Here is a 72,089-nt window from a genome sequence, read left to right as displayed (position 1 = left end):
CATGGCCCGCATTTTCTCTACTATTCTGCTCAGAATTTCTGATGTACACCATGACTGTTGTGACAACTGGCCATTTCTCTTACTTTTAATTTCTGGGTTAACATGTGCCACTGTTAGTACAGCTAAACTATTGGGCTGGTCAAAAAGCCTGTATGCTTTTTTTTTTCCATAAGATAAGAGACACATTTTTCATTTTCACCATTAACTTTATTGATTTGGATATTTTCAGTATGTTAGCTATCTCTCATGTGGTATACCATTGATTGTTCTCAATGAATGTCTCCATTTGATCACTATCAACTTCCTGGTCTGCCCAACTGTGGAGCATCATCAAACGAGAAATCTCCAACACAAAACTTTGCAAACCACTTTTGACACATTTGATCAGTCGCCATACCTTCTCCATATACTACACAAATCATTTTTTGCCTTTTAGTGGCATTTTTATCTTTCTTGAAATAATAAAGCATCATATGCAAAAATGTGTATTTTCTTCCGTCTTCAATATTAACATGGCTACCCCCCAAAATTCACCAATTTTGATGTTTTTTAAAAAAATGATATAACTTAGCCCTGGCTGGTGTAGCTCAGTGGATTGAGCGCAGACTGGGAACCAAAGTGTCCCAGGTTCGATTCCCAGCCAGGGTACATGCCTGGGTTGCAGGCCATAACCCCCAGCAACCACACATTGATGTTTCTTTCTCTCTCTATCTATCTCCCTCCCTTCCCCTCTAAAAATAAACAAATAAAATCTTTAAAAAAAATAAAATAAAATAAAATGATATAACTGCTGTCAGAGTGCAATCTAACAAAATTGTTTCAAATGAAGTAAAAGACAGGTAAGTGCTACTAGACCCATCTTATGGAGAAAAAAATGAATTTTTTGCCCAACCCAACATTTGTAATTTCTAGAAAGTCAGTTATCCCCCCATGTGATATTACTAAAGTGTTTCCAGGGAATGCCCAATATTTTTTTTTGTTTTCCCTCAATCCCATATTATTTCCCTAGATAATATTCATAGTTTAATTACCCAATACACCCCAATCATGTAAGAGGAAATTATTTAACAACTGGATTTAGTCCATGTATAGTATTTATTAATATATCTATCTTTAACATTAACAAGATATCAATTCTTAAGAAATATTTTCCCTAAAAATTACTGTTTCTGGATTTAGAAATAAATTTGTGGATAAAGAAAATTGAAAACTTTTGCTCAGATGACCACTGCTGACTCTAAAATGTTCCCCAAATTTCAAGTACTGACAACTGATAACATATACTCAAACCATATCTCAGGCAACTATCAGAAGAGTAGGAAAATACCTCTTATTCTAATATTTTCCTGGCATTCTCTAATTTTTCTTTTAGGCTTTGATTATCATGGTCTGTGAGAACTTTAATGTTGAAAAGCGGTAACATAGTTATTCAAGGGTTATTTATCAGAACATGTTGGTTGAAAAGCTTAAAATATTTCATGCTGAGAAAATATATTTTATGGCTGACATTAGATAGAAGTTGTCAACATGGACAATCTTGTATTATTTGTTCTTGTGTGTTTAATTTTAATATTGACATCAGTTGATAGTATAAAGTATCAAACAAAGCTTTTAATTCATCTACCTTCTTTATTAATTTAAATAAATTTCCAGTCATTTTAGAACATCTTCTGCTGGTAACTATTTTTTTCATATTATAATTCAAAATTCAGGAAATTATCAGTAATTGTATCAGAAGTAGTATAAGCACAAAAAATAGACATAGTCATTTTGAAGTATGGCATTAACAGAAATAAACTGTTTTATGCAAATATATACTCATTATTTATATTTGAGGAATTACAGATGAAGACTTGGTAAATAGATATTCTCTTGGTATGCTAGTATTTTTAGAGAAATATATTAATGACTAAATTTCAAGCCAATAATTGATATTTTCTTTTCCATCCTGAAAGTTCAAAGAACTGTAGATTTTAAGGTAGAATGGGGAACAAATTAGTGAATTCTTGATTTAGTGTAATTGCACCCTTTTTATTTTAACCTCAAAGCTACATTCCCAGTGATTTAACTTAGAATAGTAATTCTTTGAAAGTATTGTTCAATAGATAGTGGGTTGCACTTTAAACTTTTTTGTATTATTTGTTGGTTTGTTTTGAGCAGTTATCTTCATCCTGCCTAGGCATCAGTGAAGGTATTGGCTGAGTTTTGCTCTCTAGCTTGGGGTCCTCTTCCAAGTTTATGTGATTGGTAGCAGGCTTCTTCCTAATTCTAGACTTTGATATTCTGTGTGTTTTTTTTTAAGAGAACTTTTACAGGTACCTTGAGATAACTTCTAATTATGACTTCTTTCTCTGCCCCTTGAGATGTAAATACTTTTAAAAATGTCTTGCCTGTCTTACAACCTATGAATGTTTTTCTCAAGGACCCTGAAAACATCTCTTTGAAATGTAATCACCAAAAAGGATATAGCCACTACCTTCCAGTTCTTTGGGACCAAAGGAGCATGACCTCAATGGGAGTCTTGCTTCAAGTTATAAAATTACCTCCTGTCTTGAAGACATGAGAATTTTTTTTTCTTTTAAATAAGGCCAATTAGCAAACACAGATGTAATTTGTTAGTGGTCTATTGTTGGCCTGAATTTTGTTTTAGTAAAGAATAAATAATGATCAGATTTTATTTTGAATATTTTGAATCAATTTAGTATGTGTTATGGACAGAACTGTGTCCCTGCAAAATTTATATAAGGTCCTGAACCTCAAAGTCACTGTATTTATTTTTTAATTTATATTTATTGTATTTTTTTCCATTACCACTTATCCCCCTTATCCCCTCCCAAGGTAATATATTTAAAGATAGGATCTTCAGGGAGGTAATTAATGTTAAATAAGGTCTTAGGGTGGGGCCCTAACTTAATAGGACTAGTGTCCTTATAAGAAGAGGACAACAGAACTGCCTGTCAATGAGCACAAAAAGGAAAGGCCAATGAGCACAGTGAAGAAAGCGAACATATACAAGCTAAGGAGAGTGACCTCACCACAGTCCAACCCTGAACACCTTGATCTTGGACATCTGGCTTCCAAAACTGTGAAAAAAAATAAATTTCTACTGTTTAAGACACACAGTCTGTGTTAATTTATTGTGGGAGCCAGAACTAAGCTGACTATGATAGTGTGGGAGGTTAGTTGTTATTTTTTTTTAATCTTTTGATTTCTTCTGTTATCTGTGGAACTGGATTTCTTGAGATGTCATAAGAAACATAATTTTCTGAGACCCATGGGGGAGCATGTGGTTTAGTGGTAAACTTTATTGATGATGTAAAGTTAAAGGGGTTCCCTTTTGTTCTTCCCATTGACCCGTCTCCACTCATCTTGCCATGGCAAAGTCCAATCTTGTCTTCAGTAGGACCACAATAAAGGTCACTTCCCAGACTTTCTGCTCTATATTAAAATACAGTCCAGTGCTTCATCCAGCTAGCTTAGCATGTGTTTCAAGCTGCAGTGCATTGCCTTGCTGTGGTATTCAGGTTCCTTCCCAGAACATGCCTGTGGAGTCTCTACAGCCATGGGTCATGTGGCTGCTAGTGTCACAAGGCCAGGGAAAGGAATGGGCAAGTGTACTGTGCATGTGTGGGCCACCAGGTGAGAAAGAGAGAGAACTTCTTTGTTCCCCTAAGATAAAATTAGCTTGACTTAGAAAAGTCCAGAAACTTTTTCAAATTGGCCAATGAACTTTCCAAGTTTTCACCAGCTTTTAATATGTTCACCCATAGTTAAACTGACAGGCTTCTTTGTCCAAGCACCTCACCCTGTGCCCCACAACAGTCCAGTACTGCCGGGAGAGAGAGAGCGTCACGCCACTTGGTGAAGAGGTACAGGAATCCTCTGGGGTGTGAAGCTGTAGCTTCCTGGCTAAGCAAGCAGGCTCATGCACCCTATTTTATTAAGTTCAGTGTCTAATTCTCTTTGCCCTTTTTTCTAGCTAATTGCTGACAGCAACCTTTAATTCTGGTCCTACTGAAAACAAGATTGGATCTTTTCCTTCGTGAGACAGAGATGGGACATTGGGAAGTGAGGAGGGGAACCCCATCAATAAAGTTTACCACAAAGCCCCATCCTCCAGCATGAGTCTCAGGAAATTCTTTTCTTTGTGACACCACAGGAGCTCCACTTCCACCAATAACACTTCCAATTTTCTCCTACCCCCAAACCCTTCTTCTTACAACCACCTTTCTGTTCTCTGTGTCTATGATCTTGTTATTTTTCAAGATTCCACATATAAGAAAGAACATATGGTATTTATCTTTTCCTGTCTGATTTATTTCACTTAAGATAATGCCCTCAAATGTCATCCATATTGTCACAAATAACAAAATTTCATTTTTTGGCTGAATGATATTTCATGGCAAATACAGAGAACACAATTCCTTTATCCATTAATCCATCAATGAACACAAGTTGTTTCCATATCTTATTATGAATAATGCTGCAGTGAACATACCAATGTATATATCTTTTTGTATTAATATTTTAATTTTCTTCAATTAAATACCCACAGATGAAACTGGTGGAAAATATGGTAGTTCAATTTTTAGCTTTTAGAGAAATTTTTGCTGCAGTTATTTAAATAAAATACTCAAAAAGAATATGTTAAAAAGTGTTTCCCCCAAACATAAATTAACTATCACAATTGTGAGGTGATAGAAACTACAGGGCATAGTGTTATGATGTATAATGTGCACGGGGTGTAGAATCAGCAAATCAAACTTGGTCCTTACTTGGACACTCACAGAACTCATTTGACAGTGACTGACACTTGACCTCTGGAAATACCAGGTTCTTTTCACAAGGTTTGTGAGAATTATGTGAAAAAACACATGTAAAAATTTTTTGAACAAAAAAATGTGCATTATTTGTATTTCTAGAATAAAACATTTCTATAGGGATCAGAATGTAGTAGTTAAGAATTTGTAATTTTTAAAGTAGATTGGTCCCAGTCCTTAGAGAGCTTACAATATATACAGAGTAAAATATACATGTAATAAAAAATAACTTGTTATGAATCAACAATAAATTCTATTACATTATGTATAAAGAAAAGTAAAAAATACCAAATATGACACATTCAGGATAATACATAATTTACACCTAATAATTTAGATGGCAAGGAAAGTAAGATATGGAGTTTTAACGTGATTCCATTGTAATTAATTTGACTTTTTTTTTGCATATTAGGAATAGTTCTTGATGAATTATGATAGATTATTCAATTAAATAATTTGTTCATACAGAAAAAATATATAAACACATCTGTAAGTAGTCACTGTATCAGATAATGTCATGGATTCTACCCTCAAACAATATCTGGTATTTGTCTTGGCGTCAGATATCTGTGCCTAATGGATCTGATTTTACAAAAAATTTACGGAAAGCATGAGCATGTAATTTCCTCAAATGTCAACTTCTAAATTTGAAAAAAATCATTAACATTTGGAGATATATATATATATGTGTATATATATATATATATATATATATATATATATATGCATATATTCTCACCTGAGGGTGTGCTTATTGATTTTTAGAGGGAGAGGAAAGGAGGGGGGAGAGAGAGAGAGAGAGAGAGAGAAACATCGATCAGTTGTTTCTGGTAGGTGTCCTGACAGAGATGGAAGCCACAACTTAGGCATGTGATCTGAAAGGAAATCCAGCCTGTAAACTTTTGGTGTACAGGTTGATGCTCAACCAACTGAGCCACCTGCCTAGGACAAGAAGTGCCCTATATTTTAATTTTTCTACCTAGAGCTATATAACTGAGAGAAATAACTATTCCACTTATTCATTTTTTAGACTTCTATATCACCAATTGTTTTGAGGCAAATGGCTGCAGATCACTAGCTTGCTTCTCTTAAATTTTCCCATTCTTGTTGGCTCCAGATTTCTGATGCCATTAAATAGATTTTTAAAAACATATCTAAATTTTGAAGTACTTTCTTCTAAATATTGGTCTTCCTCAAATCTTAGTATTCCATAATACATCAGAAGCCCTTAATTCTATGTCTTAAAAATATTATACAATTACTTCCAATTTTTATAATACTTTTCCTATTACTTCTGTCATTTTATCACCTCATATTTCTTTTTTACTCTGTGTCCGTTTTTCTCCCAAGAGAAGTATATTAATGGAAGGAAAAGCAGGAAGGGTTGTCAAGGAATGTGTATAAAGAACACATGGACAAAGCCAAAGGGGGGTAGGTTCAAGGATGGGAAGTGGGGATGGCTAGGGTAGGGACTAGTGATGGGGGGAAAATGGAGACAACTGTACTTGAACAACAATAAAAAAATAGAAAATAAAAATTAAAAAGGTAGCAGTAAAAAAAGTGTATTGTTTTATTTTGTTTTGATTTGCTTTATTTTTATATATTTGTTTTTTTATCTTTTCCTCTCATTTTGTGTTTCCTCTCCTTTCAAGAGTGAAGTGCAAAAAAATGTTTAGAGTAAAATTTAAAAAATAGCATGCTATATTTGTACATGTTGCCTCAAAAAACTCTCACAGAAATTTTGCATATCACTGACCTCATGAATCTTTTTACAATATCTGCTGCTGCAAAGCAAACTATCCTGAAACTTACTGGCTTAAAACAAAGATTATTTTATTCTATCTCATCAGTTTGTGGTCATGAATTCAGGCAGGCTGACTTTTCCATTCCACAAGTTCTCATTAGGTGAAACTGATGCTAGGAATAAAGAGAGTCTGGAGGGTTCAAGAAAGCTGGCCTCAGATATTTTGTGCCTTGGCAGGAATGGTTGGAAGGCTGGGCTCAACTGGAACTGCGGATCAGAGTATGTACCAGAAGGCTCACCAATGTTTCAGTCAACTCCTTACATGGCAGCTCAGAGATCCCTGAGACAGGGAAGCCTGGTTGAAAGCTAGAGAAATTCTTACGTTCTTGCTTCAGATATCCCAAAATGCCATTGTGGCTGCATTCAAATGATGAATTACGAAGGCCAACTCAAATTCAAGGGAATCAGAGTCTGCCTGTGAATGGAGGAGTTGCAAACAATAGGTAACCATCCTTACCATTTCACAGTATCGCTCCTCGGTTCTTAATGTTTGCCTCTGCTCCCATCCCCAGCCCCAGTCCCAGCCCTCCCCCATCCCTTTTTGAAAGAGCAGGTTATAAAGGTGGGCTTACAAAATTGCTCATGGGAAATCCCTACAAGCCAGTTAAGTTATTTAGTGCTTAATTACCAAAACTTAGCTTACTCTCTCTGCAGCTATAAAGCCAAATCTTGTTGTACAGCTTTCATTCACTGAGCTATATAAATCTAGGACATTTCTCCAGGTTAGGATTCCTAATTAGATATTGAAATTACATATTTTATTCATACTAGAAATGAAGCTATTTCACCCTCAGCTTTAAATCCATACTTTTTATACTTTGCTTTTTGATGCTGGTGTGTGGGTTCACCAATCTACACTTTGTCATGTGGATTCATCCTATGCTTTTTCAATACTGTCACTGGAGGAGACTAAAAGGAAAGAGGAGGAAAGAAGAAACCTTGTTGTTTACCTGTTGTTTTTATTAGTATAAAAAATAGAAAAATAAAAATAATACTTCACTTTCATGTTTCTTCACCCTGCCTGCAGCAGTCCTTTCCGATTGTCAGCCTAATTTGACTCTCTCTCAACAATCCTCATCATCCTTTCCTACCTACCAGGTATAGGCTGACTTCCAACTCTACAAGATCCCTCCTCTGAACAAATGCCATCTTCTGGTAAGGACTCAGTCCTGGTTCTGTGGAACCTTTATTTTGAGCTCCTAAGGTACCAGGTACTAGAGCAAAGCACACCTTGCTCTCATGTCTGAGCCTTTGCCCACAAGACCCAGCCTGCCCAGCCCTATGTAACCAGAGTGGCTAGCTGAGTGACACTTCTTCTTCATATGTCTGAATCCCAAATCGGTGTGCATCCCACTCTTGATCTGTAGGTTTTGAAAACCCCAACTTTTTCTCATCTCTAAAGGCAATATCCATTTTTCTCGGGTATTAGCCCTACCTTCATTCCCTCTCATTTTGCCATTTTAAGTTCTCCAATATCTGCTTAACTCCTTATATTAAATTCTCTCTTTTGAAATAGCTACTGTGGTTTCTGGTTTTCTAACTGAATTCTCTCTTAAAATTATAATGACCCAGCTTCATGTTTAGTTCCTTTATCATTTCTTCAGGAAAACACAAGGTGAAACTCTCAGATGTTTGAGGTTGGCTCATCTTTTTTCAATTCATTTAATAATTCTGAAAGTACCAAATTCATGTATAAAGTCTCTTTCTGCTTAGAACTTTAGGAGTTTCTTTATTCTGTAAGTAAACTCAGACTGACTCAGAATTCGATCTGGAGGAAACAACAGAAAGATGATTAGGTTCTGGACCTAAGAGAGAGCACCTCATAAGAGTAAATGCAATCCCTTCCTTTTGTCATTACTTATACATGTTTCTTTTCTGTTGGTTATAACACAATTTTCTAAAAGTACTTGCATAATAGTTTCTGTTATTTCAGGAATTATTCTTTGCCCCTGACCTGGATTAGTTGACTTCAGCTGCAGACTAAACTTACTTCAGGCTTTTTTTCTTTTTCCTTTATCTGAGTCAAAATTGCATTATAATTGACCATGTATTAAGTACTATAAAAAGTGTTATTGCAGTTTCAGGAAACAGTTATATAATTTTGCATGAAAGGCTTCAGGTAAGACTTTACAGGTAAAATAATGCACCATAAGAGTGTGTTGGAATGACCAGGTTTAAAGAAATAGAGAAATATGAAGGCTAAAATCACAGCATGTGGAAACCATATTATAGGACCAACCCTTCATTTATTCATATAGGTTTGGATGAGCCTTATATCAATAACTCAAAAATTCAGCATTTAATCTGACTTTATCAGATATGCTTATTATTTTACTCTGATATTGATCTCTGAAGCCCTAAATATGTTTTAATTTTTTTGCTTAAGGCTTTACATTGTCTCCTTACTCAAGAATCAGAGATATAAAAATATTTCATATCTCTTTTAAATATTTTATGCCTTCCAACTTTTCCATCAAGCATGGCATTAATTCCATGTCTAGACATTATAACTGAACCACTATAGTTCCTGTAAAATCTCTCAAACACTGACTCCTATCTGTTAAGTGAGTTCCCATGGCATTATGATTATTTTGTGATTTATGTATCTGCCCAAATCTTTAATTCTCCCCTAAACCTGGCCTTCTCATTGATAGTTCCTCTTACAAGGCTTCCATGAGTTTCTGTGGCCAACCCCCCTTGACAGTCTACCAGGAGAGTTGTGCCTGTTGTTCACTGCTGAGACTTGCGTATATTAGATCTCTGCATGCCGGTATTCTTGATCTGGTCTAAAGTGAAAGAAAAATTAACAAAGCTAACAAGAATTTTGAATTTCTCAGTGGGACTGAAATATCAGGATCCTAGACAGAAAAATTATAAGAAACAACCAAGGGAGACAAATTTAGGGGTATTGTGGGAGGAAAAATAAGAGAAAAATCATGATTTATTGTGAAACTTAAAGGAATATTAATGAAAGCACATAAAAATGTTGCTTGTGAATTATATTAGTTAGGCAAAGAGAAAAATGGACAAAATAATGGTCTCAGTTGCTATTTTTCTAAAAGGCAATTATTCGGGACAGTGTTTTTCTAATCTCCTTTATAAATGTAAGTTATGGACATATTATAGTGGCTATACTCTTAGCAACTCTTACAAATTCTTCTGCCTATCACATTTAAGATGGAGTTATTAAATTGTTTTTGTAAGTCTGCCAGGATTGCATGCACAGTGTAACAATGTTGACCTGGTAATGATAATAGAGGAAGTCAAGTCAGGAACCCTACTCATTCCAAATCCCTTGGGTCTTTTCCCACTAAATCTCAGTTGTTAATATAGTATATGAAGGCACAGTGCACATTATAATATATTCTAGGTGAGATATAATGGAAAAAAGCATTATTCTGCTACACTCCAATTTTAAATTTCATGAGACAAATACCTTCAGTATGCTTTTGTTTCAATGTCTCAATTCAGTTTTTATTCAATTTGCTATGCAGTGATATGTAAAATAGAAAAAAAAAGAAGTTAATATCATCTACTAATCTGGCTTCCCCACTAGAGACCAGCTTTCTTACGAATTCAGTCATCTTTCTGTTACTAGATAAATTTGTGCAGCCACTCAGTCTTTTACACTAATTGAAAAAATGCTGATTTTTGCACTGATGGACTACAAAACTTCACTGGAGATTTTCTGTGATCATAAGTATATTTGATCATTTTAAATAGAACTCAGAGACTAGATAGCAGGGAAACTAATTCATCTTTGTTTGGAAGGTTTCCACCCAGCATAAAAATGCATTTCTAATTCTACTCATTACTTCTTCTGAGAAAAAGAATTTTGAACATTTTATCAGTGTTCTAATAAGGAAAAATTCACTTAAATAATGCAATCTAAAATGTATATATGATTTCTAAATATCATAATTAGAATGGGTAGACATATTCAGTGAATAAAATTATTAATGGGTCTTAAAATCATCTTATTAAAATTAGATGCCTTAATTAATACTTAAATGTATAATTCATGCCTTCAGATCACATCAACCTGTGAGTACAAATGATGCAGTCATGTTGCTACCACTAATAGCAGATTTTCTTGCCTTTACAGCCGTGGTTGATTGACCCTGCAGATCCCTGTCCTCTTTGCCAGTTTAAGGAGGCCCACTGTCACTTGTGATGAACATTAATGGTTTTCTGACACTTTTAAGCAGATAGTAGTTTTTAGAAGGTTTGGCCCCAAAATATAGGTGTGTGTTGGGAATAATCAATTGCCTTTCTCCAAACACTGTATTTCCTTGTATCCTGAAGAATTATTACTATTTTTATTGAAAAACACTCTATGGCAGGCTCTGTGTTTTACATGCTAGGAATTTAATGATGAATATGAACATAAAAGAAGAACTCTGTTGTCAGCAACTGTACATATGTAGAAGATGATTAGAGATGAATAATGAATAGCAAAAATAAAGAAAAAAGGAAGAAAACTGTAAGATTAAGTGGACAGGTGAGTGTGGGAAAAAGTGACAAAGTTAGATGATTCTTTATATATAGAAGGAGTAGAAAAGGCCTTTCTGAGAAAATGATATGACATGAAACTCAAGAATGAAGAGCTATCTACAGAGCTAAAATATGGAAAAGTTTTTACTTCCCAAAGGCAGTGATTTCCACATCTGTATCTTTCTAGACCACTGGGGTAGATTAACTAAAAACTATGGAATGAAGCTGTCACTGAATACAAGTAGAAAGCTTCATAAAATATATGAGGTAACTGTTTTCAGATATTGGACAAAGGCAGTACAGAAGGAAATTAAATGAGGTGAACTTCAAGATGACATTATCTTTCTTTCTAGACCAAAGATCAAAGAAGGAATTGATAAGCTGAAGCTCATTAAAATTTAAAATATATATATGCTTAGTAAAATACAATGTCAAGAAAGAGTGAAAGCAAACCCACAGACTGAAAGAAAATATTTATGAAAGACAAAGCTAGTAAAGGACTATATGAAAAGTACATAAGAAATTCTTAAAAACTTACCAATAATAAAATAACACAATTTAAAAATAAGCCAATGAATTTAATAAAGACCTAACCAATGAATATAAACAGTTAACAAATAAGCATATGCAAAGATTATCCAGATCACATGACTTAAAGAAAATACTAACTAAAACATTGAGATACTATGATACACCTACTAGAATGGCCAACGTCAGGAACATTGACAACACTAAATGCTGCCAAGGATGTGGAACAACAAGAACACTCTTTCCTTGTTGCTAGGAATGCAAAATGATAATGTCACTTTGAAAGATAGTTCGATGGCTTATAAAACTGAACAAAATTTTGCTATATGATCCAACAATCATGATTCTTGATATTTACCCAAAGAAGTTAAAAATTTTATGACTATGGGAAAACATAAACATGAATGTTTATAGCAGCCTTATTCATAATTGTCAACATTAGGAAGCAGCCAAGTTGTCTTTCAGTAGGTAAATGGATATATAAATTCTGCTACATCTAGACAATGCAGTATTATTTAGTGCTAAAAAGAAATGAATTATAAAGCCATTAGGACACTTGTAAGAACTTTAAATTAATTGTACTAAGTGAAGAATACAACCTGAAAGGGCTAAAATATGTTTATACATATTTTATGTATTAATACATTGAAGTCATAATCTATAGTACTTTAGAATATGACTGTTTTTGGAGATAGAGTCTTTACATAGGTGATTAAGTTAAAATGAGTTAATTAGGGTGGGTCATGATAAAATACGGCTGATGCCCTTGTCAGAAGAGGAAATTTGGATACAGGCAAGAACAAAGTGAAGACAACATAAAGACATGGTTGGAAGCCAACCATCAGGATAAGGGGAGAGGCCTGGAGTGACCCCTCCCTCATGACCCTCAATAGGAAACAACTTTGCTGATACTTGACCGTGGACTACTTCTCTTTCAACACACTATAACACAAATAACATTCAATGTTTAAACCACATAGTTTGTGGTATTTAGTTATGACAGCCCTTGGTTAAGAAACCTTAACCAAGATTTTTAATCAACAAAGCTAATATGTAGATAGCTCTTACCTCAGAAACAAAAAATGAGTTCTCAACATGAGACAAGTGGCAGTGGTTTAATCTTCATATGTTTTTTTTTATTTTTCTTACTCTTTGTTTAATATTTCTAAAATAAATAATACATTGTATTATTTAACTATGAAATTTATGATGCCTCTAGGTTTTTAAAAAATTTTAATTGTTATTGAAGTACAATTTTCTATCTTTTACTCCCATCACAGCCCACCCACCCAGTCCTCCCTTCCTCCCTCCCATTTCCACCTGCCCCTGGTTTTTATCCATGTGTCCTTTAAATTTGTTCCTGTAAACCCTTCCCATTCTCCCCTGAAATTCTCTCTTCCCTCCCCTCTGGTCACTGTCAGCCTGTCCTCTATTTCAGTGTCTTTGGTTATATTTTGCTTGTTTCTTTGTTTTGTTGTTTAGGTTCCTGTTGAAGGTGAGATCATACGGTATTTGTCTTTCACTGCCTGGCTTATTTGCTTAGCATAATGTTCTCCAGCTCCATCCATGCTGTTGCAAAGAGTAGGAGCTCCTTCTTTCTTTCTGCTGCATAGAATTCCATTGTGTAAATGTACCATAGTTTTTTGATCCATTCATTTCTAGTTTTAAATTGCTTCTTTAAATTCTGTCATTATTTTATACAGGTTCAATACTTGGCTATTATTTGCTCATGATTTGGTTATACCATATAACATAACCAATCAACTGTTTGAATTTTACTTGTAGATTCAGCTTCTTTTGATAACATTTTTTGTAAGACATTATTTTATCATCTGAGTAGTTGAAATCAACCACATACTTTTTATATGGCCATCAAGGCCACTAGCCAGAAGAAAACTGAAGTCCCTGTATCTGGTCTACAGGTTATTAGATTAGGAATGGGATCAGTTCAACTGGTTTAAATTTATCACTTTTGGTTGTCTGTTTAGAAATCATCATCAAACTCTAATAAAAATGTTCCCTCAATATTTGTCTCTGTCGTGTTAGTCAGATGTGCCTTCCCCAGATTCTTTATTGCCACTGTGCATCCACTGTCTTTCCAATGATGCAACAAGTTGTCTTCCGAAGCAAGACAAGAAAATCTGATACTCATAAAGGTTGAAAGAATACTGCCAACACCTCAACATCTGACCCTGACATGTCAGATAATGATACAGAACTTTATTAATCATACTCTGTGATGGAAATGACTTACCATTCAGCTTAGCCTGGAGAATTACCAAAAACCAACTGAGAATTTCAACCAGTACACTAAATAGTTTGGGGACCAAATTAGCTACACATTGTAGGAAATATCTGTTCCTGGAAGATTAGACTATGAAAACACTAGATTAGTTTATTTGTGCATATGCACCTTTTGCCTTAAGGCTTTTCCGCAACAGAAAACTATTTTGTCATTCACTCTGCTTAATCCTCAGTTCTTGGTTATGTTCTAAAATCATTGATCCTGAGATTATTATGTCATAGATTCTGGTGATAAGATAAAAGTATCATTTGCTTGGTATGGTGTTCTTCACGAAGAGAGTAAGTTCAATAAACTCAGCTTTCTTTGATCAACTGGCTAGAGGTTTGGGCCATTATTTTTTTAGAGCAATGTACAATTTTGAGGGGTTTTAAACAGATTTATTATTTCTTTTTTAAAAAATATTTTATTTTATTTATCTTTAGAAAGAGGAGAAGGGAAGAAAAAAGAGAAGGAGAAGAACATTGATGCATTAGAGAAGCATCAGTCTGGTGCCTCTCATGTGCCCTCCAAACCCAGGGACTAGGCCCTCGACCCAGGCATGTTCCCTGACTGAGAATCAAACCTGTGTGTTGGGTGACGCCCAGCCAACTGAGCTACACTACTCAGAGCTGCAGATTATTATTTTCAAATCCACATTTAGAAAAGGTTAATCTGAATGAGATATATAGAGGCCAGTGAATAGGTATAAGCTTCTAAACTTTTATTTTTTCATTTTTCAATTACAGTTTACATTCAGTATTGTTCTGTATTAGTTTCAGATGTATAGCATAATGGTTAGACAATTGTGCTTTACAGAGTAGTACCTTCCGATATTTCAAGTACCTATCTGACCCCAAACATAGTTATTACAATATTTTTTAAAATTGATTGATTGATTGATTGATTTATAGAGAGGGGAAGGGAGAAAGAAAGGCAGAGAAACATCAATGTGTGGTTGCCTCTCATCTGTCTCCTACTGGGGACCTGGCCCGCAACTCAGGCACGTGCCCTAGATTGGGACTCTAACTGGTGACCCTTTGATTTAAAGGCCAAAAGTCAGTCCACTGAGCCACACCAGGCAGGGCCACAGTTACTATGATAATATTGACTACATTATCTGTGCTGAAATTTACACCTCTGTGATTATTCTATAACCACTGATTTGTACTTTTGAATTGCTTTACCTTTTTATTTTGTACATTTAACTTCTCATCATTTTTTAGTCTTTCTTATAGTTAAAATTGTAGATTTCTAGATATACTCTCAATTTCTGAAAAATTTATTTATCAGTATAAGTCAATTATATTACCTGATCAACAGTAAACTTTTTATGAAGTTACTATGTGATAAAATTGAAACTCAGGGCTGTTAGAGTTGAGAACAGATTCCAATTTTTAATAACTGTAAGCAGGCACTGCCTAACTCAAAAGCACTGGAAAAATTAGCAAGTTTTTTCTATCTCTTGGCAGCAATGTTAGCATCAGTCAATTTAGGCTTTAACTTTAAACTATTGACATAAAAATAATCAAATCATTAATGGGAAATATTCCTTTTATTGAGTACTGAATGATTTTATGAAGAGAGTTAGTCAAGAGTTCCTATTAAATTTCAATGCATATGCTATTCATACTGCATTTAAGAGCAGCCTTAGTTCATCCTTATACATTGAACTATGATCCTAACACCAATCATCTTGTACTCATGTCAAAATTTGTGATTACTGGAAATATTTCTTCTAGAATTATCCAGCCCTTAAGGCTATTGGTCTGATTCCAAACCATAGTGCATTTCTCCAACTATTTTCAACTGATGTGCTGAAGTTAACCTTTTGCTTTGCTCTGCAATTTTAGTCTGTGTAGTTTCTTATAATGAGTATGATTATGACAATAAATATTTTCTTAAAAGTAGTTCTTGAATTAACTATAACTTATAGTACAGTAGCTTATTTACCACAGCTTATTTTGGATATTTCCAAATATTATCTTAATATTCTCAATCACTAACTGCACTTGTATTTATTTAAAAAGCAATGTGTAATCATATATTTGAAGCTTTTGTTATTTATTTCCATGTGTACATGAGATTTTAAAATTGAAAGCTATGGAAGTTTGCAAATCATTATATAAATACTAGGTGTTTTACTACCAATTTCACTATAATATGGATTTTTAATTCTTCAGACAAATTGCATTATACAATATAAATTCTTTTTTAACTTTTTTACTGTTGTCCAAGTATAGTTGTCTACATTTTCCCAAGTGCAGTTGTCTCCATTTTCCCACCACCACTTTTATAGAAATTCATTCTTGAATGATGGTGATGGAGTGGATATATTTATGTTGCTATGAATGAACATACATGTTATTTCTATGCTTCTGTGCTATTCATTTGATTTTTCCTTGATCCTAAACCAGCCTAATACCTGGACCAAAATTTAAGCCATTAATTTTCATTCACACCCATTTTCAGGACTAAGGGTTTTCATAATAGTCCATTTCACCAACAATTATGTTCTAATGCATTATTTGAAAATTATGTGAAGCAAATCTTAGGGATGCCTGTGAATTCTATATGAGAGATGCTTTTTCAACTTTTCAAAACAACCTTAGATTACTTAAAACCTAATTAATGCACATTTAGGGTATTTATAATTGGCAAAAGTAATATCTGAACTCATTTAAAGATCAAGATATACAATTCAGAGGTGGATGATAAACCTAATTTAGCTCAACAGCACATTGACAACAAAGTAGGTATAGTATGGACTTTGCTTTCTTATCAAGGGGACAAATTTTTGATTTCCCTAGTTGGGTACACTTTAAACTCCATAATCTAATGGTCCTTTAATTTTTAGGTAAATGTTTTAGACTTGTTTGGAATTAACTATTTTATTACAATTATATGTGGTAATTTTGGGGGTGTTGTAGAGAAGAAAGGTTGAAGGTCAGCAGAGAGAGAAATAGTGGTTTCTGGTAAGATTAATTTAGTGAAACAGCAAACATGTGAATAAATTTTAGATGTTATACAGCAAACATACCCTTCTCTTCTTTACCTACATATCTTCCTCAAAAGTTATGTGAATCCATTTAGTTAATTTAACCAATGAACTCTTAATATATAGCAGAAGCTAAAGATCCTGTGATCAGCACCCATCCTCTGTTCCCTTCTGTAACCATCATGAAAGAATTTCAGTTTGCATCCCTGAAATGTTTATGTAATTTGAGTGATCCACCTATGTTTTTTAAGTCTTTGAGATCTGTGTATATATTATAGCTCCAGTTTAGTTTAGTCCATCCTTTCTGATATAATTGTTAAGTTTCATTCACTTTTATGATGACCTGCAAATCTATCTTAGAATATTTATTTTATTTGACAAATCACTTGAGAGTTCAAAAAGTAGAGTCCCATCTCTATTACATCTCTTCCTTTATTCAATGTTAGGTTAACAAAGTTATATTAGTTTCTTCCTTTCTAGCTTTCCTTTTACTCCTTAGACCACTGAAATCAAGCTTACACTAATGCCTCCCAAAATGACACTTTAACTAAACTGCTTAATAGACTTCTTACTGACAAAAATAATCAACCTTTTTCAGATCTCATCTTAGACACATTTCTCCATTATTTGATTCTTTTTCTTTGGACTCTATCTTCTTTGATTTTCAGGACAAAATTTACCTTTGGATCATCTAATTCCTTGGACTCTCATCCTGAATTTCTTAATGGTTTTCTTCCCCCTTCCAATTTTCTAAATAGTGTGTTTCCTGGAGTTTTAGCCTTATCAGTCTTTTTCTCATTAAACATTGCTTTTTGGCAATTGTACCCACTCCGTGATCTTCAACATTTCGTAAGGATTTTTACTTTAGCTTTCACATTTTCTCTGAGTTTCAGATTATAATTTCTACCATGCAAAGAATATCCTTCATGTTCTGAGACAATATACTTTTATTATACTTATTCTTCCACCCATTATTCATACAATAACCAAGGCCAAAATTTGGGTTTAATTATGTACTTTACCTGCCATCCACTGTCCCCCAGTTTTTTCCTATTTCCTTCTATCCCACCATAGAAACATAGAATTTCTACTTTCTTAATGTGTTGAATGCATTCCTTTCTTATGATCTTCATTGTTGTTGCATTTATGTAGGGCCTTATCCATTATTTTGGAATAGTGTATTTACCTTCGTACTGAATTAGTAGTTCAAGTTTCATCATTCCCCATCTTCTTCTATCAGGCAGAATAGTTCTATAATGAAAACTTGGTTTTAGGGAACCCTAAATAGGCAAGGAAATTTTGAGAAAGAAGAACAGAGCTAAAGGCATCATATTTCTTAATTTGAAACTATATTCAAAGTTATAGTAATAAAAATAGTACGATATTGGCATAAGAACAAATATATATCAATGACACAAAATAGAGATTCCAGAAGTAAACCTGCACATATCCATAAATTAATTTATGACAAAGGAGCCAAAACTATGCAATAGGGAAAGGACAGCATTTTCAACAAATGGAGTTGTAAAAACTGGACAGCCACATGCAAAAAAGTGAAAAAGTAAACCCTAGATTTCACATCATACAAAGCAATTCATAATGCATTGACTTGAATTTGAGACCTGAAACCATAAAACTTCTAATAGAAAACATACACAGTATATTCCCTGACATCAGTCTTGGTGTTAGTTTCTTGAATTTGACACCAAAGGAAATGGAGACAAAAGCAAAAATAATCAAGTGAGGCTACATTAAACTAAAAAGCTCCTGCACAGCCAAGACTCATTAAAAATGTAAAGTTCCACTTACAGGTGAGATGATACGGTATTTGTCTTTTACTGCCTGTTTATTTCACTTGGCATAATGTTCTCCAGTTTCATCCATGCTGCCACAAAGGGTTACTTCTTTTTTCTGCTGAATAATATTCCATTGTATAAAAGTACCACAGTTTTTTGATCCATTCATTTACTGATGTGTAATTAGGCTGTTTCCAGCACTTGGCTATTATAAATAATGTTGCTATGAACATTGGGGTATATAGATTTTTCTGAATCGGTATTTCCACATTTTTAGGGTATAATGCCAATAATGGAATCACTGTATCAAAAGGCAGTTCCATTTTTAGTTTTTTGAGGAAATTTCATACTGTTTTCTATAATGGCTGCACCAATCTGCATTTCCACCAACAGTGTACTAGGGTTCTTTTCTCTCCATAACCTCATCAACACTTGTTGTTTGTTGACCTGCTAATGTTGGCCATTCAAAGAAATGAGCAAAATAGCATCAGAGACATGGAAATAAGGAACAAAGTGACAGTAACCAGAGGGGAGGGGTCAGAGGCATAACAGGGGAAAGAAGGAGAAGGAAGAAATTGAGGGGCATGAGTAAAGGACTCATCGGTATGGACAAGGGGATGGAGATTGACTGTGGGGAGTTGGTGGGGCAGGGAACAGCAAATGGGAAAATGGTGAAACAACTGTAATTGAATAACAATAAAAAATGAAAAGTTAACCTATGAAATGGGAACAAAAACTTGCAGAACATATCTAGTAAGGGATTAATATCCAGAGTGTATAAAAAACTCACCATACAATAGCAAAAAAACAAAAACAGAACAAATGACTCAACTAAAAAATGGACAAAATATCCACATAGATTTTTTTCCGAAGAAGGCATACAAAGAGCCAACAGGTATGTGAAAAGGTGCTGAACACTAGTCATCAGGGAAATCCAAATCAAACCCACAGTGAAATAGTGCCTCATATATCTCAGAATGGCTATTATCAAAAAGACAAGAGATGTCGCATGTTGAAATGGTATGGAGAAAAAGGAATCCTTGTACATTGTTAGTGGAAACATAAATTTGTGCTGTGACTATGAAAAATAGTATAGAGGATCCTCAAAAATTTAAAAATAGAGCTATCATATGACCCAACAATTCCACTCTGGTTTTGTATGGGGGGAATAAAAACAGTAACTCAAAAATATATCTGCACCCACATGTTTAATGCAGAATTATTTATAATATCCATGACATGAAAACAATGGATGACTTGATAATGAAAATGTGATTATATATCTATATACACACGCATACATGCATATACATGTATACACATATAAATATATATGTATATACATACCATGGATTGTTATTCATCCATAAAAAAGAGAATTATCTTGCCATTTGTGACAACATGGGTGGACTTGGAAGGTATGTTCAGTGAAATGAATCAGACAGAGAAAAAAAGTATTTGGAATCTTACATGTGCAGTCTAAAAAATACAAACTCGTAGACACATAGAACAAATTAGTGATTGGTAGAGGCTTGGGGGAGGCAAAATGAGTAACTGGGATGCAGAGATATAAGATATAAACTTCCAGATATAAAATAAGTCTTTTTTAAAATATTTTATTTATTTATTTTTAGAGAGGGAAGGGAGGGAGAAAGAGAGAGAGAGAAACATCAATGTGCGGTTGCTGGGGGTCATGGCCTGCAGCCCAGGCATGTACCCTGACTGGGAATTGAACCTGCAACACTTTGGTTCGCAGCCCGCACTCAATCCAAAAATAAGTCTTAAGGGTATAATATAGAGCACGTGACTATATTGAACAACACCATATTGTATATTTCAAAGTTGCCAAGGGAGTACATCTTAAAAGTTGTCATTAAATGAAAAATTTTGTAACTATGTGTAGTGATGGATGTTGACTAGATATACTGTGGTGATTATTTTGCATTATGTACAAGCATCAAATCTTTATGTTGTACATGTGAAACTAATATAATGTTATATATTAATTGTATGCCAATTAAGAAAACAATTGTAAACAAAATGCATTAAAAATAAGTAACTCATCTAATTGCTGAGGGGATACAGAGTCAATCTCTGACCTCTTGATCCAACTCTATTCCTAGTATAGACCAGAAATTCTCACTTTGGAATTCTTAGGTCTCTTTGAAATTAAAATTTGAAACCAATACTAAAAATTACTAGTGCTAAATTCCATTAAGAATACAAATTAAAACACAAAATAGGTAGAACATATTACTCTTCATGATCCAGTGTTACTTTATTTCTATACCTTGTCATTACTACATAGCATATACAGCACTTGCTTTTAGGTTCATTTGTTTTGTCAGCCTAAAGTGATTTTCCTCCTGGTCTTCCTGGTTTACACTTACTAGAATTACTAAAAATTACTTGAAGGCTTTTTTCTTGGATCTACACTAGAGGATATACATACAGTCACTCTTCTTTCCATTATTCTTTCTGTGTAGCTATTTTTAAAGTAGATTGATCAAAATCCTGGTTCAGTATCGTAGGCTGCAGTATTCTGACCTTTCACTGGAACTTTTAAAGTTGTTTCTAAAAAGAGCAAGATAATATGTCTTTCCTTATTCTGTAAGATTAAAAACACTTAACCTGTTAGTTTCCCATAGATCTCTGGGGAACAGACTGAAATAAAAGAAAATAAATTAGCATGCAGAATTGTAGATGACCGAAATGGCATTGTGGAAACACTTGAGTAAAATACTTGTTTAAGTATTTCCTTGGGTTTAGCTGCATCCATTTTCTTCCCATGGATGAAGTGTTTAATCTTTCTTTCTATTCCAGTATCTTTAAAGTAAATACCATTTTTGTATTAGCTAATTTGAATTGGGTTTCTGCCACATACTTGTAATTTTTTTCACTTCTACACAAATAACTACCCAAAGTAATAATATATTTTAGAAAGTTAGAAGTTTCCCTAAGTCTAATTCAAAGATCCTAACTTGAGTAACTCTATGCTAGTAAGTCCATCCATCTTTCTCTGTGGCTCCATAGTTCTTCATCAGAAGACATTTGTAGTTCAATCACACCTCATATCATGGTTTATAATTTATCACCATTTCCCCCCATTCTCTGACCCTTGATTGGAAGGATTATGTTTGTTTATCTTCATTTATCTAATTCAATTTATTTTATTATTATTATTTAATGCTTACATGTAGAAGACAGTGGAGCAAGTTGGACTTACACACCACTCTGAAGGTTATACCAGATTTCTGAAGTGAAAGACAGTGTTAGAGTCAAATGGTTTCATTCCCTAACCTATATAAACATTTATTCTTGAGAGCCCTGAGAACTGATAATACACTTCTGTTTAAATACAGTATTGATTCATGAGATCACTTGTTCAATCAATAAATAACTTGATGTAAATTGACCCATAATCTCAATGCCAATTTGTAATTACCATAATCTTCAAATTACTGTGTTTATGACATAGGGTTGCCATAACAAAATGCTGAAAGACAAATACCATATGATCTCACCTTTAACAGGAACCTAAACAGCAAAACAAAGAAACAAGCAAAATATAACCAAAGACACTGAAATAGAGAACAAGCTGACAGTGTTCAGAGAGAAGAGGGGAGGGAATTTCAGGGGAATTTCAGGGGAATTTCAGGGGAAAAGGGGAAAGGTTTACAGGAACAAATATAAAGGACACATGGATAAAAACTAGGGGCGGGTGGAAATGGGAGGGAGGAGGGGAGGGCTGGGTGGGTGGGTTGGGATGGGAGTAAAAGATAGAAAATTGTATTGCAACAACAATTAAATAAAATGAAAACAAACAAAAAAATACCACAGACAGGGTGGCAACATGTAATAATGAATAACCTGAGGAATTCTTTAGCAATAAGGATATTGACAAAAGGGGTAGAAGCATAAAATGGAGTAAAATTAGCCTCTTCAACAAATAGTGTTGGGAGAACTGGACAGCTACGTGCAAAAGAAATGAAACTCGACCACCAACCTACACCACATACAAAAATAAACTCAAGATGGATAAAATATAAATGACTTAAACATAAATCATGACATCATAAAAGTCCTAGAGGAGAACATAGGCAGGACAATTCAGATATTCCATGCAGCAATATTTTCACCAATATGTCCCCTAGAGCAGAGGGTATAAAGGAAAGAATAAACAAATGGGACTATATCAAATTAAAAGGCTTCTGCCCAGCTGAAGAAACATCAACAAAATGAAAAGGTAACCAACCATATGGGAAAACATATTGGCCAATGACACCTCAGACAAGGGTTGGATCTTCAAAATATATAAAGAACTCACACAATTCCACTAGAAAGACAAACCAACCAATTAAGAAATGGTCAAAGAAATTAAACAGACACTTCTCCAAGGATAACATACAGAGGGCCCAGAGACATAAAAAAAGGATCCTCAGCATCACTAGCCATCAGAGAGACCAGAATGACCACCATAAATATATCAATAAAAAACAAGTGCTGGCAAGGTTATGGAGAAAAGGGAACCCTAGTGCACTGTTGGTGAAAATGCAGACTGGTTCAGCCACTATGGAAAACAGTATGGAATTTTCTCAGAAAACTAAAAATGGAACTTCCTTTTGACCCAGCAATTCCACTGCTGGGATTATACCCTAAGCTTCCTGATACACCATTTCAAAAGAACCTATGCACCCCAATGTTCATAGCAGTACTATTTACAATAGCCAAGTGCTAGAAACATTCTAAGTGCCCATCAGTACATGATGGATCAAAAAACTGTGCCACAGAAAGAATGAGGGAACTCTTACCCTTCACAACAGCATGGATGGAACTGGAGAGCATTATGCTAAGTGAAATAAGCCAGGTGGTGAAAGACAAATACTGTATGATCTCACCTATCACTGCAATCTAATCAACAAAACAAACAAGCGAGCAACAACAGAATCAGAGACATGGTAATAAAAGAACAGGCTGACAGTGACCAGAGGAGAAGAGGGTGAGGGAAAATGGGGGAAAGAAGGGGAAGTGTCAAGTCAAGGAACATGTATAAAGGACCCATGGACAAAAGCAATTGGGAGAGGAGGAGTGATGGAGGATTTAAAGTGGAAGGTGAGGGGTGAGTAGGGCAGGGGGGAGTATGGGGAGGGGGAGAATGGGGACAACCATAATTGAACAGCAATAAAAAAAATGCTGCTATTATGTTCCAGTAAAAAAAAAAGAGGAATTTCTTATTCACCATCTACTTCACAATCTTAGCAATCTCAGCTTTTCAGAGTTACGACACTTGGAGTCTGGAAAAAAGTAAGTGAGAGCACTGAAAAGACTCCACCAGGGCTCTATACCTCTCACATGTTCACTTAGATAAATATTGCTCAGGTGTGTAGTGTTCTCCTTTAGTTAGGAAAATGGGGATTAAGGTGTAGCCAGATATATCTTTCTGAATATTTTTCTCCTAGGTATTCTTACAAAAAATGAAAACACTTTCAGAGATCAGGAAAATATGTATACAATTGGTAATCTTCTGGCTGTTTTAGATCACTAGGATACACTCACTGTAACAAAAAGTAGTCAAGAATTTCTTTTCAAATGTCTAGATATTTTCCAGGTGTGGTGTTTTCCAATTAGCCCATTTTATACATATTTAACCATATAAGTTCAAGATTTTTGGATGATCATATTTATTATAGGTTACTTATATGTTGCCATTTCAAAAAGTTTAGAAATTGCTACAGCAGACAAAAATGAATACTTTGGTTGTTTTATTAAGGCAAACATCCAAGTTACTTCTGAAAAATATTCCTATATGTTTAGAGAAACTAGGTTAACTAAGAAAACAAATACTCATAATGATGCAAACATTCATAATGTTTGTATATTCTAACAAAAAATCAAATGTAGATTAACTTATCTATCTTTTCTAATACATATTTCTATAATTCCATTTGATCACATAACCTTATTTTTTTCTGAAGGGAAACCTGATAGCAATAAAAATTACCAAATTAACCAATGTTTTGTAACTTATCTATAAGTACTTATACAATTTCAAGCCAATAATAACTCCAAAATAAAGATTCAATAAAATCATGAAAAAAGGTTTTATATTTTTAAAACATATTATTTATCCTTGGTTTAAACACTGCTTTCTATAAACAGAACCTCTTGGGCATCAATAATATAATGGATAATAGTCATTAGTATCAGCCTGCATTTATATGTGCAGACACATTTTTCATGTCACTTGTAATCTGCTAGTATTTTGCAATGCATTGAAAACCTATTTAGTTAGAAAATTACACAGGCATAGAAAAGTAGATTATCATCTTTACGGTCAACATTTATTTATAAAGCAAATTTCTTTAGCAGTATTTCTCATTTGATTAGTGCAATGTAAGAGAAGAAGTATAAATATTTAAGTAAATTATGAAAAAAACATGGCAGGTCATTATTGGTAAGGCTTTTATTTTCATAATTAACTTCTCCTAAAAGGAATTGTTAACAAAAAATATTTAAAAGATTGCACAGAGACTCAAATTAATAGTTCATGGTACTTTGTGTTTTACCAAAAGAAATCAAATCAAAAGGATGTTGCTGTATAAGAAAATCATACATTTGAAGTCATTAAAGCTATCTTATTTCATTAGCTTAGAAACTCTGAGTAGAAAAAAAAACAACAGTGTCTAGTTCATTAAATACAAGCAATTTTGAAACTGTGAAAATCAAAAGGTATATTTTGAAGAAAGATTATATATTAATATTCAAATAATACACACTGTAACAATTCAGAATTTTTTCTGTGGTTAGTATATGTCATCTAATTTGCTCTTCACAGTGATCCTCTGAACATTTTTGGTTTGAAAACTTGTGTGAGAAAAACATCAGAAGGATGATTGCAGTTACAGTTTTCTGAGAGCTAGTCCAGTGTTCTTTCAATTATACCAGGATTAGAACTTCCACACCCTCCCCTGAAAGGTGGTAGCTTTCCTTGGGTACAATACCAAGGAAGAGAGATATAAATGTGACCAAAGGCAGAATTTATGTTAGGAAATTAGAATAAACCAGACTATAAACCCAGAGACAACAAACTTGTTCTTTTAGCAATTTTAGTCTATTTTCTATGAATGACTAGTTCATAAGCACAAAACATTTTTATCATTTTAAAGATCAGTAAAGTGAGATAGATGAGCCTTTATATGTAGAAAAGTATTTTTTTTAGTTTTTTTATAGCATTCTTGTTGTAAAACTCTAAAATTTGAAGTACAGTCCCCCTTTCTTATACAAGTGGGAAAAGTAAATACTATAGATGAAATATCCAACCTTAGCTTTATGTAAATACTGTTATAAATCATCTCAAAAGCTCAACAGGATTGGGGAAGACAGAGAACCACACACTACTGAATTATTTTGATTTTGGTGTATGAAGCCCAAACCTTCAGAAATTCTTCAAAGTACTGGATTTTGTTTATTTTTTAATTGAATATTTCTCTTTTTTGATGTGCTTTCTTAATTTAATTTTAATAGATACCATATTGTATTACATAGTTCAAAAATCCAAGTAATGTAAAAAGGATACTTATAAAAAAGCATCAGTCCCTTTCTTTCAGGCTCTCTCTCCCCTTAGATGGCCATATTTATTACTTTTGTGCATCTTCTTCCAGAAGTTGTTCTTTTCCTATTCTTTTTTTTTCTTTTTATTGTTCAAGTACAATTGACCCTATGGGTGTAGGAAGATGCCGCTCACTTTTTTTTTTTTTTTGATCAGGCTCAAATGAAGGAGTGAGAAATAAAGGAAATTTGATATGTTTGTAGGGGGAGCAAACAATGCCAGACAGAGCTCTGCTGAAGCTTCCCAATGAAGTTATATGAGGGGGTTTGTTCCTATTTTGAAGCAGGCGTATACATTTACAGTGGGATAGAAAAGAGAAAGATGCAATTTCTCAGAGAGCAAGCCAAAAGTTAGGTCTGTCTTTGAGACTCTTGACTGGATGTGGAAAACCCTTAAAAATAACTAAACATTAATCAAAAAGAAAAAAATAAATAATTGATTATTTATGTATTTCTTTGATCTTATCTATAAAGCCAACAATGTTGTGAGAACTTGTAAAAAGTAAAGATTTTCAGGAATGTGAAAGATAGAACATGAACTTTAGTGTCTAAGTTCCTTGGAGATCTATATCTGTTTCTTATTTCTCCTAGCTCTCCACGGTTTATTTGTGTTATATATTTTGTGTGTCAAAGGGTGACACTAAATGTCTAACTCTGCAAAAACATCCTGCACAGGTCTAACCTGTGGTTAGTTTTTCTCACCAGTCCATGCTCTTACACCTGGAGATTTAGTGAGGGTGTTTATTTGTCTTTACTTATTTATACAAGAAATCTTCATAGTCCATTTTATCCCTCTCTCCCTCTCTCTTTTAATGTCTTTCATTATTTATATGTTTATTTGTTTGTAGAAGAGATCTTAAAAAACACAACTCCACCACACTATAGGGGTCCTAATTGTTGTTCTTTTATGTGGCTGACTTTTGTCTAATAACCAAAACCTTTTTTGTATATATCTAAGTTACATATATTGAGCCTAATGTAGATATAATAATGTAGATATAAAAATATATCTACATTAGTGTTGATATGAATATTGATACCAATGTAGATATATTTTACAGTTGTTCCTTCCATTTAACCAAGTAGTTTCTACAAACTTTTCAGATTCTGAACTATGTAAAACCATTGAATCATAAATGACTTAAACTTTTCATTTTATATCTTTAAATTATTTTAATGCATTATTAAAATAATTTAATAATTATTAGATGAATAATGACATTTTTGATAGGGCATGGTTAATTTTTTTCAGTTCTCTTTTACAATCTGTCTATATTTATCCCACTCCCCAGACCCTGGAAACCACTTTCATACTAACGGTTTCTATGAATCTGACTTAAACGTTTATCAATATCATCATCAGCAGCAGCAGCAGCATTTAGATTCCATATATAAGTGATACCATGTGCTATGCTTTTTTTCTATATGGTTTCTTTTAGTTAGTAAGACATTTTTTAGGTTTATCCATGTAAAAACAATTAAGACTTTTCTCCTGTTTATGACTGAATATTAATCCATTGTATAGATCAGGGGTGTCAAACTCACTTTCACCAGGGGCCACATCAGCCTCACAGTTGCCTTCAAACAGCCAAATGTAATTTTAGGACTATATAAATGTAACTGATCCTTAACAGTTAAGCAAGAGCTCAGAGCTGCTGCTGGGTAGAAACAAGGTACCAGGCTGGGTAAAACAAGGTAGAAGGTCGGATTTGGCCTGTGGGCCTTGTGTTTGCCACCTGTGGTATAGATGTATCACATTTTCTTGATTCATTCAACCATTGATAGGCACTTAGGTTGTTTCCATAGATTGACTATTGGTAATGATGTTGCTATGAACATGGGCAATGGATATCTCTTCAAGATAATTTTTTCCCTCTAGGTATATACCCAAAGACAGATCGCTGGACCATGTGATGATTGTATTTTTAATTTTTTGTGGGACGTCATATAGTGTCCCCTAGTGACTACATGAACCACCATTCCCACCTACAGTGTGCAAGGGCTTCTTTTCTTTACATACTTGCCAACACTTGTTACACTTGTTATATCTGGCTTTGTTTTTATAACAACCATTCTGACAGGTGTAAGGTGATATTGCATTGTGGTTTTGATTGGCATTTCTCTGTTAATTCATGTTGTTGAGCATCTCTTCATGAACTTGTTGGCTATTTGTACGTCTTCTTTGGAAAATATCTAAATCTTTGCCTATTCTTAAATTTAATCATGTTCTGCAATTGACCTGTAAGTTTTTCTTATATATTTTGGATATTAACCTCATATCAGATATGAAATTTGAAAATATTTTCTTCCATTTCATAGGTTGCCTTTTCATTTTGTTGATGGGTTCCTTTGTTGTGTACAAGTTTTTAGTTTGATGTAGTCTCAGTTGTTGATTTTTGTTTTCTCTCTATTTCTTTAGAGTCAACTCCAAAATGTCACTGCCAAGACCAATATTAAAGAGCTTAAATCTCTATGTTTTCTTCTAGAAGTTCTCTGGTTTCAGTTCTTATGTTCAAATCTAACTCATTTTGAGTTGAGTTTTGTGTCTGTTGTATAAGAGGGGTTCATTTTTTTCTGTTGCATGTAGGTGTTCAGTTTACTCAACACCATATATTGAAGAGACTATCTTTTCCCCTCTCGACTCCTTTGTCAAAAATTAATTGATTATATATGCATGGGCTTATTTTTGTGCTCTATTCTGTTTCATTGGTCAACATGTCTGTTTTTATGCCAATGCCATACTGTTTTGATTATATAGCTTTGTGATGTAGTTGAAATCAGGAAATGTGAAGCTGCCATATTTCTTCTTCTGTCTTATGATTACTTTGGCCTTGTGGTTACACACATATTTTAGGATTTTTTTTTCTATTTCTGTGTAAAATTATAATGGACTTTAACAGGGATTCTATTGAATCTATAGATTGCTTTCAGTAGTATGAATACTTAACAATACTCATCCTTCCAATTAATTAATATCTTTCCATTTATGTGTCCTTTTTAATTTCATTCAGTATAGTTTTTAGTTTACAGATTTTTTACCCATTTGTTTACATTTATTCCCTGTTATTTTATATTTTTTATGTTGTTGTAAATTTTATTCTTTATTTAATTTCTATCTCTGGTAGTTTATTGCTTGTATATATAAACACAATTTTGTATTTGATTTCATATTCTGCAACTTTATTGAAAGAATTTATAGTTCTAACAACTGTTTGGTATAGGGATTTTCTACATACGAATCATGTCAGCTGTAAATATAGTCAATTTTATTTTTCTGATTCAATTGCCTTTATTACTTTTTTGTGCAAATTGCTCTAGCTAGGACTTCCAATATTATATTGAATAAAAATAATGAAAGCAAGCATCATTTTCTTGTTTCTGATCTTAGAGAAAAAGCTTCATTTGTTTCACCAGTAAGAATGATGTCAGTTTTATGCTTGTCATTTTATGAACTTAAGTGCATTGAGGTACATTACCTCTATATCCAGCTTGTTGAAAGTTTTCATCGAGAATGTATATTGAGTTTTTTTTCAAATTACTTTTCTGCTTCTACTAAAAAGATAGTGTGATTTTTATCTTTCATTTTAAAAAAATGTATCACACTGACTGATTTGCAGATGTTGAACCAGTTTTATATTCCTGAAAGAAATCTACCTTGATCATGATATATAATCATACATTTTTATATTTTGAATTTTGTTTTCTAATATTTTGTTGAAGGTTTTTGTATTTATGTTCATCAGGGATGCTAGCCTATTATTTTATTTTCTTGTAGTATTCTTGACTAGATTTAGTATCAGTGTAAAAACTGGCTTCATAAAATGAGTTTGGAAGTATTCCCTACTCTTCTAGTGTGTTTGTTTTGTTTTTTTTTTTGGAACAGTTTAAGAAGAATTGGCATTAGTTTTGCTTTAAGTTTGCCAGTACACAAGTTCAAGACATCTGGTTCTTGATTTTGTCTGTTGGGAGATTTTTAATTACTGATTCAATATCCTTAGTAGTGACTGGTCTCATCAGATTTTCTATTTGTTTATGATTTAGTCTTAGTGGGTCATTTGTTTCCAAAAATTTATCTGTTTCAAGATCTGTTATGTATAACTGCATAATAGTTTCATATGATCATTTGTATTTCTATGGTATATTATATATAACATCCCTCTTTTATTTATTATTGTATTTGAGACCTCTTTTTTCCTTAGTAAGTCTATTTAATGGTTTGTCTATTTTATCTTAAACAAAAACAATTTTAATTTCATTGATCTTTCCCATTTCTTTAGTCTCTATTTAATTTATTTCCACTTTGATCTTTGTTGCTTCTTTGCTGTTGCTAATTTTGTGCTTAGTTTATTCTTCTTTCTCTAGGCTCTTAAAGTGTAAAGTTGTGTTGTTTATTTGACATCTTTCTGTCACCTTAATATTGGCATGTATTGCTATAAATTTCCCTCTTAAAGCTGCTTTTGCTACATCTAATAAGGAATAATTGGACTTAAGCTACACATATGACCAGATGTAACTACTAGAAATGCACAGTATATTCCATTCAACAGCAGTATAACACACCTTCTTCTCAACCACACTTTAAACATTTTCCAGGATAGAGATCACGTGTTAGGGCACAAAACAAGTCTTACTAAATTTTAAAAGATTAATATCCTATTAACCATCTTTTCTGAACAATCAGGTGTACAGCTAGGAATCAATTGCCAAAAGACAATGAAAAATTCATAAATATGTAGACATTAAATGACATACTTCAGAATAACCAGTGGATTAAAGGGGGGATCAAAACAAAACTTTTTAAAATCTTGAGATTTTTCATTTTTCAGTTACTTCTGTACATTTTGGAAATCTGTAGGAATTAAAGCTATAAAATAACTGTCTTTTTCTCCTCTGCATCTTTTGGAAATAGCATGAAATAAATTTCCTCAACTCTGAGCATCAAATAATAATTTATTTAATAATAAAAATGATATTATAAGCCCTGGTTGGTATGGCTTACTGGATTGAGTGCCGGCCTGTGAACCAAAGGTTCACCAGTTAGATTCCCAGTCAGGACACATGCCTGCCTGGGTTGCGGGCCAGATCCCTAGTGACAGGTGCAAGAGAGGCAACCGCACATTGATGTTTCTCTCTCTCTCTTTCTCCTTCCCTCCCTCTCTCTTTAAAACTAATAAATAAAATCTTTAAAAAATCACATTATGAACTGTTAGCTTTATAGCATAACCAAATAAATTATCGTATATATAGAAATTATACATATTCATGTGAACTTAGCCACAATGTATAAAATCATTTTCTAGCCAAAATATTTTCCAAACTACAAATTATGTTTTTGGGAACACAATAAATGCATTTATAAATGGAGTATGGTTTAACACTTATGACTGCAATAGATATTTTATATAGTTTTAGCTATTTATAATCTATACTTTGACATACAAATTTTTGTGATGTTAATAGTTTTAGTTCAATTGTAAATGATTTTATATAAGAAATAAATGGTATAGGCTTTCATATTTTACAATTAGATTATATCTCAATCAGTATGAATTTTCCTTTTTTAATAATTATTGTAACAAACATTATTTAATAAGCCATAATAATACCTCAATTCTTACAGCAAATAAAATATAAACTAAATTAAAACATTTTTCTACTAAAATTTATATCAAAGCAAAGGCCACTTTTTGATATTTAGAAATAACCTGGGACTCAAAAATAGATATGCTATAATTTCTCTCCTTAAATAATTTTAATAAACAATGGAAATTTTAATCAGTATAGTCCTGTGTCATGTAACTGTAATTCTCTTTATATAAACTTGTGATCCCTGGTAGAAGCTATGTGTCTAATTTTATTTACTTAGATATGTTCAATTTTCATATCATATCTTTTATATGTACATATTTTTAAGGGTTCTGAATCCCTGACTTATTAGACAGTATGAACATAACAGATTCAGATTATTTTACAAAAAGAGCTCAAGCTGCTCAGAAAAAGCAACTGAGCTTTCTGGGAGAAAAACTGTTCTTCTGACTACTGCACAAGGACACCGAGACTCTGCATCCTACACAAAGGCTGAGAAAGGGCACAGACAAGTTCTGTCAGACAGAACACAGAGAAATCCATGTACTACCCAAAGTATCCTCAAAGACTATAATGCATCCCTTAGGGGATAAGAATGTATTTGTAGGAAGGAAAACAAATCTTTCCATAGAGAAAGCACTTTCACGAGATGACTAGGTAGACGTGGGTTTTGTTTCTGCATGTCACTTGGCGAATGAAGATACCATCTTCAGAATGTTCTGTGTCATCTATTTCATAAATATATGATGATGCTATTGCAAGTGGAGTCCCATAATTACTGAAGGCAAGTGATGTGATGTTAGTGGGGTACCGATGGAACTGGCACAGCCATTTTTTTGTTAAATGATGTCAAATATTTACAAACCACCTATTTGTAAGTACCACCTGTGGCAAATGTATCGTGGATGTTGTGAAAGGAAATGGCGTTTGACTGGGTAAATCTGCTCAATATTATTTTCTTTTAGCCTGTGACACTTGAAAGCATACTTCTTCTGTACCTCAGGGTGTGGGTCCAAGTTCTCAACTCGGCCTTCAATAAAGCTCAGTATATAACCCTGATTGTTTGGAAATAAATGCTCATATGCAGTGAGTTTGGACTTCCAGCGCTGCTGCATGTAGCCCACGTTCTGTAGGTCTCGCACCAACACTCTGCGGCCCATGGTGCCCACAATTGCCTGTCTCCAGACACTGAAGAGTTGTACACCTGAGAGGGTGTCCCAACATTACAAGGAATTCTGGGGAACCACAATTTAACTGTCCGATCCCAACTCCCAGTAATCATCACATTTACTTCTGGGCAGTATTCAATATATCTGACAGGGACTTCACGGATTCCAACAAAGCTTTTCGTTTTTATTATCTTTTTATTTGAATCATTGTTCAAGTACAGTTTTCTCCCTTTTACTCCCAATATAGCCCACCCACCCAACACTCCCCACTTCCCTCCCATTAACACCCTCCCCCTAGTTTTTGTCCATGTGTCCTTTAAATTTGTTACTGTAAACCCTTCCCATTCTCCCCTGAAATTCCCTCTTCTCTCCCCTCTGGTCACTGCCAGCCTGTCCTCTATTTCAGTGTCTTTGGTTATATTTTGCTTGTTTCTTTGTTTTGTTGTTTAGGTTCCTGTTAAGGTGAGATCATATGGTATTTGTCTTTTACTGCCTGGTTTATTTCGCTTAGCATAATGCTTTCCAGCTCCATCCAAGCTGTTGCAAAGGGTAGGAGCAGAACAGAGAGCCCAGAAATAAACCCAAGTCTCTATGGTCAATTAATGTTTGACAAAGGAGGCAGCAACATAAAATGGAGTAAAAATAGCCTCTTCAACAAATGGCTAAGCTTTTCTTGATCAGTGTTCAAATCATGCATTTTCTATTGATGATCTAATGCCCCACTCCAGGCATGTGCAGGATCGTAGAAGGCGCAGTCCAGGACAGCATGGGTGTGCTGGTGCTTGAAATGCCTGGAGTTGGCCAGCTCATAGTAGAGTCGCACTGATGTGTCCCAGGAGGAGACCAGCAGGAACTGGGAGGTGTTGGGACTGAACTTCACTGAGGGGGTGCTGACCTCCGGTGACTGGTTCAGCTTGAACTCTTTAGAATTGGTCGTCTTGAGTCCCTTCAAAATCAAATTGATGCTGCTAGCCACTGCCTCATTCCGCTCAGAGCACTCTATCTTTTATATGTATGTTATCAAGTTCCATATAAAATTAATTCCTTAGTGGAGGATTTATTTCTAAAAATCATAAAACAGAATTTAAGTTTAAAAATTTTAGCTTAACATTGTTTTCCAATATTTTGCTGCTGCTATGTCAAAGATCTAGGCACTAAATCTATGGTTTCTAAAACCAAACCCAGTGATTTGGCCTCCATTTTCTAATTATAATGATTTGTCACTTTATTAAATAAGTTTTATACACTATCATTCCCCAAAATACACTACACGTGCAAATTAAATAATACTTAAAACTAGCCAAAAATTTTAATTATCTCTATAGAGTTTTTGTCTTTTACTTTGACAAAATTACTACCTTAAATATACAAGTGGTCAATAATAATATATTTTCCTCTAACCTATTTATTATTATTATTATTAATTATTATTACTTGGTAACAGGGTCATAGGAGTTCACTGTCTACTGAGGTTCAGTTCCATTTAGTAAAGTGTATACAACACACACTATTTTCAAACCTGTCAGTATATAGGTAGTTTTGATTTTATGATGAATGGAGATAGCCCCACAGACATAAATCTAAAACAAAACAGGTATTGTCTTTCAGAGATCTGAAGAGTAAGTAGCTAGAAGATTGTTTATATCAAAGACATCTATATTTGTTGTTAATTATTATTTGCTACTCAATATTTTATGCTTTTACTATTCTCCAAAATGATAAATAGGAGGGAAATGCACTTTACATTTTTAAAACCCCATCTTAATTTTCTTTTTATGGAAACAGATGACACAAGTGATGGGTTAAAAAAAAAAGAGCCTCTGTTTCCAAGGTAACCAATCTAAATTAATAGCAGCCCTACAGAACTTCATGTTCAGCATATAATGTAAAAAGTTCAATCTTTGGTTCAGAAATGATGGCCAAAATTGCTATATTTTAGAATTGTTTTGAAAATACTTAAATTTAAAAATTTTAAGGTGAGAAATTTAATTTGGGTCAGGCAGTAACATTTCTTTCTCTAAGACAGAGAATTTTCTGATGAAATATTAGCTTATGGCAGAAATACTAATGATTTCTCTCAGTAATTTCATTCTATACACAACAGAATATGTAATTTGCATGTAATAACTCTCCAATAAAATATTCTGATGAACTAACACTAATTCATTGTCCCTAAAGAATGAGTGACTTTCTCTTACTCTCATGTATACAGTTATTCATTCTTTCATTTATTCTATTTATCATCTTTGTGTGTATATATGTATGTATCATCTACCATCTATCTTCTGTTTACCTATCTATCTATCTACCTACCTATCATCTATCATCTATCACCTATCACCTATTTTCCTCCTGTACTTTAATGGCAGAAACACAGAAGTAGCAAGCGAATGGACCTGAGGTGTGATAACATGCATTTCTCATTCCAGAGTTTAAATTCTAGCCTTCACACCACCATACATTACAGAAGAGAGTGCAGAAGAGTTAGTGATTGTAAGAATTTACAGAAAGGACAGGAATGATCCCATATACATGTTATTTATTAAAAGACTATTGCAGAGGAGGAAGGCTTTAAAATTTTGTGGAAAGCTAATATTGATTCACAATTTGAAAGAAAGATCAAATAGATTTTTAAAAAGTGGGTAATTAATTAAGACTATAAAAATAAAATGTTAGTAGTTTCCAGGGGTAATAAATGCCAAAACTAAACTTACATTTTATAGTTTCCCTTTAATGTTAATGAGTGTGTATATTCATGCCTGTACAACTGAGAAAGAAAAGACTTGGTTCATTTTTACATACCAAAGATCAATCATATGACTGAGATATTTTCATAAAAACCTTGTAATGTCAAATATCTTAATCAGTAATAAAATACATTAATTTGGATGGAACATATTGAACAGATTTTCAGTGAACTGTTCTGTAGGTTCCTGTCAAAAATGGGAAGAACTCATTGCACAACTATTTGTAAGGAGGAGGAAGGAGAGGAAAGTATGAAGAGCTAAACAGTTAATGCCTTGATGAGATATAACTAACTAAATATAGTTTTATAATTATGTTGACTTCTTCTGAAGTGGTTCACTTTCTCTGGACTAGTAAGTCATATCAAAAGAAACGTTGATAAAAAAAACTAAGTATCTGGATCCTAAAACCTAAAGAGGACAAAATATCTTTTCTTGTCCATCAACCCATGGTTGTTAGCATCCCTTTGTAATCAGAAAAATAAATGTTTCTCTATACCCATAATATATGAAAAATTGAGTTTCACACTAATATGACATTAGCTTAGGAGAAAAAAAAATTATCTAAAATCCAAAATTTCCCTCGAGTTCTGCCAGCAGGGAGGGCCCATTACATAAAAATTGTCCTAAACTGGGGCCCTTTAGTTTCTAAAATCTCATTACTGGAATACATGTAAAACATATTTATAACAAATTCCTCTCATAGTAAATAGCTTTGGGCAGAAAAAAAAAACAAAATAATTATTTTAGTGCCAAGGGGCTTTATTCAATTTTTATATATGGAAGATGGATAGAGGTTGGCATAAAATGATTATCTCCACATAAGTATCCTACCTATAAATCAATATACTCTAACCTGTTACAGATGGAAAGTAGTTTAAGACTTGCTTCCTGCCTAGACATAAATTAGAAATATCAGATGAATGATAATGCTAAAGTATAAATCTTATATAGATACTTACAAATAAATTAATTTATTTATTAATTGGAAAACTGATGAATTCCAATTTTGTGATACAGTGAGTCAGCCCATTCCTTATTTTGAATATTTCTTATTGTCAGAGACCTCTCACCTGAATGAAATTGTACCTGTTAGACTTTTGACACTTTTTATAGTTTTCCCTGGCAATCTTCTGAATACCATCCACTCTTTCCACTGCATTTTAGATCTTTGTCTTTCTGCCTATACTTTATTTGCTCATGTAGATACACTTGAAACTTTGGTTAAGATATATTTCCTTCTAGGAACTTTGTCTCTTCCATTCATAGAAAAAGTAAGCTAAAATGCTCTATATTTTCTTTAGTATGAGTGTTTTTTACTTACACATGGAAAGTTCTATGTTCATCACTAAAAGGTATGCAAAGGAAATAGCAAACAATTTGAAGAAACAAGGTATGTGTAGATAACTAATAATACAGCATAGTAATTTGCATCAAATATGTGTTTATATTTATGTATTTGTTAAATAAATACACACACACAAATACATATTTGTGTATAACAGCAATGTGTGTTATATAAATTTAGAGCATAGACAAAGCTTTGCATTGGGAAACAAGAAGGGATTTATATAAGAAAAGCAGCTTAAGGAGATAAATCTTAAAGATGGAGTATAATTGTCAGTGAAAAATGTGACAGAGACACAATTTGGGTGGAGGGTCATGTGTAAAGGACCTATGGACAAGGACAACATAGGAGGAGGAGTGAATGTGTGGGGGTAGAGTAGGGAAGAGTAATGGGAGAAATGGAGACAAGTGTAATTGAACAATAATTCAAAAAATTTAAAGAAATAGTTCAAACTAAATGCTTAAGAATACTGAAAAATGGAAGATATAATGTTATTCTTCAAGTCACAAAGAGAACATTTGTATGAGTTATCAAGGTTTTGGGTTAGCTTTAGAATGGCAACTATATTCTAAACACAAAGGGTTAGTTTTTCAATCATTGTGAGATTATTCCCCTTTCAAACCATTGTATTTAATTATTTGCTTTTCTGGAAGCCACACAGGGTATTTCTTTCTCCTACTGCATGTGTTACAGTGGTGAAGCAGTTAGAATGGGACAAATGGATATGATATATAATGTATTTTAATTATTAATCAAATTTGACCTTTTTCAGCATATGAAAGAATATATTTAACAATGCAAGTGGTAAAGAACCCTAAATGTTCTACTGTATAATTTGACTTCTAAAAATTTACTTTTACTATTTCTGAAGTAATATTATACAGAGTAATTAAGATGCAAACTTCATTTTAATTTCTTATGAAATATTTATGCAATGTTATCATGAAAACCCTCTATCTAATTTAAAGCTAATTATTAAATTTATTATTCATTATGTATTAATTATTAATAGACTTAATAGATATTCAAATGGAAAAATATTTTTGAAAGAAAAAGACATGAAAATTATCAAAATTCAATTCAACCTGAACATAGTAGCCTCCAATGAATAATGCTTTTGATGGAGAGGGGAGGGAGTGAATCAATGAGCACTAAGCAAGATATAATTAAACTATTTAAGGGCTAGTAACAGTAATAATTGCATTAGAAATTTATTTTAATGACATAAAAACTAATTCTACAAAATATAGGTTGATTTGGAACATTTTAGATTAATTCATTCTTCTGTAATAAGACTGTTGATACATTTTGAAAAAATGACATTATATGTTGACAAGAGTGTATTGTAGAACTAAAAACCTCATGAATTGCTGGTGGAACTGTAAAATGCTACCACTTTGAAGAATTCTTTAGCTGTTTCTTATAATATTAACTCTACACACAAAGTGATTTAGCATTTTTAATTCTAGTTATTTTGAAAAGGGAAGTAACAATATACATCCCCACAAAATCTTGTACAGTAAAATTCCTAACATCCTAATTTAAATGTACCAAACTGGAAACTACCCAGATGTGCAGTGCAGCATATAGATAATGTGTCATAGAATGGTACACTTGAAACCTATATTAACTGATGCTATCACAATAAGTTAAATTAAAAACAGGTAAATGAAAAACCAAGTTTTGACATATGCATACAATAGACTACAATGCATCAACAAAAATCAACTGTTAATACAGGCAAAAAGTTGAACAAATCTCATCAAAACATTATTCTGAAAAAAGGAGCTAGCAGTGGTTCAAAGTAGGAGCAGGAGGCTCAGATTGATTACAAGAGGCATGAGAGAACTTTCTGAGTGGCAGAAATATCCTACTTCTTGCTTTGGTTGGTAGTTACATGGAGTTACATAGATATTAAGTCTTAAGAAATAGGACATTTAGGTTCTGTGCATTTTACACTATATAAATTATACAACTAACACATACAATGAAAAACTTAATATGACTTCATTTCACACTAAAAGTATGTGCATTCTATATAGTAAAATATTTTTCAGATTAAACATACTTCTGAAAATTTCTTTGTAGAATCACTTTTTGAAAAATGCAAAAAATATTAAGTTGGTTAATATTGTTTTCAATTACCATATTTATTTTCAATAAGACCAATAACTATGGTAAAAAATTAAAAGAAAAATATTGAAACATAGAGCTTTAATTTTTAATTTCTCACTTGTATATTAGATTTCATGAGTAAAATGGTGAATTTATAATTTTGCTCTATAATTTTTCTCTTATCCAAAATGTATTTAGCCTTTTATCAGCCTATATACAAAATTTATTTGCCATAAAGTATTTCATTTATTATAAATGTGACTACTTCAGAAAGTGTCAATATGGTACAATAAGAATAATTTTGAAGAAAAATAAATAAAATAATTACAAATAAAATATGAATAGCTGTTATCACCCAACTAATGTAACTGACTTCTCAAAGAAAGATGTTTTACTTTTTTAAAAAAACAGGTCTCTAGACTGGAGACATTATCGTACCACTTATTATGCATAATGCAAATCCAAAATAAAAACTGTATTAAATTATAATGTATAGAGAGTCATGGAAGAGTACAAAAAGGGAAGCTTGACTTTCTGCCTAAGGGGGTAAGATATAGAAGGAAGCCAATATGACCCTTGACTGACTCTTTGTCAAATATGATGTAGAATTTATGTTTGTCTATTTTAATAGGGGAAATAAATTAGCAAATTAAGTCTCTTGCTTTTTGTTTTTATGTAAACAAATGTAATACCTCTTATAGTACCTGAATCATATATACCTCAATGAGAAAATCAGCATCAAGTTTGCCATATTCCTCTGAAAAGTCCCCTTTGATTTAAAAAAAAAATCCAGCTTTCAGCTTCAGCTTCTCTTCAAAATAGAGAGTCTGTTTGAAGATGTCTTCATAAAACAATGCAAGTTGATTGGATTTTACTAAATATCACCATTTATTTTCCACTGAAGATAATAAATGCAGGCACAACATGTATTTACTCCAAAGTCATAAAGCTTGAGACTTGTTCAATTCTCCTCACCCCCAGGAGAGTGAGTCAATCATACAATTTCAATAGGCCTTGGGTTTTTATGGTGATAATTAATAATGATACTTATATGGTACTTAGTTTATGTTCAGTACTAACCTCTTTAAAATTGTTAACTAATTTGTTTTCTAACATTCCTAGACATAAGTTATTATTATTATCATAGATGTTTAATAACCTGCCCAAGGTCATCTAATTAGTGATGGACACAGGCTCCCAACCTATGCTGACAAGCTCCATGCTCCACACTAAATTTCTAGTTCTCTATTGTATTGTTCATGGAAAGCAATGCATGTAATAAGTTAATTTGATTTGGCTTTAACTTGAGAGTTATGGAATATTAGAGTAATATTTTTACTAAACTCTGCTCTTACTGTTGTACATTCATGTACTATACAACAAAGTTTTAGTCAACAGTGGACCACATATATGACAGTGGTCACATGAGATAAAAATAGAGCTGAAAAATTCCTACTGCCTAGTGATGCCAAGGCAATCATAGTGTTATAATGCAATGCACTACTCATGTGTTTCTTGTGATGCTGGTGCAAACAAATTAACTGTGCTTTCAGTCAAATAAAAATCTAGCATATACAATTAGGTACAGAGCATAATACTTGGTAATGATAACAAATGACAATATTACTGATTTATGGATTTATTATACTATATTTATACCCTTATTTTAGAGTATACTCTTTCTACTTAAAAAAGTTTGCTGTAAAACTATAAATGTTGTCCACCATCAACAGCTTCATACATCTCATGTTTCCCAGATCTCTCAGTTGCATCATTTTCTCTTGTGCTAATTTAAGCTCATGTTGTTTTGTTCATCTTGGTCCCTATGAACACAAAATCTACTGCTGATGTTATCAGTAAGAGTTCACATTGAACAAAAAAAGGAGTCCACACTGAGTGATTAAGAATTAAAATTAAAATTATTTAAGGATTATAAAGACAAAAATCTGTAATATTGCTCCCAATCAGCTTGTCCTATTCTACCATAGCTATATTCTCCAAGAACAAGTTATGAAAGCTGTTACAGAATCTGCTTCATCTGCTTCATTGGAGGCAATGAGACTAGAAAAAATGTAAAGAGGCCCTTATATCAGACAAGAAGAAATTTCTAATGACCTGGGTTAACAAGTGCTGGCAAAGATATGGAGTGGAGAGAAGGGAGCCCTAGTGTACTGTTGTTGGGAATGCAGAGTGGCTGGTGCAGCCATTCTGGAAAATGATATGGAATTTCCTCACAAAATGAAAATGGATCTGTCTTTTGACCTATTGATTTATTTCTCTTCTGGGAATATGTCCAATGAATCCCAAAACACCAATTCAAAATAATATATGCACCCTTATGTTCATAGCAACATTATTTACAATAGCCAAAAATTGGAAATAGCCTAAGTATCCATCAGTAGATGAGTAGATAAAAAAGCTGTGGTACATTTACACAATGGACTACTATGCAGAAGTAAAAAAGAAGGAGGAATTCTTACCTTTTGTGATAGAATGGATGGAACTGGAGACTATTATGCTAAGTGAAAACTAAGCCAAGCAATGAAAGACAAATACCATATAACCTCACTTAGCTTGAATCTAATGAACAAAATTAACTAATGAGCCGAACAGAAACAGAAGCATAGAAGTAAGGAACAGCCTGACAGCTGTAAGAGGGGAAGGGAGAGGTTAGGACTGAATGAAAGAAGGTGAAGGTATTAGACAAAGAACATACATGCATCACCCTTGGACATGAAATCACTGTGGAGATTGTAGGAAGGGGAGTCTAGGGGAAGAGAGTAAAGGGGGGAAATTTGGGACAACTGTAATAGCATAAACAATAAAAATTGTACGATAAAACTTTTTTTAAAGACCAGTCACAGAAGCCTGTCCCTCTCAGTATAATAATGAACACGGCCAAACCACAAAGTTAATTGTGATGTTTAAAGAAAACTCTGGACTTGACTATGGTATTGAAATGATTGCTAGTTCTGGATGGTTTAAACAGTTCCAGAGTAGTTATTCATTACATAATGTGAAGGTGAGTGTTAAGTCTGTGCGTGCTGACATGAAGGCAGCTGGACAATTTTTGAAAACTTTAGATAAACTGATTGTGGAGGAAAATTACTTGCTAGGGCAAATTTCAATATGGACAAAACCTCCCTATTCTGGAAATAATGACTGAGAAAATCTTCAACACATAAGGAGACCAAGTGAGTGCCAGGTTTCTAGGCTTTTATTATCAAAATAACAGTCTTGCTTGGGGGCAATGCTACAGACTACAAATTGGAACCTTTTGTGATCTGGCACAATGATAACTTCAGGGCTTTCAAGCATATTAATAAACACACATGCCAGTGAATTATAGGAAGAGGAAGAATTCATGGATGACCCAGCTGCTCTTCCAAGATGCCCTTTTGTATTTCTATGGCAGTGGAATGATGTACTCTTTAGAGAATAACAAAGCTTTCAAGATTTAGCTTATTGTTGTTAATGCTCCCAGATATCATCCTTTTTTTGATGATCAAAGAGTTAACACAGCTTTTAAGGCCTACTGAGGAGTATCTTTGCCCAGGGTTTTGCTGCATCTGTGGAAGACAATAATGCAATTCTGGAAGGACTGCATCAAAAACCTAACTTAGGCTTGGGATGATGTCACTGAGAAGTGTATAAATGACTTATAGAAGAAGACGCTCAAGACAGTTGTCCATGGCGACATCAAAGGATTTGCCAAAGATAAGGCGTTGCAAAAATCAATAATGCTATAGCTGAAATGGCAGACAACTTTAACCTGGGTGTGGATGTCGATAACATTGAGGACCTCCGAGAGGTAGTTACTGACGAATTGATTAAATAGGAGTTCTTGGAACTGGAAGAGGAAAGCCTAGGTGAAGAGGAGGTGAGAGAAAAAAAATAAAGAAAAAGAAAAAGAACCCCCAAGAAAATTCACAATGAAGGATTTAGAAGAAGCTTTTTCAGACCTCAATAAACTCCTTAAATATTTGAAAACATGGAACCCAAACCAAAAGTTTATTACTAATAGAGAGTACTGTTCATGGTGCTTTATCTTCTTATAGCAAATCTATGATTTAAAAAAAACAAAAGAAGGAAAGAAACCAAGCAAACCGTGATGTATATTTTTTCTGTAAATAGTGTCATCTTTTCAAGAAAAGCATCAGGTAGGTCCTTCAAGGAATATTTTAGTACTATTGCCCTGGAAGAATTCCCTTGTCTTTGACAAGACGTGTAGGTGGAAGACAGTGACATTGATGACCCTGACTCTTTGTTGGTCTAGGCTAATATATGTGCTTTTGCCTTAGTTGTTAACAGAAAAAAAATTAAAGTAAAAATAAATTAAAATTTTGAAAAATATAAAGAGCTTACAGAATAGAATATAAATATAATTTTGTACAGCTGTGCAATTATTTTTAGTTCTAAGCTAATTGTTATTAAAAAAAGTCAAAGTTAAAAAATAAAAAGCTTATAAAGTAAAAACATTATAGTAATCTAAAGTTTATTAATTTTCAAAGAAAAATGTATTTTTATAAATTTTGTGTAGCCTAGGTGCATTCTACAGTATCATTCAGTAATGCTACAGGTGTTCACATTCATTCACCACTCATTCACTGACTCACCCTGAACAAATTTCAGCCATGCTAGCTCCACTCATGGTAAGGGTACCACAGAGGTGCACCATTTTTATCTCTTATACTGTATTTTCATTATAGTTTTGCTATGTTTAGATTCACAGTATTTTTCATTGTCTTACAATTGCCTATAGTATTCCGTACCATTATGTAATATACTGGTTTGGAACCTAGGAGAAATAGGCTCTCCCCCATAGCCTGTGATGGCTATACTCTGTGGTGTTCACACAAAGACAAAATCACCTAAAGACACATATTTCTCAGAATGTATCCCTATCATTAAGTGACACATGACCATATATATTTAATCTCATGACTTTTAAATATAATCAGGTAGGACTGATCCAGAGCAGTGGTCATTACTGACTTAGATAAAGATCTAAAACACATCCCTTTTTGTCAAGGCCACTCTCTCATTTTTCACTGCCTCTCTGGACATCCCATTATTGGGTTCACTTTAACTGACTCCATGCTGTTCATTCTTGCTATTACAGTCTCTTGTGGTTGAACACAGTTTAGAAAATGTGTTTTTCTAGTATAATTACTGGTATTTATTTATTTTTCTTTGCGACTTGCAGAAATGTCTTCAAGAAATACTCTACTAGTTTATAAGCACCCAGGGAAAAAGTACTGTCATCTGGTTTAGAATTTTTTCCAGTATCTAACATGCTGCCTAGTACATAATAATCCCTCAATAAAAGATTTAATGTGAATCTATAAATAAATATATGGGTCAATTAATTATTTAAATGGTTTGCTCATCTTAGATTTAATGTTGGCTGATAATAGCTGATTATTGATCACCTTAAAAATCAGTGGTCTCCTTAAAAAAATATTTGTTTTCAATCACACCCATCTGTCACATTTTTGCTATTTAATACATAATCTTAAAAATTCCCCAGAATCAACTCCCTGGCTGGGTTGAAAAATTAATAGCTAGAAAATCTTGAAATAAGGTATGTGTTTAGAGATTATATTGTGTAGACTTTTGTTTAAACAGGATTTATTGGGATATGCTTGGTTATAATAAACTATAATTTAAATGCTGATTTATTTTAAATTATATTTTATTGATTTTGTTATTACATTTCTCTCAATTTATCCTTCTTGGCTACCCTCCACCCAGCAACCCCCACTACATCAGGCAATCCCCAAAACCATTGTTCATGTCCATGGGCCATGTGTATAAGTTCTTTGGCTACTCCATTTCCTATGCTGTACTTTATATCCTCATGGCTATTCTGTAACTGCCTATTTGCACTTCTTAATCTCCTCACCTCTTCATTCATTCCCACATACCCCCTCCCATTTGCCAACCATCAAAATGCTCTCTGTATCTGCGATTCTGTCTCTGTTCTTCTTGTCTGCTTAGTTTATTTTTTAAGAGTCAATTGTTGATAGATATGTATTTATTGCCATTTTATTATTCATAGTTTTGATCTTCTTCTTTTTCTTAAATAAGTCCCTTTAACATTTCATATAATAATAGTTTGAAGATGATGAACTCCTTTAGTTGTTTCTTGCCTGGGAAACTATCTGCCCTTTGATTCTGTATGATAGCTTTGCTGAGTAGAGCAATCTTAGCTGTAGGTCCCTGCTTTTCATGACTGAGTATTTCTTGCCAATCCCTTCTAGTCTACAGAGTTTCTTCCGAGAAATCAGCTGACAGTCTTATGGGAACTTCTCTGTAGGTAACTAACATCTTTTCTCTTGCTCCTTTTCAGGTCTTTTTTTGTACCTTTAACCTTTTCCATTTTAATTATGAAGTGTCATGAAGTGGGCCTGTTTGCATCCATCTTGTTTTGGACACTGTGCTTCCTGGACATGCGTATCTATTTTCTTCACCAAATTAGGGACATTTTCTTTCACTATTTTTTCAAGTAGGTTTCCAATTTCTTGCTCTTTCTAGTCTCCTTCTGGCTCCCCTATGATGCAGAGATTTATGATTTTAGAGATTATATTGTGTAGACTTTTGTTTAAACAGGATTTATTGGGATATGCTTGGTTATAATAAACTATAATTTAAATGCTGATTTATTTTAAATTATATTTTATTGATTTTGTTATTACATTTCTCTCAATTTATCCTTCTTGGCTACCCAAGGAGGCTTTGGAAGGCTTGGAAGGCTTGAAGTTGTCTCAGAAGCTGCATATACTATCCTCATATTTTTGGATTCTTTTTTCTTTTTGTTATTCTGATTGGGTTTTTTTTTCTTCCTAAGGTTCAAAAACATTGATTTAGTTCTCAACTTCATCCATTCTACTGTTGATTCCCTGTAAATTATTCTGTATTTCATTTAGTGTATCCTTTGTTTCTAACTGGATCATTTTTATGCTGTTGAGGTCCTCACTGAGTTTCTTGAGCATCCTTATAACCAGCATTTTGAACTGCACATCTGATAGATTGCTTATCTCCATTTTGTTTAGCTAATTTTTCTGAAGTTTTTATCTGTTCTTTCATTTGAGCCATTTTTTTTCCTGCTCACTTTGACAGCCTCCATATCTTTGTTTCTATGTGTTAGGTAGAGCTGCTATGACTCCCTGTCTTGGTAGCATGACCTAATATAGTAAGAGTCCTGTAGAGTCCAGTGGCACAACCTCCCCTATCACCCAAGGTGGGTACTTGAGGTGCACCCTTCCTGTGGGCTGAGTATACCCTGTTCTTGTAGTTGAACCTTGATTGCTGGTGGCAGGTCATTGGGAGGGATTTACTCAGGCCCATGAGCTGCAATGAGTGGCTGTGACCACTGACCACCTCCACCCTCCATGGAGGATCAGCTCTATAGTGGCAGAGTGGTGGTGCTCTGAAGTGGTCTGTAGCTGTACAAACGGTGTGCAGGTTTGGGGGTTTCCCAAGTAGTTCAGACCAAGATCAACCCCGACTTCTGTTCTGCCCTTGGCCACCCTGCCTGAGCTATAAAGCAATTAGAGATAGCTCCTTACTTGTGCTGGGCTTTGAGAATCCCAGGTGAAGCCAATCTGTGACTCTAGGCTGGCTGATGCTAGTGCTGGGTCTGAGGCTCACTGCAGCCAGCTGTTGTTTGTTTGGTAATATTTAGGAAGTTGTGAAGCAGGAGCCAAGACCAGCCATATGTATGGAAAAGTCTCTGTTAACAGTTTGGGTAGGTCTGTAAGTTGAGTGGAGTGGAGCCTCAGGGGCTCTCCAATGTGAGGCAAACCATGTTCTCCAGGTTTATGGAGTCTCAGATATGGCACTGGCCATGTGGTTCTATGGACAATGGCCTCTGCCTACCTATTTTGTATGAGAGAAAGCTGTCTTCCAGTTCCTTCTGCCTTGAGGTCAGACACTACAGTTCCTCCCTGTATGTCGCTGGTGCCTTTCAAGCTGCTGCCCCAGTGCTGACGCTTAGAGTGAGTGAGTCTGAGTAAGTCCTTTTGTGGGTTCTTAAGGGGAACTGCTTGGGACTCCACTAGATTCTTCAGGCAACCCAACCTCCACTGATTTTTGCAGCCAGAAGTTATGGGGGCTTATACTCCTGGCACTGTAACCCTGGGCTGGGGTGCCTGGTGTGCTGCTGGAACTCCTCATTCCCAAGTTATCCCTCCCAAATTTTTATCCACTACACATGGATGTAAGACCAGCCTGTTCCATGTCTCCATCCCTCCTACAAGTCTGGATGGATGTGGTTGCTTTAATGGTATAGTTGTCACACTCCATTCAACTCAATTTCTGACAGCTCTGAGTCATGGTTCTTTTATATTTTAGTTGTAATTTTGATGTGGTGGTCCAAGAAGGGAGCTGTGTTTACCTACACTGACATCTTGACTGGAAGTCTTAAACACTAATTTATACATGTACACTTCATGAAATGACACCCATGATCGACATTACACAGGCTTTTTTGACAATATATGAAAATATTAGTACATACCTATCCCAATTCTGTATCCCATTGGATACCACTGTGATTATTCTGTAGTTAGCAGTGTATGATTACTCCTATTTTTCATTACCTGCATTAAAGTCATTTCTTATCTATGACAATTTTGTGTGTGTTTCTGCATGTAAAACATTTAAAGGAGAGTGAGGATAAATAGCACACATGTATACCATACATCAGAGGTTAGGTCAAGTATAATTTCTTCCTTTAAAAATGTGTGTTTTAAATATTAACCTAATATTACATTGGTTTGTGATCTATATTAATTTAATTTATTTTATCTGCTTATCTGATTTTTATAGAAACTCCAATACCAGTAATTATTTTGGTCTATTTTAGAATGTTTTAATTTTGGGATATCAGAAGGAAATTGTACAATCCCACTGAGGGCCAAACAGGACAAAATTGAACACTTTTTCATTCAAGAACAGAACATTTCATAAAATTTACTTTGGAAAAGATGTAAGATATCAGCATATTATGTATATTTTTTACAAATCATGAATTAGATACAATAAATTCTCCACCTTATAATAAAAATCAGAGAAATGACCACAAAATTTGACTAATTTCTACATGTAATTGAAACCAATATATTAAGGCAAATTTCTCAACTATTATGTCACTAATAGTAAATAAAAGAACTAATGAATATATTTAAAAATGTATATCAGGGAATATAACATTTTTTAAGCTATTACTTCAATAACAAGCTCCGATATATTAGGTATTGCCTAAAGGGCAGAAAATTTAATATGATTAAATTCTAATGGGAAAAACTTATATACTTATGCACACACTGACATCCCATAGAAAAATGTCCAAATGCATTTAATATAGATATAATATAAAAAGCATCCAATTGATATATCTGTTTCCTGACTTAAACTGATTTTCACCTATCTTTGTTGTTGTTCTCTCTATTGTTATTGCCAACACAAACGTAAACAGGATTCTTAGTTCTTGGTGAATCTCCTATTTCTTATTCTCAGCATATTATCCTAATCCTTTCTTTGTAACTTTTGTTATTTTCTGAAACCAACTGTGATAGGAGACATAGCATTTTGGATTTTGGGAAGGAAGAGATTAATTGGGGTGCACAGAAAGCTTTCATGTGGATAATCTGAGAGAGTGGGAGTGTGGGAACAGGAAACAAAGATATCATACCTAAATGTGATTGTGATGCTCATATTTAAAGCTAATCTGATTGCTGCCATGTATTGAAACCAAAGCAAAGGTTTTTATTTGTTCAACACATTTATTATAAATGGCTTTGAGGAACTTTGTTTATCAAGTGTCTAAAAGTTTTTTTTTCATTTAAATATACTGGGAAAATAAAGAGAAATTTAAGAGAAATTGCTCAAATTTAAGAGAAATTACACAGGGCTATTGGGAAGGCATATTTGAGCATAAACAGAGGATAAATGAAATAGAAGGGCTTTATTTTCAATATAGGAAGGATTCTAGAACTTTTTTCTGTGTTTTATCATGTAAAGCAGCAGGAAATTCTAAACTAAGCCAAATAAATTAAGATATTTTTAATAACAACATTTTGTCTGTAAATGGATGTTATTCTTAATGTATGAGTATGCTTTGCATTCATATTACATTACCTAAAGTAAGATAAAATTAGAAAACATGTTATAGTAAATTATTAATTTGGTAGAAGGAATGTAGAAAGGGGGTAAATAAATGTGAGCCCTTAACACAGAGAGGTGATGTGGTGGCTTCACCCCAGTTTAGAATGATGTGATAACAAATGCAGAAACAATAAGAGTAATAAAAACAATAATTCTTATTTAAGAATCACTAACAATGTACCAGAAAATTTCTTGCTTCGTGTACATTAAATTTTTCTTAGTTTTCTGATTTGTTGAGATATAACTGACATAAGACATTGTATTATTTTAAGGTATAAAACTTTATGATTTTATATATATGTATACATGTGTGTGTGTGGAGAAAAACATAGAGAGCCTGTCCAGAAATTATCCAGCCACACATATAACAAATAGAGACATTTATTGAAGATGATACAAAAAACATTGTACAAAGGATAATTACACCTCAGTCCCCTTCATATTAAGCACCTTGGGACCTCACTCAGTTCTCCCAATCGCCTTTAGCTGCTCTGTTGTATTTTTCTGAATCTCATCAACGGTCTGAAATCTCTCCTCTGTCAAAGGTGATTTAGTTTTGGGAAAATCCAAGTCTCAGGGCACCAAATCCGGCCTATAGGGGGCTGAGTCACCTGGGTGATTTAATATTCAGTCAAAATCTCTGCATGTGATGTGTTACATGAGCGAGCACTTCGACATGATGAAGTTACTAATCACCAGTTGCCCATAGCTGCAACCTTCTGAATCATCCGAATAAATTCTTCAGAAGAATGTTCAAGCCTAACGCAATATTTGATACAGATTTGTTGTTCTGTTTAGTCAGTTTGAATGCTCAGTCATTTTGAATAAGAGCCACACAGTACACATGCTCACTCAATGGCATCTACTACCTCTACTGACTAGGACAATGAAGTCATCATTATTCATGCATGTGTGTTTCAGTCTACTCTCCTTGGCTCCCATGTTACATCGATGTCATGCAAACCAGTCTCATTATATTAACAATGATTGGACTTTTGGGGGACTTAATATATAAATATAAATTATTGCACAATAAATTTAGTTAATGTCCATCACCTTGTATAGTTACAATGTTTTTTCTCCATAGACACCCTCTTGTGTAGGATCCCTGGGCTCCTAGCATGACTCAACCCTCCAAAATCACCACCCTTAACTGAAACCTTGCCTGTAGATGAGCTGAGATGTTACAGGCTGATGGCACGTGCAGGATGGTGGAGGCACTAACCAGTACATGTTCTTTCTCACTCTATTCCAAAAGAATTTACTTCCTAAAGTCAGGCCCTGTTCTGATATTTCAGAAATATCCTTTACATATATATATATTTACATTGCTATTAAAATTCAGAGAATACAACTTAAAGTTAAACATCTTTTTTCTGCCATCCTACAGCTCCCTCTACTTTTCCAACCACCAGCTTGTTTTCTATACCTTTGGATTCATTTCTACTTTGTATTGTTTGTTCATTTTTTTGTCTTCTAAGATTCCATGTATAAGTGAAGTTATATAGTATTTGTTTTCCTCTGTATGAGTTAGTTCACTTATCATAATATCCTATAAGTCCAGTTTATGTGTGTGTGATGAGGCTTTTAATGATATACTCTCAGCAACTTTCAAATATGCAATGCAGTACTGTTAACTATAATAATCATCCTATACATTATATCCCTAGACCTTATTATAACAGGAAGTGTTTTTTGACCACCTTCACTCATTTCCCCTATTTTTCCAACCCTCACCTCTGGCAAATACCAATTTGTTTTTTGTTTGTTTCTATGTGTTTTTTTAACAACTCATATATAAGTGAGATTATATAGTATTTGTTCAACTAGTTTACTTAGCATAATGCCCTCAAGGTGCATCCAAATGACAGGATCTTCCCTATTTATATAGGGAAAAGTCATCACAAATGGCAGGATCTTCCCTATTTATATATATTTATCACACTTTCTTTATCCATTCATTTATTGATAGCCATTTGTTTTTTCCATATCTTGACTTTTCAAAATAATCCTGCAATGTACAAGATGGTACACATAAAAATCTTTAACATAGTGATAAAGGAAATATAATTTCCCTTAGTTATATACCCAGAAGTAGAATTGCTGGGTCATACTTGAGTTCTACTTTTAATTTTTTTGAGGAATCTCCATACTGTTTTCCATAGTGGCTGCACCAATTTACATTCCCACCAACAGAGCACAAGCGTTCCCTTTTCTCGATATTCTCACCAACATTTATTTATTATCCTTTTTGATAATAACTATCTAACAGATGTGACATGATATCTCATCATGTTTTGATTTGCATTTCTCTGATAATAGGTGATGTTGAGCACCTTTTCATATACTATTGGCCATCTGTAAGCCTTTTTTGGAAAAATGCGAAAAATGTTTATTCAGATCCTCTGGCTCATTTTTAATCATTTTTTTATGTTGAGTGTGTGTAAGTCTACATGTTTTACATATCAATGTTTATCAGATATATGACTCACAAATACATTCTCACAACCTATATCATTATTTTATTTTATTGAAGGATGCCTTTGTTGTGTGAAGCTGTTTTGTTTGACATGGTCCTACCTGTTTATTTTTGCTTTTGTTGCCATTACATTTTCTGTCAAATCCAAAAAAATCATTGCCAAGACCAATGTCAAGGAGATTTCCACTTATTTTCTTTTAGAAGTTTTATGGTTTCAGGTCTTATGTTCAAACCTTTAATCTTTTTTGAGTTGATTTTTGTGTGTAGTATAAAATATGGATCCAGTTTCACTTGTTTGCATGTTGCTGTCCAGGTACCCCAACAGTATTTATTGCAGAGACTATATTTTCCTCATTGTATATTCTTTGCTGCTTTGGAGGATGCAACTATTTTTAACCTTCAAAATAATCTAAAAAGTAGTTATATCTTAACCCTCATCTTTAAGATGAAGAAACATAGGTATAGAGATTTTAACTAATGTGCTTAAGATTATGACTACAGAAAAAAAATAGTGGAGTAAGGCTTTGAGCCCAAGAAGTTTGGTGCCAGAGGCCAATTTTTACCACTGTGATGCTTCAGTTCCCATTCTTTGGCTCCATAATTTCTTAGTGAAGTGTTCTTGCTTTTAATTAGGCAGATTTTTCTGCCTTCATGTTTTCCTTTATGAATAAGTAGTCCTTTCTCTTCTTCATTTTCATGAAAGTCACAGCCATATGGACCCATCTAGCTAGGATCCCAACTTCCTAGCCTATGTAACCTCCATTCTACTCTGTTACTGTTTATTACTATAAGTTCAACTATTTTTTTAGATTCCACATATAAGTAAAATCACCCAATATTTGTCTTTATGCATCTGGCTTATTTCACTTAGGGGCATGTAATCCACCATGTTCTTGTAAATGGAAATGGTGAGTATGGGAGGGAATGGATATATTAATTAGTTGGTTGGTGGTAATTATTTCACAAAGTATAACCACATCACAACATTACATTGTATACCTTAAATATATCATTTTTGTCAAAAATAAATAAATACAAAAATAGAAATCAAATATGCCAAGTAAACAAATGTAGTTGAAAAGTAATCAAAACAAAAACAATCACATGATATAAGAAAATACTTCTTAGCCTTTAAGTGGGAAAACAAAGAAAAACAGATACAAACACACACACATGCACATACACCTTCCTAAAGAAACTGCAAGACCCAAAAAGCATAAATGGAAAGAATGACAAAAATGACTACCTAAAAACTAAAACCTTATATAAGACAAAAGGCTCAACAATCAAAATTAAATGAAGTTGTAGGATGGAATAAATTAATTTTAATTATTAATATAACTTTCAAATAACCTAATAGAAATTGAACAATATTTAAAATAGCCATTATATTCCCAAAATGGGTGATAAACATATAAGGAGTTACTTACCAGTATGACCATATAGACATCTCCTTGCATACATAATCAGGTAAAAGGCAAATGAAACAATGAAACAGATGTTAATTAAATGTGTTAGATGAACAAAAGGAAATCACTAGAAGGAGAAAGTGAAATACACATATTCTAAATTATTAGATTGGGATGTAATTCATAATATTTACTTTTAGGATGGCTAGAAAGACAAGCAAATTCTGAATCATTAGTTCTGTTTCTCTCAGTATCAAATGATCATGAGAAAAAAATGGATTTCCCAATGTTGGCTTTAAGGAATGAAAGAAGGGGGTCATGAGCAAAAGAATGCGGGTAGCCTCTAAATGCTGAAAAAGGCAAAGGAAGATTTTCCCCCTAGAACTTCCAGAAAGGTAAACAGTCCTGTTAATACTTTGATTTTTGTCTAGTGTGACCCATGTTGGACTTCTGACAGATAACAGTACAATGAAACATTAGTGTTGCTTAGCTCTAAAACTGGTAATTTCTTATAGCAGTGACAGAAAACAAACATACCTGAATATAGCAAATTGCCTGCAAGTATATATAACAAACTTAGTTTTTGTTTTATATGGGAGCTGGAATGATGGAAAAGTGTTAGCAGAGAAAGCTAACCCTTATTATTTGCATAATAAAGAGGGGCATAAGTCAGAATAGAAACAAAAACATTAAAATGTAAAATTAAAAGAACATATACAGTCATTAACATGATTCTGCTAATGTGCGATTTAAAATGGGAAAATTATGTAATATTCTGTTAGTTCATATAACATTTTTCTTAGCAGCTTAGTATTTTGTGTCACTGAAACTGCAGCTGAATGTGCAATCCAAAGAGGAATACAGTAATGGAAATGTTGCACTAGGTGTTTTTCTTTTGCCTGATAAGACCATCTAATTGGGCTTGAACCTACTTCCAGATTTTATGAACTATGGATGTCTGTTCAGTGAATAATTTCCTCATCTAATGATTTAGGGTACATGTACACCATTTTCTTCTCATAGTGACTACATTAAATATATTGAAAATATGCTTTAAAATTCATCCTTTATAATCATATTTTTAAATCATCAGTTTATAATCAAGCTTTTTTATAGCAAGGAACATAAAAGAATTAACAAAATTAATCTCTTCCTCTCACACATAACTCCAACCAAATCTAAATTCCTACTGGCAAGTCTTGGAAACTCAGCAAGACCCCAGCTTGGGATCTTTGATTCCCGTAACTGTTCCAGCTGGCCCAAAACACTTGACACACATTTGTTTGCATCTTAGGCCATTGAACCCATGAAATTTTTCAGGCATTCATCTGTTTTCCTTTCCAATTTTTGAAATGAAAATGATTAATCCTTGCTTCCTCTGGAAGACATATGCATAAAAATGAAACTAAACCACCTTCTTATACTACACAGAAGAATAAATTCAAAATAGATTAAAGACTTAAATGTTAGACTCAAAACAAAACTCCTAGAAAAAAATAGACAGTAAAATGGGTGTCAAACTCATTTTCACTGGGGCCATATCAGCCTCATGGTTGCTTTCAAAGGGCTCAAATAATTTTAGGATTGTACAAATGTAACTACTCCTTAACTGTTAAGGAGTTGAAATTACATTCAGCCTTTGAAGGCAACCATGAGGCTAATGTGGCCCCTGATGAAAATGAGTTTGACACCCCTGCTATAAACTCTGATTGCTTGTAGCAATGTTTTTTTTTTTCTGATAGTTCTCCTCAAGCAAAGGACACACACAAAAAAATTAAACAAATGGGACTACATCAAACTAAAATGTTTTAGCACAGCAAAAGAAACCATCAACAAAATAAGAAGACAACACACTGAATGAGAGAACATATTTGGCAGTACATCTGATAAGTGGTTGATATCCAAAATGTATAAGGAACTTACAAAACTCATCACACATGCAAAAACCCACAAACAATCCAATAAAAAAATGGGCAAAGAACCTGAATAGACACTTCTCCAAAGAGGTGACCAATAGACATATGAAAAGATACTCAACATCACTAATCATCAGAAAAATGAAAATTAAAGCCACAATGAAATAACACCTCACACCTGTTAGAATGGCTCTCATAAATAAATCAACAAACAACAAGTGCTGGTGAGGATGTGGAGAAAGGGGAACACTTTAGCACTGTTGGTGGAATGCATTTTGGTGCAGCCACTGTGGAAAACAATATGGAATTACCTCAGAAAACTAAAGTGGAACTGCCTTATAACCTAGCTATTCCACTTCTGGGAATTTATCCAAAGAAACCCAAAACACTAATTCAAAACAATATAAGCACCCTTATGTTCATTGCAGCATTACTTACAATAGTCAAGATTTGGAAGCAGCCCAAATGTCCGTCAGTAGATGAATGAATAAAGTAACTATGGTACATTTACACAATGGAATAAAAAGGAAGACTATTTTATCCTTTGAGAAAGCATAAATAGACCTGGAGAATACTATACTCAGTAAGATAGCCAGTCAGAGAAAGACAAATACAATATGATTTCACTCATATGTGGAATCTAATGAACAAAATCAACTAACAAGAGAAATAGAGATGGACTCATGGGTACAGAACAGGCTGACAGCTCTGGGAGAGGGACGTTGGGGCAGTAGAGGTAGAAGAGATTATAAGGGTGACAAATGTAATGGGAAAGTACAATAAAAATAAACTATTAAAAATAATAAACACAATAGAAATAGTAAATAAAAAATTATTTTCCCCTACCTTCATTAGTTTTTCTGAAAAGTATGTAAGATGAAAACAAAATTGTTAAACAAAAATATAAATAAAAAAGACTAGCAGTGTATTCCCTACAACCATTACATACTAAATGTTGAATCTTCTTCCATTTCTGGAGCTTCATTGCCTCCATACAGTGCAAACACTACAAAAGATTAAAATTTCATTTCCTTATCCCAGCTGTCTTCTTACTCATTCAAAAGCCAAAATACTGTTTATTAGTAACAAGTGTTTTTTTTTTTTAAGTTACCTGATGTCACTTTCTGGAGCTTTGTAAAAACACCAAGGAAGGAAAAATAAAAGATCACAAGTTAGAATTCTATAAAGCACCTAAACTCCTTGTTTAAAATGTCAACAACAAAGCTCAGTGGTTATTTTCTATTGAGTAAAGAGAAGTATGTTGCACCATTTAAATTTTCAGAACAAGGTATTTATTTCAGGAACATTTAATCTTTTTTACCCTATTTTCCTTTTTAAAAATTATGTAGACTTTTTATACAGCACTATATTATTTATTTTTAGTTTACTACTTTTGTCTGAAACATGTCTCCTAAGATTGCAAGATACTGGTGTCTTCTTCCCCCTATTACCTGATCTCTTTTTAATGTTTTCTTCAGAACTTATGCATGAGGTTTATATTTCTAATTTAGTAAAATATGAATATTTTATCCTTTTTTTCACTTTCAGAAATTGCCCCAATTGTCACAGCAAGAAATTAGAAAGGAAATTTATTTTTATAAAAATTCAGGTTATATATCTGTATAACCTCAAACCATAATACAGAAAAGCAAGGCTGCTAAGAAATATCAATGTAGGATGTGAGATGATGTCAGGAGAAGTCTAAAGACAACGAACTTCACAATAAGGAGTGTATGAGAGAAATAGAGGTAGAAAAGAAAGAGAAAAAAACAAAAACTTTGTGGTAGTAATGAGTAGCAAGAGTAAAAATAGAGAAATTATCTTTCATGAATTAGCAGAATTTTCAACCAGAATTTCTTCTCCTAAATCTTTATTATTCCATTGATTTTAAAAAACATCTTGTAAATACTTGTTCTGGCTAGTTTACTGTAGGTTTATTTTTAATAACTTATTCATGTTTGTGAATAGTTATGAATTCTTTTTCATGTCATATGTTTTCCTAATATTAATATTAATATGTGATATATGACAGTATAGGATGGTGTTATGTTGTAAAGTCTAACTTAATTTGAGAATTCCAAATTATTGGAAGAAAATATTGGTGCTACTTTCAGCAAAAGGCCTGTGGAATTTTTCCTCTTTGTAATCTTAGTCATCCATTTATTCATTTGTTTTATTGCTTCCCCAATTGCACATGTGCATTCACACGCACATATACATGGGGGTACCCACAAAAATTCAGAATTATCTAGTACTACATGCATCCCCCACTAGGTGAGTGTTCTAAGAACACATCTGTATCAGTGTATGAGCTGGGGTTGTTATGAGAGGTTGCATTCAGCTTCAATGAATATTTTTTGAAATTCTTTCAATGTGTTTGCCCATTTTACGCTGGTGGATTGACATGCACAACTGCCCACATCACACTGAGTGCTCAGTAGTGGGAAAAAAATGTCTCAATAGGTGTATTGCATCAAATGGAGAGTCCTTTGAAGGTGACTGCAATTTAAATGTATAATACAATTTTTAATTCCATTATTTTTGGTGGGATTCCCCTTGTACACACACTGCAATGTGTGAGCCTTGTGAAAATATTGGCAGAGACTGGTTTGGGGCTTTTTGTTAGGAACTTTAGATGTTTTAGTTGTTCTAGAATAGTTTGAGATTTTAGAATAGTTTGGATATTAAAAGTTCATATTACATTTCTCACAACCTATGAATAATACACACTTAAAATTCTTATCTGTGTATGGTATTGGCCTAGGGATTTTTATTTTTAGTTGGTTGTTCAAAGCCATCATTACTGACCCACAGCACCACACAATATATGATGCTCTATTTATTCCAAGCCTTGTCTACCCTTCAGCTTTCAAGCTAGACCTGCTCAACAGGGCCCTTCAGAACTTCTCCCACCTATTTCCTACACCTTTAACTGTATCATAAAATACATACTATATATTATCATATATTAAACTCTTAAATATCCAATAAACTGGAGAAGTTTAATTGCTATTTATCAGCTATTGTACAGTTTGTGGTATGAGACTGGGTCTACATCCTCTCTTCAGAGTAAATGAAATGCCCTACTCTACTGAGCTGTGTCCTAGCACTCCCATCTCTCCTGAAGATCAGCCATCAAGTATTTATTGTAGCATTGCTGTGGACAGTTTCTTCCTCTAGAAGTATCTGCATAAAGTCTTCTTATTTACCTATACAGTTGAAATTGCCTGTGCAATACTTTGTAAGTCTATCATTCTCTTCAATGAAAGTTCTGCTTGTCTTCTGTGATCTCTAATAAAATCCATTATTTTTATCTTAAATATGAATAAAGTTGTTTTAATGACGTTTGCAGAGTCAATTTCTCACTGACACCTGGACTAAAACTCACTCTTTCAATCTTAGACAACCATTAAAGTTGTATAAAGTTATATATCTGCTCAAAGTAGGTAATACCATTTTCTTGTGTAAATTGAAATGGAATTCTCTTGAATACTATATGGATTTACTGAGGCATTCATATTTATTGTTTATGACAATAATGACACGCCTGTAAAAAAGACTGTTCCAATAAATATGTAAATCTTAGAGTAACATGACAATGTTTATAAAAGAAATTTCTGTTTCTTCTAAGTAAAATAGCATGTGATGACTACATATTTTTGTTATTTTACTATATTGCCACAATTTAGATAACCTGAAACAAAATAAATAAATAATTAAATCAGTGATAAGACAAACAAAATTAAATAAATGCACTTTAGAGCCTAACATTAATAGACCACATTAGTTATATACTTGCTATCTGTGAGATTTAATTACAAATCCTTTTTAGAAGCTGGCTCATTTAACTCTCAGAACAACTATATAAAATAGATACTACTAATAACTCTATTTCACAAATGAAGTAACTGAGGGCATTGAAAAAGGAGTAATTTGCCCATTACCACATATCTAGTAAGTGTTGGGGATGATATTGGAATGTGGAAGTTTTAACTCCAGAGCTCACATTTTTCAATCACTACATAATAGGTTTGTTCACAATAAAGTCATTGCCTTGAAGGTTTTTGGAATTTGGAGGCAAACAAAAACCATAGTTATTTTTACCGTGAGTATTAAATGATCTTTGTTTCATAGGTGTAGACGGTATGCTTGTGCCCCAACAAAGTACATCAGCACTATCATTTCGTGGTCCCTGCACATTTCTTGTTTTTCGTAATTCAACATTAGATGTATCACATAATATAGATACTTCCATTCCATCACATATATTCCAATTATCCTGTAGCTACTCAGTGAAATAAAACTAATTTGAGAATACTCCACCTAATTAGCAGTTTCTGCCCTGATGCCATACACAGTAAGTGATGTTGCCATTGATTCTAAACTATAAATATTGAAAACTGTGATTATCTCCCAAGCAGTAATATATATTTAATATATATGTAAATGAACTCTGCGTAAACCATGCTGTGTTGATCTTGTTTCTCTCCCTGATGTGCAAGGGCTGGCTCTGATTATAAGCATCCCTAGGATGTCTGAGTTGCCCCAATCCCCCCTCCCTAGTAATTCCTTTGCTCATTAAAGATCTCTCTAAAGGTTTTCAAGAATTCTTATAGGTATTCACAGACATCTGAGCTACTAAAAGACCTCCTCAGCTACATATAGTGTGACTATCCCATTGTTAGGAAAGGAAAAAGAGTAAGCCACAGGGCTGCTTTTCTTAGCTGTAGGATTTCTCCATATTTAGCACCTAAGCCACACAGTGGCACATTGTTATTTGCACAAGAAGAACAAGGGATCATCTAGATCTCTGTTTCTAACTTAAATTTACAGCATCAGGCATTATTTTAAAAGCATTTTCCTTTTGATTCACTTGGGAAAATCTTATTCACAAAGACAAGGAAAGATCCAGGGACTGTATGTGCTTGCAAGACCCTTTTCACCTGCTCTGTATCCAAATCACTGGGTTCATTATCCTCTCTTGTAGATGAAAGACAAGTTGAATTACAATCTCAAGGCTAAAACAGCCAATCAAACATTTCTTTGTCAATTACCTGTAGTCAAATAAGTATAATTTTATACTGCAAAATGGGTTATTTCTTTTTTATGTTCTCTATTTCTTTATGCCACAAAATCCTTTTGTTTAGGCATCTTTCACTTATTCAAAATGCACCTTCAGTTGAGAGGTATACTGTGTTCACAATTAGCTACATCTTAAATACACTAATTTCCTTAAATACACTAATTTCACTAATGGCCTTAAAAATAAATGCATGTACTATACTATATAAATCTGTTTTGATGAGTTGGATAATAGAATTAATTAAATTTGCCAAAAACACTATTTTGTGAATGGACGTATTAGTGGTCAGATAAATACTTTCTCTACAAAACAATCAGATTATAATTTTCGTTCTACTGCTCAGAGTGTTCCATTTGTGTCAGGCAACTTGTAGCTAACAGTCCTACTGCTGGAAAGGTGATCTCTGACTTTTCCAAGCTGTATTTTGTATTCTTTTACAGAAAAAAGGATAAATTATGTGCCTTTTTTTCCAGCTGAGTGGTAAAGGGTCAAACACATAGAAAATATCTTTCTTAAAAGGCTAAAAATGAACTAGCTAAATCAATGCATGAGATGATTTTTTCAGTCACTATAAATTGGTTATTTGTTGTGAAAAGGAAACTGTACTCCAAAAAAAAGTAAAGTTTCAGGATAAAACTCGAATGCATGGAATGTCTGTTTTTTTAAAGAAAAATAATGTCTCATATACATAAAAGTCACTTATTTCTCAGAACAGAGTAGCTCATTATCAACCATGTCATTCTACTTTTATATTTTTATTCAAGTAGTTTATTTGGACCATTTGGTTTGTTAATGAGTGGTGTTGGTGAATCAAAAGTTTCTAGTTGCTCATAGCGATAAAAATCATTATCACATAGCTCAGTGCTGCATCAAAATATTACATATACAATTAAATCAAACTACTCTGAAAAGTCTAATATAATAAGTGGGCATAAGAGTTATGCAGCAATAAAATATAATGAAATCTTGCCATTTGCAATAATAATACTTACAGAGTATTATGGTAAGTGAAATAAGAAAGTCAGAGAAAGCTAAATACTGTATCATTTCACTAATATGTGGAATTAAAACCAAACAACACACAAACAACAAACACACAAACAACAAACACACAAACAACAAACAAAACAAAAACAGACTCACAGAAACAGAGACCATGGATAGCTACCACACTGGAAGGAGTGCAGGAATGGAGGCAAAGGGAAAAGGAAACATAGTCAATAATATTATGATGACAGCTGATCACTAGAATTAGTGGGGTGAACACATTGTAAGTTATAAAGATTTCAGATCACTATACTGTACACCTGAAACTAAAATAACTAATTATTATCTACCAACTATACTTAATTATAAAATGAAAGAGAAAACACAATTAAAAGTTTAAGCTAATACATTATTGCTGGTGGGTCAGTAATAAAAAGTTTTTTTGCATTCCTGAGAGATATCTTGATCACAATTTATCTCTGCACTGCCCTTTTTATCACTTTTAGTATGGTATCAAGTCTACTTTGCCCCTAATCATGTTCATTTTATAGTACTTATTCTTTTTCTCCATCTCTCCCCTTAGTACACACAATCATATCAACTATTTTGGCATGTGAAAATGCTCACAATTCCTTGAGTATACATATTGTTTTCATGCCTTTGCTCAACATACTATTTTTCTGAAAGCTGTAACCATTTACCTCTTCTTGTTAAAACACAATTCACCCTGAACAACCCACCTCAGACACCATTGGTAGCCTTAATAAACCTGATGCTTTATTGAATCAAACTTTTTTATTTGATAACAGCTTTTTAAATAATGTTCTTATAAAACTTATCATATTTTATATATAACATATGATTTAAATATATTTTACATTAAATAAACTTTGATATCATGAAAAATTCATATTTAATACTCCAGTATTTAATAGAGTACTTTGTACAAAGGGAGTTTTAAATATGGGTGTTGTGAATGTGTTTGAGAATCACATACCTCTTTCTGTTTGTGGAATTTATAGAATCATTCCGCAGTAAACATGACATTTCTACCTTCTGAACAGACCTCGTATACATCATTATAATAAGCATTTTTACTGGTCACTTGTGTTATAGCTGACCTATACATGTTCTTCATTTCCTTCAGTTGAGATAAAACAAACAAACAAAAAATGTATTACCAATATAATACTGTACTAGTCTATTTGGGCTTCTATAACAAAATATCATAGACTGGTGATTTAAATAACAGAAATTTATTTTTTATAGTTCTGGAGGCTAAAAAGTCCAAAATCAAGATACCTGCCTTTGTTTTCTGGTGAGGACTCTGGTCCTGGCTTGTAGATTGCTGCTTTCTTGCTGTGTCTTTGCTGTGTTCTTGATGGAGAGAGAGAGAGAACCAGCTCTCTTTTGTCACTTCTTACAAGGGCAATAATTCCATCATGAAGATAATCCCTTATGATCTCATCTAATCCTAATTACCTGTCAAAGGCCCAATCTACATATACCATAACTTTGGTGAGGACCTCAGCATATGAATTTGGGGAGATGCAATTCATTTCATAGTATATTTCTAACTTTATGGATCAGAAATGATTCATTCCTAAATTATAATTATACCTTCCTTATATTTTTACTTTTTCCCATTTACCATTTTTATTTAAAATTCACTATTTCATCTTTGAACACACTCAAAATGTCATTGCTATCTCAGTGAATTATGTCTCCTCCAAACTTGTGACTTTTCCAGGTCTTTTCTTCATGTGAATATGAACATTCAAAGTCAGTTTAGAATTCTGATTCCTCTTTCTGTTTGTGGAATTTATAGAATCATTTTCAAATAAACATGACAATTCTACCCTCCTCAAATTGCAAGATTGTTCCACTGGCTAGTGACATCTTCTCAGCACACAATTAAAAATACTAATATCCAAAGATTCCTGAAGCAGAATGTTTTCACTTTGAGATTTGTAATAATAAATTATGAGCTTTGTAAGAAAAACTTGAATTAGCCTGTTATTTGAAGTGTAAAGGAGACTTGACTTGGGATGGTGAATTCACAATATAATATGTGATGGTATATTAGAGAATTGTATATCTGAAACCTACATAATTTTATTAATGGTTGTCACCTTAATGAATTTATAAAAATCAAAATTCTTTAATAATAGCAAACACTTAAAAATCACTGTGATATTCAGCACTATTTTGGTGTTTTTTATATATTCAATTAATTAAATATTAGAAATGTTTAATACAAGCAAAGTGATAATAGAACCTGACAGAGTTTAAATATTCAATAAATGTTAGCTTTCATATTTAATTTAATTAATAATCAACTCACATGGATACTGTTGTTGACAAACTACCCCACCAATTAATGACTTAAAACAAAAATCATTTATTTTTATTTTTTTGAAAACTTACATTGTTTTATTCCATTTATTAGTTTTATTGAGGTAAAATTTATACTAAAAACTTGCACATACTTAATGTATACATTTTGATGAATTTGGACATATGCATATACCTATGATATTATCACCAAAATCAAGGTACTAAATTTGTCTATCATCTCCAAAAATGTCCTTATGTTCTTTTGAAACTGTTTATTTATTTGTTCATGTTAGTATACTTAACATGAGATCAACCTTCTTAACATATGTTAAGTGCAAAATACCATACTGTAAAATGTAGGCATTATGTTGTACAGCAGATTTCTAGAAATGATTCATCTTGCTTAACAAAACATTGTACCTGAGTTTCAATTCCCTATTTCTGTTCCATTTAGATCCTGTAAACCATCATTCTGTCATCTGTTTCTATGAGTTCAACTATTTTAAATGCCTCAAGAAGTGGAACCATGTAATCTGTGCCTGTCTGTGAGTGACCTATTTCACTTAGCATGATGTGCTCCAGGTTCATTTTTCTTGTTACTACAACAGGATTTCCATTTTTAGAGGCTAAATAATATTCCATCATATACATATGTATGTATGCCTATGCATATATAGGCATATGCACACACACACACGTTTATTTTATCATTGGTCCATAGACATTTGTGCTGTTTCTTTACCTTGGCTATTGTAAATAATGCTGTAATGAACAGGGGCAGGCAAATATTTCTTTGAGATTTTGATTTCAATTATTTTGAATATATATCCATAAATGGAACTGCAATGTTATATGGGAATTCTATTTTTTTGAGAAATTTCAGTATTGTTTTTCTAGTGGCTGCATCATTGAACATTTCTCCCAACAGTTTATAATGGTTGCAATTTCTCCATACCTTTGCCCACACCTACTTTTGTCTTTTTGTCTTTTAATTAAATGCCATCCTAACAGATGTGAGGTGATAACTCATTGTGGTTTTGATTTGTATTTCCTGGATGATTAGTGAAGTGGAACATTATTTTTATGTATCTAGTGACCATTTATATGTAAAGATGTGTTAAAATCACTTGCCATTTTAATTGGGTTGTTTGCTATTGAGTTGAAAGGTTCTGTTTCATTTTGTATATTAACCTATTATCATCTGCTTGGTGTGCAAATGTCTTCCATTCCTCAGGATGACTTTTTACTCTGTTGAATATTTTACTAGCTGTGAAGAAATTTGTTAGTTTGACGTAGATCTGCTGTCTAATTTTGGTTTTGTTGACTGATTTTGGCATCACATCCAAGAAATCATCACCAATATCAATGTTAAGAAGCCATTCTCCTATATTTTCTTCTGAGAGATTTACAGTTTCACATCATATGTTTAAGTCTTTAATTCATGTTCAGTTGATTTTTGTGTATGCTGTAAAATAGGGCTTAAATTTTTTGTGTATGGATATCCAGTTTCTCCAATACAATTTGTTGAAGAAACTATCTTTTCTCCATTGTGCGTTCTTGACATCCTTTCTGAAGAGATGTTAACTATATATCTGAATTTATCTATGGGCTTTGTATTCTCTTCCATTGGTGTATATATCTATTTTTATGCTAGTACCATACCATTTTAATTACTATACATTTTAATATTTTTTAAATCAGAAAATATGATGCCTCCATACTTGTTACTCTTTCTTAAGAATGTTTGGCAATTCTTGTTCTTATGTGTTTCCATATAAATTTTAGGATTGTTATTTTCTTCTATTTCTTTAAGAATATCATTGGGGTTTGATGCATATGGCACTGATTCTGTAGACAGCTTTGGGTGATATGGTCATTTTAACAATATTTGTTCTTTGATTCATGCGTCTGAGGTATCTTTACATTTATTTGTATGTATTTTAATTTCTTTAATCAATATATTATAGTTTTCAGTGTTCAGGGCTTTTACTTTCTTGGTTAAGTTTACTCCTAAGTGTGTGTGTGTGTGTGTGTGTGTGTGTGTGTGTGTATTTGCTTTTAGTACTATTGTGAATGGGATTACTTTCTTAATCTCCTCTTTGATAGTTAGTTGTTAGTGTATACAAAGAAACCTGATTTTAAGTGTTGAGTTTTTATCTTGTGATATTGCTGAATTAGTTTATTAGTTATAACAGTTTTTGTGGTGTGTTTAGTGATCCATGCTGCTTCCAAACACATTCAATTTTAATATTTTTTTAGTTTTGATACATTTTTCTCATGCTTAATTGCTTTTGTCAAACTGTCTTTCAGAAATAAATGAGAAATAGACATCTTCAGATGAGGAACTGAGAGTGATAAGAGTGAATGAAGAAATGAGAGTAATGAGAGTGAAAGGCAAGACCCTAATAATCTGGCTCTGATAACTTTTTTTTTTTGAGAAAGAAAGAAGCAAGGCTGGGATGCCCATTTATTATACCTTATGCTGGAGGTAGTAGGTGATGGCAGCAGAAGGAGCATCCTGCCCCAGTTTTCCTCAGCGTCAAAGTAAAGCCCCTGGGTGGTGAACACCAGCAGCTTCCACTCCATGCTTTCAAGTACTAAGATTGGAATTGTTTAGGCTTCTTTCCTTAATGGGCCAAGGAGTTCCATATTAGGGTCGCAGTAGAATCCAGGTCATGGGAGACACCACAGAAGTGGGCCCACTTGGGCATACCTCTATCTCGAAGGTCAAGTAGGTGGCAATCAGACAGCAGACCAGGCGAGACCCCAGCATCTTTGTGGGCAAAGTGTGGGAGGGTGCAGCACATTGCCTGAAAAAGAACTTGCTATCTTGACCAGATGGTGCTGCCTCTTTCCTGTAAGGGGAACCCCTCTATCCTGGTGGGGTGTACTGGCCTATCAAAATGAAGGTCAGCGAAGAGATCTTCGATAAGGTCACACCTGAAGTGATTCTAAGGATGAAAATCAGGCTGTCTGGCATAGGGTAGAGGAGTCTGAAGTTACCATTTGAGAACACATGTGAAGTGGCAGCAGTGGTGGTGCTATTCCCACCACAGCTCCATCACTGTGATGCTACAGGTCATCAGTGATGCTGGATCTGTCCTGGGCTGTTGCCTGAATAGCTGGTCCCCAGATTGTATGCATATCAGATTTTAGTATTTCCAAATTGTTATTCATTATGGACCTATCAGCTTATATTACTTTTAGCAGTGTATGAAAGTTGTATTTTCCCCAAATCCTAACAAAGTCTAATTTTTTTCATCTATTGAGCATAAAGTAATATTATTATAATGTTTATTTCTCTCAGTGGCAGTCAGGGTTTCTTCATATATGTTTAATAGCACTTAGTTTCCTGTTTAATATAACCTTTTCAATCCAGATGCTTGGTTTATTTTTTATATCCAATATGCTGTCTTACTCATGTTGATTTTCATTAAATAAGAATTTAAAATTAATTTTGTGCCTGATGGAAATTAATAATTTCTTGTAAGATCAAAATTATACTTATTTTGCTCTTAAAATTTGTTACATTATTTACTAAGCTTAAAACCATCAATGCAGTAAGTAAACTCAATATTTTCTAGATTAAGATGAATGATTTTGATTAAAATTAAAAAATAGTGAATAGTGTTTTTTATTGAATTCATATATTTGCCACTGTACAGCACACTCCACTCAAGTCAGAAAATTTTTTTAGGCATTGACCTTGCAACAATTTCCCTTGTATGCCTCTTCTATTCCAACTGACACCTTGGAGAAACAGACTTTTGGGCCATATCACTGAGTTCCCACTACTCCAAAGATTCTTTGGATTGTTGAAAATAAGAAAAAAATATAATACTCTTTTTGGGGGTCCCAAATATGCACTCCCCTCATTCCAAGTCCTCTGAGGAAAATTCTAATATTAAGAACCTGGAGCCCAGGTGCATCACTTCATATGTGATACTACCTTAGGAAGCTCCGGTATACTTTCCTTTTATGAACTGATGATCATTCTCAATGGATGTTCCCTTTATGACCCCACATTTAAAATCATGCCCGAGATAAAATAATTATTTTTCCTGCCACATTTTCTTCTTGCCCTTTCTGTATTTGAATAACCTCAGATTAAATGAAGCTCATGTGGATATACCTGAGTTTAATTCTGGGTCAATTTCAGTAGATTCTTTTTCTCCTCATTTTACATTACACTGCCCTGCTTTTTTTGGCATGTCTGGTAATTTTTAAACATTATATTCCAGAGGTCATAAGATTTTATAATATAAAAAATTCCAGATATTGTTTTATTTCAGAAAGTTTCTAGTTGAGTAAAGTTGCCCATGTGATCTGATAATTCTGAGAGTATGATGTTATAATCCATGATATTGTTGCCTTTGTTCTGCTTTACAAACAATTGAGTAAGTTCATTTAGCAAGTTTTGTTTGTTTTCCCTAGAAGTAAAGCAATTAAGATATGTATGTCCTCTTTTCCATGAGTATGAACATGCTGCATTACAAAGCTAGTCAGCTTCAGGGACAGAAATAAATAGAAATAAACCTGTGACACAGGTTGCACCTGCCACAAAATGATATGCTTTACAGGGACAAAATAAAGTTGGAAAGCAATGTGATTCAGTATAATGGAAATGTAACAGTGCCAGATTAAGCAATATTTTTCCCTCAGCACTTAAAAGAAAAAAATGCATTAAAAAATTCAATGCAGTGGTGTTGGGAAGACATATTTGAAACACATTTAAAATTTAACTATTAGTTCTATAGAACACTTTAAGCTTCTTTAATAATATAATTCAAAGTCATTACAAAATATTTTGCTAGATATAATATTTATTTTTATAATATTAAAATAAGCTAAAATTTCTATAGTTTTTGCATATAGAGCATTTGGGAGAAGTGATCCAATTTCTAGTATCATGTTTATCCATAACATAACACAAAGTATACAGTTTGGTTGGCTAACTAAATGATTCTATCATATAAAGTGTTAGAATGTTCAAAATCAGGAAATATCGCTTTATTTTTCAAAAATACAAACAAAAACATGATTACAGGATTTAAAAATACTACAGAGACAGTAGATAATACATAACATTTCATAGAAAATAGATTTCCTGATTGTGAGTATTAACCCAATAAATCCTTTCAGAACACAAGAATGAGTCACAAAAGCAGATAATACATGGAAGCTTAGACATGAGAATGGGTGGGAGAAAGTCCATATAAGTGTAACCCAGACTTAAAAAAATGAGTGCTGAGCAGAGAAGTAAGAAGTAACAGCATAAAAATAATAATAAAAACTAAAACCAATATAATGCCCATCCCTATTCAAATCAATACTGAGACCAAATTTATTTTCCTGTACATGTTTAAACAATTCTGTGACCAGGAATGTTTAGAAAAGCATGTCTTTGTATTGAATAACCTGATTAAAAGCAAAAGTAACTACATGTTCCAAGAAATAGTTTGATCTGGAAAATATGACTGTAAACCAACTGAACGAGCACATTTCTCAAGCCTAGCTCTGGGCAACTGGTGATTGGCAGCTTCATCATGACAACAGGCCTACTCATGTATCATGACTCCTGCAGAGTTTACTGGCAAAACATCAAATTACCCAGGTGACGCAGCCCCTCTACAGCACAGATTTGGTACCCTGCTATACCTGCCTTTTCCCAAAATTAAAATCACCTTTGGAAGAGATTTTAGATCATCAGTGGGATTCAGGAAAATATGATGGGTCAGCTGATGGTGATTAGTAGGACTATGTGAGGTCCCAAGATGAGTACTTTGAAGGGGACTGAGGCATCATTGTCCTGTGTGACATGTTTCTTGTATCTTGTATCTTCTTCAATAAATATCTTAATTTTTCATGTTATACAGATAGATACTTTCTGGACAGACTATGTGTGTGTTTGTGTGTGTGTGTTTCCGGACAGACACACACACACAGATGATGTCCATTTGGTCAAATTTTATCTATTCTACATTTATTTCTGCAAGATATTGGAAAACTTGAAAATAGTCACCAACAATAAGGAACTCAGAACTTTTTAAAAGAAATACCATTGCATTTCAGTATATATGTGTATATACTGAAGGGCAGTTTCAAACACCTACAGACTTTTCCCCCTTCTCTTTAGTAAACTCTAACTGCTGTAAGATCAGCTGCTTATTAACAGAAGGTAGACATTCAACCAGGGACAAGGTTGAATATCTTAGGCAACACAGGTATTAATTTATTTTAGAAAGTGCTTAAACTTTATGGTTTTACAAGATTTCTTGTCTATATATGAAAATTCAGTCTGTTTTCTCCTCATCCAAGAATCTCTTCTAACTTCACATCAAACTAAAATTCATACATATGTATAAAAATGGCCACTCCTCATTAGGTTCCATGAAGTTTGTGATCTTCCAATGGGAAATTTGGCAAGTGAGTGCTATGTGCATACACATATGATTTGACATCTGCTAACTGAGAACTTGCTCAGTTGCTGTGTGACGAGCAAGTCAGTCTGAGGACCCTCAGGACTCATTCTAGCAAGCCAAGGAAATCTCTCTATAATAGGATAGGGCACCTGTCAGCTCTCAAGCAGCTTAACTTTGCAAGCTCACCTGTTTCCTTTAAATACCACAGCTTAGTTTGGAAGAGACATACATTCTGGTTATCAGTACAGGATCATTTTCTAACTTCCTGTCTTTCCTTCTAATTTACTAAGTGGCACATTGAGAGAAAAAAGGTTAATTGTATTATAGTACCTTTAATTGGTGAACCATCACAAGTTCATCAAACATTATGTAGACAAAAACATAAGTTAGATACATGCTCTAACTCTGTACTATGTGTATGTATCTTATATCTATATATGTTTGTTAATATATGTATACACATATATATGCATATGTATTTTATATCTATGCATGTATATGTATACATGCATATGTATATGTAGATATGTATATATACATATAAACATACGTATATATACATATATGTGCACACATATATGTACATATATGTGTACACATATATGTACATATATGTGTACACATATATATGTGTACTCCAAAGAAACTTGTGAATTATTTAAAAGAGTCATGATAGGAAAAAATGTTAGTAAGAGAGGACTGATCATTATCAAGAAGAGCATACAAAAAAGATCTATGGGAAATCACAGCAAAAAAAAAAGAGTATACTAAGGAGAAAGTAGAGCTGTATTTGAACCAAATGAAGAGAGTTTTAGCTAGATGGAGGGAAAAAAAGAAAGGTATAAAAAATAAATTACTGTTGTGTCATAGTAATAAAATTAGATTGCTACTAACTTCTTTAAATACAATATCTCATCTAAATAAAGATTTAAGTAAAAGATAATGCTTGCAGTTAAAATAAAATATTAATTTAAGTTGTTTTTATTGTCCAAAAATTGATTTTATTATAAAATGAACCTATTAAATGGTTTATGGTATACTTAAAATTATTTTCAAAAATAAATTTTCATGAAAAAAATTAAAAAACATGCATATGTACAGTCAAGTGAAATATGTGAATAGCTGGTGTTATAAGTTTAAAAAGACTGATTGTCAACATTTTCTGAGACAATCAAACACATTAAAAAACACTTGAAATATTATTTCTTTTCATTGTTTTAACATTAAAGTTTACATAAGCAGAATAATTTCTGTTGATGTATGTTTACATACTTAATTGGTTTCTTAAGTTAATGTGTTCCTAATGCCTTATTGCTGATATATTTTAGAGATCAGTGTTTTTATTTATAGAATTATGTTTTTATGTAATAACCTGCAATGTTATATAAAATTGCATTTTATGGTTAATAACTTTGAAATCATAGACATTATTATGACTCTTTTTTGAGGGCCACTATAGGTTTTTATAATATATTTTTTTGTGTACAGTTCTTTGAATTTTAACACATATACAGAGCCATATAACCACACAACAGTCTGGGGACAGAGATGATACCCCAAAACATTACCTTGTGATCATCTGTTTTAGGTCACACTGTGACTCTCTCTTCTCTATCACTGTAGATTTGTTTTCTCAGAATGCCATATAAATAAAATCAAATGATATGTGAACTCTTGAAGTAGGCTTTTTTCACTTAATGCCTTTGATATCCAACCACACTGAAAAATATTTAGATTGTTTCTAGTTTTCTTAAAATTATGAATTATGTGAATACTCATAGTTTTTTTTTTGTTTGAAAGTTAGTTTTCTTTCTTTAGGGTAAATATGTGGATGTGAGATTATTGAGCTATATGGTAACTATGCGTTTTTTTTGTAATATATTACCAAACTCTTTTCAGAATAGCTGTACTATTTCCCTAACCACTTTCTATGCATAAAAGTTCCTGCTCATCTGCATTTTGTTATCAGTCGATATTGTCAATAATTTTACTTTA

The 72,089-nt window shown here is 33.2% G+C and overlaps 1 pseudogene; it reads right to left on the bottom strand.

Annotated features, from left to right (window-relative positions):
* Nucleotides 1–32,568: 32,568 nt before the first annotated feature.
* Nucleotides 32,569–66,445, bottom strand: LOC123821833 (annotated as a pseudogene).
* Between the last annotated feature and the right edge of the window lie 5,644 nt (nt 66,446–72,089).

Source organism: Phyllostomus hastatus, unplaced genomic scaffold (genome assembly GCF_019186645.2).
Source record: "Phyllostomus hastatus isolate PE091 unplaced genomic scaffold, TTU_PhHast_1.1 phas_contig_40, whole genome shotgun sequence".
Lineage (NCBI taxonomy): Eukaryota > Metazoa > Chordata > Mammalia > Chiroptera > Phyllostomidae > Phyllostomus > Phyllostomus hastatus.
The sequence above is the reverse complement of the archived record's forward strand: the minus strand, read 5'-3'. Positions and strand labels throughout refer to the sequence as shown.